The 64,255-nt window shown below is 41.8% G+C and overlaps 2 protein-coding genes across 4 annotated transcripts; one reads left to right on the top strand and one right to left on the bottom strand.

Moving 5' to 3' along the window:
• Positions 1–6,136: 6,136 nt before the first annotated feature.
• si:ch211-112f3.4 (EF-hand and coiled-coil domain-containing protein 1) lies at positions 6,137–17,201 on the top strand. Its single transcript, XM_049579929.1, has 9 exons — positions 6,137–6,917; positions 8,805–9,249; positions 9,343–9,477; positions 11,962–12,041; positions 13,600–13,735; positions 13,818–13,959; positions 15,872–15,988; positions 16,779–16,848; positions 16,953–17,201. Exons 1-9 carry the CDS (start codon positions 6,326–6,328, stop codon positions 17,120–17,122), a joined length of 1,887 nt encoding a protein of 628 aa, XP_049435886.1. The 5' UTR covers positions 6,137–6,325; the 3' UTR covers positions 17,123–17,201.
• A 1,930-nt stretch (positions 17,202–19,131) lies between these two features.
• Positions 19,132–52,364, bottom strand: slc41a1 (solute carrier family 41 member 1). 3 transcript variants are annotated; one of them, XM_049579944.1, is made up of 12 exons: positions 52,146–52,364; positions 49,778–49,890; positions 48,747–49,660; positions 41,697–41,804; positions 35,722–35,793; positions 33,500–33,644; positions 31,103–31,264; positions 28,326–28,473; positions 26,966–27,045; positions 26,312–26,446; positions 25,950–26,098; positions 19,132–23,816 (listed from the first exon to the last, which is right to left on the bottom strand). In XM_049579944.1, the coding sequence occupies exons 3-12, from the start codon at positions 49,230–49,232 to the stop codon at positions 23,631–23,633; spliced, it is 1,671 nt and encodes a 556-aa protein (XP_049435901.1). In that variant the 5' UTR covers positions 49,233–49,660; positions 49,778–49,890; positions 52,146–52,364; the 3' UTR covers positions 19,132–23,630. The 3 variants fall into 3 exon arrangements, with proteins under 3 accessions (XP_049435901.1, XP_049435892.1, XP_049435909.1); XM_049579935.1 differs by having other exon boundaries at positions 48,747–49,890; XM_049579952.1 differs by having other exon boundaries at positions 31,118–31,264; positions 48,747–49,890; positions 52,146–52,362.
• Between the last annotated feature and the right edge of the window lie 11,891 nt (positions 52,365–64,255).

Here is a 64,255-nt window from a genome sequence, read left to right as displayed (position 1 = left end):
GTGCTTAATGTGCTTTCCATTGTGATTTACGTGTCACTTTTTGTCTTTTACTGTGTGTGTTATGCCTTCTATTCTGATCCATGTGCTTTTATATGTGCTGTATATTTTACTGTTATTACGAAATGTCTATTGTAATGGGGTTTTTTTGCTGGCATTTAACACCTTGCCTGGGGACTGCAGTTGGAAACTAGCTACTCAGCTAAAAGTGGCACATTTACAGAAATGTTCATTAATGTGCACTGTCCCTGTACAAATAAACAAATAATGAAATGAAATGAAAGTTGCTACGTTGGATAGCATGGTGCATTTACAGCTATAGTTAACTGTGATAATGCTAATAGAAATTTCACTCGCAAAAACCAGGCTTTAGACCATGAACAAAATATATTTATTGGAAAAACTCCAACTCCTTAGAGGTCCTTTTAGAACAACTAAACCAGACTTTTTTAGGTGACCAAAATGTTACTGTTAACTTCATGAACTGAAAACACACTGATATAGTGTCAGCTACAGCTAAGCCTTTACTCTGCACCTTGTACCAGGGTGTAAACAGGTTTATTTCTGCTGTTTCTGCTGTAAATTTGGGCATTTTAGCAAATGTGTCTTTCAGGAATAACTCGCCCTTGGAGCCAGCTCCAGAGGTTGCTGCTTGGAACGGACCATAACAGAGCCAAAGAAGTATGAATATTGGACATAAGGTGGACAGAAACATGAATGCTAAAGTTGCTCTGTATCCACATGACATTTTTGATAACAAATAGTTTAAGAGGTGATAATCCAGCACGTCCAACAGTGGAATATAAAGCGCTGAAAAGTTCCTAAAGGACGAACAGGAGGGGAAGTGGATAGGTCCAACAAACCCTAGACCTTCACTTGAGAGCCTGCTGTTCTGTTACTGTGTGAGTTTAAAGCCAAACCATGATGTCTTTACTTAAACCAACCACGTGCTTTTATTGCACGAGGAAATAAATGTAAAGGTGTTTTACTGATGTTGAAAGTTTATTTTGAAAAAGACTGTATGCACATAACAAGCTGAAACTGTGTTTTTTGAAAAGACACAATGCATGTAGCAAGCATAAATTGACACACTGTCCCATAATGTCAACAACAGATAGGAGATACCTAGCGCGTCATATCCAGACATGAAAGTCTACTTGCAAAGCAGTGATATTTGATGCGTTGGGATGAGAACACATTGGATAATCACATAGATGTGTTTACAGCTTGTTTGTGCTGCTCATAAGTGGCTGAAAGGTCACTTGTTATAGGTTTAAGTCTGTTTATCTTACAATTTAAAGGAAAATAAAGTATGCTGTGAAGTTAGTTTTAATCTACTTTAATTTGAACATTATGCTGTATTTAATGAAAAGTTTTTTCAGAGATTATATACAGCAATAGAACATAGCACACAATGAGACAAAGGAGACAGATACTTTGTACACAGTCAGGAACATCTGTGTCCTTGCACAGCCACATATGATACTATAATGTGCAACTGTCCTTGACCTGTGGCCTGGTGCTGAAACACACTGGCTGTGACAGGAAATGGTCACAGATCAATAAAAAAGTAAAAGGACGACTAAAAGCTGACAAATAGGTTAACCTGTGTGACCCCACGTTTAGAGACCTTCACATCCCTGCAGGGATTAAATCAGGTTTAGCCCTCAGTGAACTGACAGAGAATATCTGTCAGTGTCACCACTTCAAAGAGGTGGTACTTGTGTGTGGCAGTGTTTGTCTTTTTGTTGACCCTTAGAGGAACATATGGCAGCCAACACAAAGCCTTAACCCAGCTCCTATCAACACTGATACTGCCTTGCTCCTCCTCTCAAAGGTGAACAACAGGACATTCAGGCATGCCTGCATGAGCATGCACACACACACACACATACACACACTGGCTGCAGACCCCCACCCCCCTTATTTACAGCCCCCTCTTATAGCTTCTCCATCCTTTCATTTTCAGATCAGGTCCTTTCACCCAGAGCAGGCAGCAGCTGTAGGACTGACTCTCAGAGGGAGGCAGCGTGACAGCAGGGCCGACGGGACAACTGTTGAGCTGCACATTAACTTCTAGTTACCCCACACAAACACACACACCTGTATACACACACACATAGCATAAAGAAAGCATTTACCCTCCCCAAAACACCTACTATGTGATTTACACTGAATAAAAATAGAAACGCAACACTTTTGTTTTTGCTCCCATTTTTCATGAGCTGAACTCAAAGATCTAAAACATTTTCTATACACACAAAAGACCATTTCCCTCAAATATTGTTCACAAATCTGTCTAAATCTGTGTTAGTGAGCACTTCTCCTTTGCCGAGATAATCCATCCCACCTCACAGGTGTGGCATATCAGGATGCTGATTAGACAGCATGAATATTGCACAGGTGTGCCTTAGGCTGGCCACAATAAAAGGCCACTCTGAAATGTTCAGTTTTATCACACAGCACAATGCCACAGATGTCGCAAGTTTTGAGGGAGCATGCAATTGGCATGCTGACTGCAGGAATGTCCACCAGAGCTGTTGCCCATGAATTGAATGTTCATTTTTCTACCATAAGCTGCCTCCCAAGGCGTTTCAGACAATTTGGCAGTACATCCAACCGGCCTCACAACCGCAGACCACGTGTAACCACACCAGCCCAGGACCTCCACATCCAGCATGTTCACCTCCAAGATCGTCTGAGACCAGCCACCTGGACAGCTGCTGCAACAATCGGTTTGCATAACCAAAGAATTTTTGCACAAACTGTCAGAAACCGTCTCAGGGAAGCTCATCTGCATGCTCGTCATCCTCTTCGGGGTCTCGACCTGACTGCAGTTTGTCATCGTAACCGACTTGAGTGGGCAAATGCTCACATTCGATGGTGTCTGGCACGTTGGAGAGGTGTTCTCTTCACGGATGAATCCTGGTTTTCACTGTTCAGGGCTGATGGCAGACAGCGTGTGTGGCGTTGTGTGGGTGAGCGGTTTGCTGATGTCAACGTTGTGGATCGAGTGGCCCATGGTGGCAGTGGGGTTATGGTACGGACAGGCGTATGTTATGGACAGTGAACACAGGTGCATTTTACTGATGGCATTTTGAATGCACAGAGATACCGTGACGAGATCCTGAGGCCCATTGTTGTGCCATTCATCCACGACCATCACCTCATGTTGCAGCATGATAATGCACGGCCCCATGTTGCAAGGATCTGTACACAATTCCTAGAAGCTGAAAATATCCCAGTTCTTGCATGGCCAGCATACTCACCCGACATGTCACCCATTGAGCATGTTTGGGATGCTCTGGATCGGCGTATACAACAGCGTGTTCCAGTTCCTGCCAATATCCAGCAACTTCGCACAGCCATTGAAGAGGAGTGGACCAACATTCCACAGGACACAATCAACAACCTGATCAACTCTATGCGAAGGAGATGTGTTGCACTGCGTGAGGCAAATGGTGGTCACACCAGATACTGACTGGTTTTCTGACCCATCCGCTGCTGCTGGGAATGGACAGCTGGTACTTGGTACATCGGTCAAACTTTCTTTTTTTTTTTACAGCTAAACAGTACACTAAAAAGTGTTTCGGAAAACACCTGAGGTGACGAATAGGCAATACAATAAAAGAATAATAATTCATATTTGGTCAGTGCTGCCTAGTTTGACAGTTTGATTGCAGTGAGCAGTAACTGACACGATTGACAACTGCGTCAGAGACTCTTATGCTCTGATTGGTTGTTTTCGTCAAGTCACAGTGGATTCTTGCAAATACCATTAGAAGCACTACGAGGAGGAACATGATTTATTCACAGACAAAAGTTATTTTTATCAGAGTAACCAACTGAAGCTTTAACTGTGAGAACAGCACCAAAGGACAGTGACTTCCTCCTTGTGGGTGGACATATTATGCAGTATGTGTGTGCTGTTTTGTAGTTTAGCACGATATAAACTCGCCTAAAACTCCTACTTTTTTGTTGCAGGATAGTTTTACAGCTGATATACATTCACATGAAAATAAAGGCTAGTATGTAAGAACACCATAAAGAAAAAAACCCTCCAAAACTGCTGATGATTTCTACAAAAAAAATAGTAAATGTGTGCTAGGAGGGCTGTACAGCAGTTTCTATTTCCATACATTGATGTGTTAAATAAAAGCAATATGTGTGTGTCTCTGTTGCTACCTTGACCTTGACTGCTATCACAGATTTTCTCCTGGCAGCCTGGAAGGAAAAACATAGTTTCCAAGATCTGAACTAAGCCCTGCCTGCCCCCACATGTCCGTGACACAGGCCACAGGCGATAAGTGTCTTTTTATATCTTCAGGACAATTTGTGTGTTTAAGGCAATACATCACCTTTCCTACTGTATACCTTTCCAAAGGTAAAAGCCCCAGATGAGTCACTGGGAGTGCTGCAACTCAACCACATTCAGATTAGTGCGAGAAACCAAATCAAAGACTAAACAAGATCTCAGGTTTCCCTCTGTGAGCTCCTATGACTTCAGATGACTCATCTGCTAGCCAGTACATTTGAGTGTGGTATGCAAAGGTGGAAAAGTATGGTCTGCAACTCTTTAGTAGAGTTCATGATTTATCTTAAATTATTCTGTATATTTCTCCATGTTTGTCAAGACAGGTGAGTTTTTTTTATTTCTTTAGAGGTCTGCACAAATCATGGACATTAAACTGCACTTTTTCATATCGTCTGGTCTATAAAATATTGGCAGGTACAAAAAGAGTTTGTATGCCCAAATCTATCAGAATGCCTTTTTAAATCTGTTTTTTTTTTTTTTTTTTAGCTTCCATGTTCATTACGGGAGTAAAATGAGTATGCAAATCTTTTTTTGTACTTTATACTTAGTTAACATTAATCTCAGCTGTCTTCCTGTATTTGGTTTTATATGGTTGGTTGGTTTGTATATAAATTGTCAGAAAACAATTAAAAAAACACTATCTCAAAGCTAAAGGAGCCGTCTTCAATGATTCTGTCTGAGTAACAATCCCAAACCCAAAGATATAGATGAATGATTTGAGTGTTTAAAGGTCCAGTGTAGGATTTAGGGGGATATATTGGCAGAAATAGAATATAATATTACACGTATGTCTTCTTTATGGTGTATAATCATTTGAAATAAAGAATCGTTTTGTTGTTATTACCTCAGAATGAGTCATGTATAGCTACACAGGGAGCGGGTCCTCGTCTGTGGAGATCACCATGTTGTACCACTATGTTACTACATTAGCCCAGAATGGACAAACCAAACACTGACCCTACATAGAGCATTTTCTCATCAACCAGTCATCATCTCCTGAACAACCAACACTGAAGGAATCATAACCAGGAGAACATGTGGGACCTTTAATTCATTTTCTTCCAATTGACAGATTGTTTTGGCACTGATTCTGTCTGTGTGTAATGCTTCAGTAATGTGCCAGCAGGGCAGTGGAGTGTAATTTGTGTGGTCTAGTCATGCCTAGGTGAGTGTAATCAAGACGCCCTCTTTGTTAGGTGTGTGACAAGTGGTGGTCAGGGTGAGGAAAGGTATTTCCGCTGACAGTTCAGATCACTCTTAATTCCAAGTAAAGATTTGTACCCGATGTTTACGAGAACAGAAGGTGTAGGGTATCAGGAGTCATTTGACTTTCTTTTTGTTGTTGCTGCCACACTGGCAGTGAGTCAGATCCACTGAAGATTCATTTTGATAAAAGGTGCAAACTAAAACCCAGCATGACTCACTCTGGATTGTTGTGGTTTGGTTTGGATGACAGGTGCCACAAAATGCCCTAAGTCCCTGCAAATTATGTCATTACCTCAAAACCCCACTGACATAAATCCAATCATTTGTCAGCTAAATTCACCAAAGAAGTTTTGCTTGGTGCTACCTGTGGAGGAACATTGTGAGACTGATACAGCCCACAAACTGTTTTGGCAATACATGATATGTGATCCACTTTTGTAATAGAGATCAAACAACCATAGCACTGAAATTGGCCTCACTTTCTTGCATTCTTAACTGTGCACTGAGCAGTGTAAGCACCTTGCGGGTACAGTCACACACACGCGCGCGGTGTCAGAATGTGCACACAAAAGGGTGGAGTCGATACAGTGAGACTTCTTCTTACCCGAGGGGATCAGATTTTGACTTGACGCGCCGGGAAGGAATCCAGAGTGAGGTTTACTTGGAATTACGTAGCCTGAAACCGCACCGGGAATGGGAGTGCGTTTTAGCGTCATTCTGTTCTGAAATAATATCCGATGCTAATTCCTGTGATCTGATTTTAATTTGGTAAGATCTTGTGAAGAAAAACTCACTTCATGTACAGTCATGAAGCGCACCGCATCGGCTCTGCCGCGCGTCCAGCCCTCGCGTAAAAGCGAGTGGCTGCGGAGCGCCCTGTCCCACCACCACTGCCCCGACCCCGGCGTGGAAAACGAAATCGTCGTCCTGGCTACTGGAATAGACCAGTACCTGCAGGAGGTCTTTCACCACCTGGCCTACCCCAACCGGGACGATACGGTGACGGCGGAGGATTTCACCGCGCTATGCGCCGTGCTGGGACTCACCGGAGCGGGGAAAGGAAAGAGGACAATGAAAGGAGGAATCGAAGATGGAGAAAGGGATGAGGAAAATGACGAGTTTAAGGATGTGTGTTCCGTGCTGCCCAGACAGCTGTCCTTTAAAGACTTCCACTCGCGGCTTTGTGGATATTTCCGTGTGCGCAGTGCGCGTAAAGGCACCGGGGAGTGTGCCTGGCGCCTGCCCGTTACTGAGGACACGGAGCTGGTGGAGCGACAGATACGGCTCCGGTGGCCGCGTGTCAGACGGAGAAAATGTGTGAGTTTTGATCTGACCAGGGATCAGACTGCATCCGTCAACAGACTGAGTAAAGGTCGAACCGCAGAGGATCGCGAGTCGGGTAGGTGCTGTGTCTGGTACATGTGTTATTGCACTGAAAAGCCCTCTGTGACCACTGAGGGGGTTAACTGTTGCATGAAGCTTATTACAGTTTATGTATAGGACTTTGTTTTAACTGTACACACAGAACCACACTGTCTAATCTGCTCATATGCACAGAGCAGTAATGATAGTCTTGAGAGAGGAGAGTGTGGTAAGAGAGGAAGTAGGCAATTAAGCACAAATTACTTGAACTTATTTGATCTTAACACCCAACACACTGTGCTTTGACACCTGATTTGTTCTTCATCTTTTCCATCTCCTGTACACTCACCACCTGCTCTGTCACTCTGTTGTTCTCCTACACAGTGCTGGAGGCACTCACACCCTTTACAGAAGCAACTGCTCCAATGCAACACTGTAAAAGAGTCCTCTGTGACTGATACGTCATAACATCAGATTGCTGACACTGGTGCATTAATGTCCGTTCAGCAAGCATTATAATGTTGTATGATCGAGGTGGAGCTGGTTTTAAGATCTTTGGATTAGGTAGTTAAGTGGTTTCCAACCTAGGGGTCGAGCCCTCTGCTAGGAGTCACAAGATTAAACTGAGGGGTCCTGTGATGATTAATGATAGTTTGCGGTGGCGCCACCAAGGGGTGGTCGCTGGGGCCACTGTGGACCATGTCAGACTACAACAAAGTATCATCACATCCAATCACAAACTCTCACACAACTCTTGCAGTATAATCTAAGTCTCATTTTTCCAGTCGTATGCTCAGTGCTTCCCAAACATAGGCTCAAAGAAAAGAAGAAAGAAATTGTAGTATTGGAGTCTGACTTTCAAAAGAGAAAAAACAAATTTCACTTTCAGTTTAGTTTTGAATAGTAAGGATTTAGCAAAAATGCATGTGTACAAAACCAAAGTATATCAATATGTGATTCCTCTACTCACAGTTTTCAACAAGCCTGTGTACTTTAACAGCCTATATTCGAATTCCTGAAATTCAGTTATTGGCTTTTGTTTTGGTGTGCCACCCCATCTGGCTACCCCATTAAAAATGTCTAGGGGTGCCACTGCCTATTTGTTGCTTTAACAATTTTTAAAAATTTTTTTTTAAAAAGGAAATCACTCTTTGGAACTGCTGCCTACTCAGATATTTGAAATACGACAAAGGGACACGACTGTTTTTTTGTTTGTTTTAATATAAGCGAAGCCAAAAAGGTGGGGAGCCACTGATTTAATCTTCAACAGTGTGTGGTATTTTATAAGCTGATCATGTGTTTTTTAAATGTAGTTTGTCTTGTTTCCTAGCTAATAACTTAAACTGTCACATAGTGGAGTAAAGACTGCAATATTTCCCTCTGAAATGTGGAGTAGATGTAGAAAGGAGCTTTAAGTGGAACTATCTAAACAAAGTATAAGTACCTCAAAATTGTGCTTAAGCACTTATAAGAAAATAGCACACAATGTAAATGCTGAAGTAAAGGACAAGTACTGTACCTTGAGTTTGCAGTCATACATGACTTGAGTTTCAGCAAAAAACAAAGTGTAGGACTGCCCCAGACTAACAGTTTTCCTCGTCCACCAATAGTCATCATTTGGGGTCATTAGTTGACTGGTCGCACACATGTTTATGGTATTAATTTAATTATTAAATTATATATTTTTGGCGGGGTCACACAATGGTTTGAATTCAAAGTCTGAGAAAGCATAGTATAAATATCATTGTTAACACTGTGCTACATTACAGAGGAATACAAATGAATATAGGCCTTTATTTTGTCTACAAGTTCCCATCACACACTGAGCGAGATGCCTCTTAGTTACGCAATAGCAAGAACATCAACTTCAGAGGACAGAGAAGTTATCTGCACTGCATCTTAAAACTGTTCTGTGTCCCTATAGTTGATGAAGTAGCTGCTCTGAGGGAGCTGGTGGAGGACCTCCGCTCGGCGCTGCAGGGGAGCGATGCTCGCTGCCTGGCCCTGGAAGTGGCACTCCGACGGGAGAGGAGTCGTACCCTCCCTTCTTCATCCAACTTCAAGTCCACAGTTTCATCTCCCACATCTTCCATCACCCTCGTACAGGGGAAACTGGTACCAACACAGAGGATTAAAGGACAAAGCAGTGGTGCCGGAGGAGATGCTGCGAGGAAGGTGGGGAGGAGACGGGACATCAGGGACCCCCTTGTCAGGGAGCTGAAGTTGATCCGCTCCTCACGTGATGGGCAACTGGAGGAGGCCATGAAATTCAATGAGCGTCTGGAGGAGGAGCTGCGATGGGCATACCAGGAGGTGCGCAAGCTTCATGGGGTGGAGTCTGCACTGAGGAAGGAGAACGGTCAGATCAGGTTGGAGTTCTGTAGTTAACTTGATGATGTTTGAATGACGACATGGATAGATGTTACAGGAATGGTTTAATGATCTTGGATGATCTTCATCAGGAGGCGGGCAGAGGAGGCCAGGGAGGCTCTGAGCTTGGGGCTTCAGAGGGTCCGGATGATCCAGGAGCAGGCTCAGTCTGTGCCGCAGCTTCAGTCCAGGATCACCCAACTGGAGACTGAACTACACTATTACAGGTACAAACACTGTGTGAACAGACATGTTTGTACATCCACTACACATCATTTGCCTCCGCGCTCTACTCATTTGAAATTCAATGCACCAGTGCCGGCAGCTCAAGTTACACATGTGCCACACAATCTGAATTGGAGTGTTGGGTAAAAGTGTGTAAGGGTTTACTTTCAACAAACACTACTGTATTCATGTTTAACAAAAACTCTTTCTAACCCTCCACAGTGACCAGACTGTACACACAGTAAGATATGCACATGCGCAATGCATAAGAGATAGTTTGAACCTGCTTTGATGGCTGTCAAAGACACATCTGCCATATTTTTATGCCTCTGTGCTGGCGATAACCATAGCCTAAGGCATTATGTTTTGGGTTTTTCATTCGTTAGTCCCATTCTCATGAATGTGAGATCTCAACAACACCTTGAAGAAATTTCTTCAAATTTGGCCCCTTGAACTCAACAATGAAATTATAAGATTTTGATGGTCATGGGTCAAAGATCAAGGTCATTATGACCATGTCTGTCTCACTCTTTTGAACGCAATATCTCAAGAACACCGTGGGGGAATTTCTTCATTCATTCATTCATTCATTCATCTTCTAACCGCTTCATCCTCTTGAGGGTCGCGGGGGGGCTGGAGCCTATCCCAGCTACATCGGGCGAGAGGCAGGGTACACCCTGGACAGGTCGCCAGACTATCGCAGGGCTGACACATAGAGACAAACAACCATTCACGCTCACATTCACATTCACACCTACGGACAATTTAGAGTTACCAATTAACCTAGTCCCCAATCTGCATGTCTTTGGACTGTGGGAGGAAGCCGGAGTGCTCGGAGAGAACCCACGCTGACACGGGGAGAACATGCAAACTCCACACAGAAGGGCTCCCACGCCCGGGATCGAACTGGCAACCCTCTTGCTGTGAGGCGAGAGTGCTAACCACCACACCACCGTGCCGCCCGGAATTTCTTCATATTTTGCACAAATGTTCACTTGGACTCACCAATGAATTGATTAGAATTTGGTGGTCAAAGCTCAAGGTCACTGTGACCTTGAGCTTGTCTCATTCTTGTGAAGGTGATATCTCAAGAACACCTTAAGCGAATTTCGTCAAATTGGAGAATAAACTGAATAAACTCACACAAATGTCTAGTGGGATGATGAAGTGATAACATTTTATATCTAAAAGGTCAAAGGTCAACATTGTGATATCATAATGCTCTGCATAAAAAGTTTTTTTGGCCATTATTCAGTGTCATATCTCAGGAACAGAAGGCGAGACAGTTGGTTCGATACTGAAGTGGTGATACTAATCTCTGGTGTCCACCTTGAAACTGTGCTGATTGTAAAGATCATTTGTGTGTCCAGGCAAGATTTGTGTGAGCATCCACATTTTAACAGACATAGATGTAGCCTGTAAGAGAAACTTGACTGTTGTGCAGAACCAAATGATTGTGAAAGGAGTCATTTGTAAAGATGATCCCTCAGAGAATTAACACCTTTGCAGTTCCTATCATCTCTACAGCATGTTATAGGTGTCTTTCAGCTCATTGCTTTGGTTTTACTGTTGTGAGTCGCTCACACTGCTCTCACTTGACTGCTGAAACCACGTTTACTTCCCATACATTTTATAATATATTTTTGCACAAAAGCAGGACTGTGGATTTCGTCCCCCGACATTTCCATTGACACTGCAACTGGAAGTATGTCAGAAAGACAGGGATCTTTTAATGCCTGGTGTGAACAGGAACAAGAGAAAACAGTTTAAATGTTCATATGGATACCTGACTAGCGTTGTGATACAGACTTGTATGGAAAATAGTGAACATATCCTTAAACGCCAGTTTTGACTGATTTGACCTTTAGGTCAAGACCCAGTGAAGATGGACACCTGCAAGTGCCCAACTACATCTAGACGAGACACATCAACAGCACATAGTGTGTTTTAAGGTCAAAATGTGGGGCCTTTCCATTACAGGGTGGTCTCACTTAAAGCTGGGGCTGGACACAATATCAGCCTGACAATGGCCTAATCCTACAGTATCAGTATGTATGGTATGACAGCAGTATATAATGTGGAAGACAAGTGATTCTATGTTTAGGAAGCTTCAGGCCCCCACGAGGCACTCAATGGAAAGAATGGAAGGTCAGGATTGTTTTGCCCTCACTTGGTTTGATGATGGATGTCTTTGACATGCTCTGTTACACTTCAGGCACCATGCTTGTTGACTTACCTGATCCCAGAAGTCTTTATCTGGCCTCTCCTGCCTGATCACCCTTTCACACAATGCAAATCATGAAACATGGCAAGATACAAGGGGTTCCACAGGTAGTCTGTGCTAGCAGAGTGGAAAGAAGAAACCCTAAGCCCCTAACCTCTAACCCTGACTCACATATAAATGCACAACTGAGGGAGCATCTATCCACAGTATCAGCTGATTTGCAATTCATTTCTGGCATGTTCTCTACCTTTACCACCTTCAGATCCCACTGCACCTGCATCCCTGACCCTGCCCTTCAACAAATATACCCGCGCAGTGCAGAAGACGGCAGTAGCAAGACAGGTGAGTGACTGGAAAACCAATTGATCACTAAGCTATCGGGGATCACAGGTATGTTCAGACTGCACTCTTTGTTTTCCATCCAATGGTGACCAACATTTTTCAACATTTATTTGTCAGGAGTTGTTGATATACAATCCAGAGAAGCTGTTGGGATTGTACGGTTTTGCAAACCATTATGTAGTGGATACATTAAAACTTTATGTTTCAACAACGCTGACAATTGCTTTTCATTCCACTATCCCAGCCTTGGTCTTGGACAGTGGTCTGCAGTGGGTTGCAGCTTGCCAGGCATCTCATCTAAGTGTCATGCCATCGACCATCCCCATTATCTCCTGATAGCAAATGTTAGCTCATATACTGCATCGCTTTACAAACACTGATATGATATGTATGAAATGTGCAAAAGGAATGTACTCTTGGTTTGCAGAAATGTACAATGCCAACATTTTATTTCAGTGACTAGTCTGTCTCTGCAATATACCTTTTATCACAGCGACATGTTTACTGGTAAAAGCAGGAGAAGCACAGGTGGAACAAATTTTGTAATTAATGGCTCATTATCATCAAGTGTTGCAGTAAGGCAGTGAGCCAGCATGAACAGTACCAGGACCCAGGAATAGACACACCCAAACAGAATGCAGTTGTTGTTAATATTATCAGTTACACCTGTGGTTTTCCTGCTGCGACATGCCAAATGTCTGCTGTGAAAAGGTCTACAGGGCACACAGAACATTATTTATTAACCAGTGATTTGCAAAAGGAAAATTAATGATCACACCATGAAAAAAACAAAACAAACAAAAAATCCACACCGGTGCAAATGTGTGGAGCCTTAACCACTGAGGTGTCTGTCAGTACGTTTACATGCACAGCTTAATCGAGCTATGCTCAAAATTCGATTTTGGCGTCTAATCGGACTTCTGTCCTCGTCCCAGTTTACATGCAACTGAGAAAATCGAATTACTGATGGGAACGTGTCCTCCTCCTCAACACTAGGTGGCGATATGCTTCGTTTCAGCGGGTTAATACGGCCCCCTTTCCAGTTGACCTATTACGTCACTGAATAATAAACAACTGGAGTCAGGCGACAGACCGGCATTTTCGAACAACAGCAAGATGGATAATTGTACAGCTTTGTTCATCTCGTACATAATGTATGCGTTACTGATTGTGCAGATAAGGTGCACGCTATCCCTCGTGGTCATGGTGATTTCGAGAGGCAGACAAGAACGCTGTATTCTGTTGGAGGGCTACAACAATAGCATGTCTTCTCTGTTCCGGGGTCATACGCTAGCGCGGGGGGTGTGGAGCGTGCGCACATGCATTGTCTAGTTTAACTCCGATTAAGGTGTATACATGCCAGAGAAAATCGAATTCCAATCGCATTATCTTGGTGTCTTAATCGGAGTTGGAGAACTCCGATATTAGTCGGAGTAACGCGTTTACATGCACTTCAGTTGTCCAGTTATAGTCGGATTAAGGCAATAATTCGTTTTTTTCAAGTATCATGTAAACGTACTGAATGAGCCAGTAAAGTAACTGCTTATACTGCTTGCAGAGACAGAGTGTCTGCAGAGAGCAGTTGAGGGGAGAGCTGCCTCTGATGAAGAGGAGGAGGACAGAGGAATCAGGGAGGAAGGACAGTGCTGCCTGTTGGAGGTGAAGAAGCACCGACTGCACGGCTGTGGCAAAGGGTGAGCAAACATCTATCACAGCACCACTGTGGACACGTTTTTCCATTCCAAATGTAAGACATCACTTCTCTTTTTCTTGCAGATGTCAGAACCATGTGGTCCATCACCTTGTCCCTCAGAGTCACCTGCACGATAAAAACCTCATCAACACTTTTAAGGACAGCAGGGGGAGCTGCAGCTGGCAGGGACAAAACCAAAAGCAGCCAGACGGAAGCAGAGAAAAGGTGGGAGAGAGAAACTTGGTTAAGATGACAAACAGATCAAAGTGCAGACTATGTTGCAAACAGCTTTAAAGATCTAGAGCCTTAATGTTGGATTAGCTAATGAAAAAAACCTCTGTCTGGGTAGTGGCCAAACAACCAAACAAGTAAGCTTAATACAGTATTGTAGGATAAACTGAACAGGGCTTGTCAGATTATGTATTGCCAGTAATTTGGCTGGTTCATTTAGCAGGATAACTTTGATTTAGGCTTTTAAAAATGTCTTGAGAGTTCAAAGAGAAGGAAGATACAGTCACATGCTCTTGTTTAAATAACTTGAGTCTCTTTGGCTTCAACCTTTGAGGTGTAATTCACCCATCATCATGTTTCTTCATCCACAGCATAGACTGTATAAACAATGGATGTAGCCACATAACATCACCCATTGGTTTGTGGACTCCCATTTTAAAGCCTCAATTTTGTCATTTCTTTGTCCGTTGCCATCTTGTATTTTTGGAAGACGTGACCATATTTGGACGAGAGGCTGAAGCTGACCCTAAGAGTGTGTCTGAAATCGCATACTTCCATTAGTACACTTCAATGTAGTACACTATGTACACTACGTACTTCTTGCATGGTGCATTCATTTCAGCAGTGTAGTAAACCAAACTTACGCCACAATGTCAGTGCTGTTTAAAATGTGCTGCCGTAGCTAGGAGCAAGTTAGCTAGCTAGTGAATGCTAACGTTAGCCAGCAAGCTAATGTCAGCACTCACATTATTGTTTATTTTAAGATATTTTTTGGGGCATTTTAGCCTTTAATTGACAGGACAGACAAGTGTAAAAGGGGGAGAGAGAGGGGGAGTGACATGCAGGAAATGGCCACAGGCTGGAGTTGAACCCGGGCCCCTGCAGCAGCCTTGTACATGGGGCGCCTGCTCTACCACTAAGCCACCAACACCCCAACACTCATATTATTGTTTGCGGTACTAAATAATTACAGACCCAACAAACATAACAGGCAGCTTGTATTTGACCACATTATTAGAAGTAAGAGCAACAAAACATGTATAACTTACATCTGTATGATGCGGTGGTGTTCACTGCAATTAGCTTTTATGAACTGAAAACACACTGATATAGCTTTAACTATGGCAATGCAATGCAAATATTCACCCCCACACAGTTTCATGATCGGGGAAATCAGCTCTAGAGACCAGAACCAGATTTTGGACCAGGCTGTGAACATGTTTATTTGTACTGTAAAGTTGGGCATTTTAACATGGTCACTTTGGGGATTTATTTACTCTTGGAGTCAGCCTCAAATGGCCATTTAAGGAACTGCAGTTTCTGGCTAGCCTGAGTGTCAGACTGAAGCTCCCAGAACCTTCAGTCTGACATCGCCTCCACTGAAGGCGATTTACAAGGGGGAGGGAATTAGATTTTTCCCTAACCAATCAGTAGAGATCAACGACTCACCCAGAATCTGACGTCATTAGTATCCATGCCTCAGGGGTGCTGAAAACAAGTGAGTATTGCCCGTTTAAAATGTCTCCGTTGTTGTGCATGCCCAGCTGCATCGCCGTTAAATCCAGTTTAGCAGCTTCCTTAATTTGGTCCTCCATTAACGCGAGTAGTGGCGAAATACCTCGATAGCATCGCTAATGTGGTCTGTAGGATCTGTAGCGGTCGCCATTGTTGCTATCCTCACCAGTTACCCACCGACGCACAGCTTGACATCAGCGTGGCGCTGATTGGCTAATTGCTAGACCCCCGGCGTTCATTGGTCCGTCCATCGTTTGGACGAGATAAATCGCAAATTCATTGCAGTATGCCAGACCAGAGATCCTCAGAGCAAACATAACCAGGTAGGTACCAGGTACCACATAGTTTAGGGGAATGTTTGCGTTTATTTCTTTCTCCTTATGTTTGCTAGAGGCCTGAGGAAGAGGAGGACAAGACAAGGCTGGAGGAGAAAGAGAAGACTCGTCTGTCTTTGTTGGAGGAGAAACTCACAGATGGCCTTACACTGCTGCTGCAGCTACGCAACAAGGTTCACACAACACACACCATTCAGCTCAGGCATACAACGCACAGACACACACAGACACACACAGACACACAGACACACACACACACACACACACACACACACACACGCCTCTTCACTGCCATCTAGTGTTTCCACCCTAGTACATGGAGATGATGAGCTGCTATGATAGATTCCTTCAGTGTCTATATTTATATTTTATAATGTTTCTTTAATGCTGCTTTATTTTGCAAGGACACATTGTACAAAGAAATAACATTTTAAACTTTTTCAAAAGACTGTTTTTTATTTCAAAATTGCCCCAATGACACTTTATTTCATGTCAAGTTATATTTCATAATGTCACTTCTTGTCACTGCCCTTTATGACATAAAAGTGAAATAAAAGTGTTATTGGGTTTGGAATAAATGACTTTTAAAAAAGGTAATATTGTAGTAAAAATTTCTATTGTGAGGTAAACATGAGCTCACATAAAACTCTAGAAAACAATTCAACAGTACCTTATATTACTTTTAGTATATATTTTACACAATTTATTCATGTTGTTATTTGGTTTTTAAATACTAAACTCTTTGGGCTCTTTAATGATATAAATATGGCATTAGGCTTGACAATTTAAGGTGCTACTGTATGTGTCTATGTTGATATGAAGCTGAATATGCCTGATATGGAGTTTTGACAGGTTTTGGTGTTTGGTATGTTTTTCATATTGTTGTATGTTTGTTTCTATGAATAAAATTTAAAACAAAAACATAAAGTAAAGTAAATAAGACACCTCTCACTGTATCTGTAGAACGTGTCCCGCAGGGAGCTGGGGAAGATTGTGATGGATACTCTGGATGTGTGCAGTAGAAGTGGAAATGGTAGGTGTGCTCTGCATCTCCCAGTTGAGGTATCCACAGTTAGTTCATTCATGGTGTTGCTTGTGACTTGTCGCTGAAATTGTCTTTTGTCCTTCCCTGTCCAGGTCCATCTCAGGTCTTGCAGGTAGCTGACGCCCTCTGTGTCCAGCTGTCCTCCAGGGATCTCCATGGAAACGGAGAGGATGATGAAGGCGAAAAGAGCAGAGAGAAACCTCTGGTTTCATCTTCAGGGTGTCAAACCAGCAGCGTCAACCCTCTGCTCATCTCCTGTTAAATAAGCTACTGCTGTGGTACTTACCTTTCCCTCTCTGTATCTTTGGCTTGTTTGCACCTGTGTAACTTTCATATTTTGTACCCCATATTTTAAAAATGGTTTTGTGTATTTAAAATTTGATTTTATTTACTCTTTGTATTGTCTTTTTTTTATCTATTTAATACAAATGATTAAATATTTTTATCCAAACCCTTTGTTCTCAGTGAGAGTTAATGCGGAGAGCTTTGGCATTGTGAAAAATAATCTTGTGTTCAGCATCACTGTTGGAGGTCAAAGTTTTTCACTGCAGGTCCCAAATAGATCAAACAGTTTGGTCACTTACTGTTGGATCTGGAAGCAATCATATAGCAATTCATATACTTCTAAGCGGATCAGGTTTTACATGATAAATAAGTCCATCCATCCATTTTCATCCGCTTATCCGGGGCCGGGTTGCGGGGGCAGCAGGCCGAGAAAAGCACCCACCCTGATATCCTTGTCCCCAGCAGCGCTTTCTAGCTCTTCTTGAGGGACCCCAAGGTGCTTCCAGGCCAGATGAGATAGATAATCCCTCCAGTGTGTTCTGGGTCTGCCCCGGGGCCCTCCTAGGGGAGGTACCTGAAACACCTCTAACGGGAGGCGCCCAGGAGGCATTCTGATCAATTGCCCTGAACCACCTCAACTGAATTCTTTCGATGTGAAGGAGCAGCAGCTCTATGTGCTCCCTCTGGACATCTGAGCTCCTCACCCTATCTCTAAAGCTGAGCCCAGCCACCCCACGGAGGAAACTCATTTCGGCCGCTTGTATCCGCAATCTCAATCTTTCGGTCAGTACACAGAGTTAATGAGAGCTGGGATGTAGATGCACATTGTTAAACATCCAAAATTGCAAAAAATATTACCTAAATAAATAAAAATCAGTTTTTGCAGATACACAATCCTATGTAACCTATAGAAGCCCTGGGAAACAGGGTGATTTTTTTTGTTGTTGTTTTTTGTTTTTTTCTTTTTGCAGTGAGTGTTGGCCAAAAAGTTTATCTCCAATGTACGAGATATTCTCTCTCAAAGGAGATAACATCCTGTATCTATCTTTGTAGGAGATGAAATCCGGTACATAGTGATAAGACTTGTACTTGGGAGATAAACTTAGGTTTTGGCCAACATTGCCTGTAATTTTTTTTTCTTCAACTTGCCCTCAGGGTGTCTGAACCACCAAGATAGCAATGCGAATGCAGTTTATCTCTCAAGGGAAATATGTGACATGATTTGTATTTTGTGGTGGAGCTACTAAGAGATAGTAAACCAAACCAATGACCACAGAAGATCATATGGGTACAAGAACTTTCCATTCAAGGATCACTCAAGTTTTCAAAGTTTTAATGGGCAGATGTGTGTGTGTGGACGTGTCTCTGTGGAGTGGAGTTAGCTTCACTTTGAGAGCAGTTTAAGATTTAACTTATGATGTAGACAAATAGCCATGTTCCCATAAAATGCTTGCTTATTGTTGCCACGTGTTTGATATTCTTTACTATAAATTCACAGGTACACATCAGCCTGTGGAATGTTTTGTAGGACAGCCTATAATCATTGATATTTATCTTACGGCCTGCGGGCCACAATGTGGCTCATGATAGGGTGCTGGGTGGCCGCCTACGATTGTTCTTAAAAGATTCACACTGAGAATTTTCTTTTGCACTTTGAATGTAAATAAGCCGCAAGCTTATCACACCCTCAAACAGAGGTCAGGGCTGATCCCCTAAATATCCTCAAATCTTTGCAGAGATGATTACAATTGTCGAAAAGGTTAAAAACGGGCAATTTGTTTATAATGTATACAGATAAATATTATTGTCTGTTTATTAGCTGGCCCTTGGCCTCGTGTCATTTTGCAAAAGAGGCCCTTGGGAAAAGCAAGTTGAACATCCCTCATCTGAGTTTAGCTTGAGCTTCATCCCTGCCTCTGAACATCTGTTCAGTTCACACACACATTTACAGTAAAAGCTGAAAAAGACAATAAGATGGAGGAATGGTATGAAATAATATAGTCCTTTATTTCCAGCAATTTACAAAGTCCTGCAGGGAGAGAGCGTTCCTCCAGCCTCACAGAGGGAGGGCTTTACCAGAAGAACACAGAGACTGCAAAGACCCTGGCCCCAGTAAGACAGGTGGAAGTTTAGAGTCTGAATCAAAGGCTCCATCTTGATGGTGGCAGCCTGAGGATCAGCGTGGTTCCCTGTGAGTTCAGGGGCTTGAGGGTTTGAAGCAGCGAGGTTAACAAGGCAGTAGGAGGGTGAAGGGTTTTAAAGGCTGGGTATTTCAATTAAAGGAGGAAACGTCTGGAATCATAAGAAGTGACACTGTGCATTCTGTCATGTTGCACTCAGGTTTTATGGCGTGTTTGTGGGTTAAAATCCTACTTGTCAGATGCCCTGTAGACCTACTGAGGTTTCTCAGCCTTCATCCTCATTTTTTTGCCGAGTCATGTGAACAAAAGCTTGATGCGACAAGCCCTCCTCCCCCCTGCTGCATCATATAAAGTCATCATTACATTACATCAGAATCAACTTACTGTACATCTTTTATTAATCAAAGCTAATTAAAGAGATGCTACTCTGTGGCGAACCTAGCTCCTGATTGGTTACACTGAGTTGAGCTTGGCTCTGATAGGTTAAGGCCATTCTATGTCTTATAAGTATGCTTACCCTGTGTGTGACAGGGTGTGTGTGCATATGTGTGAGGTGTGTAAAGACTGGTATTAGGCACCGTGCTACTCATTAGCCTTACCGCCGTTCTAGTGCGGGAAGTACCAAGAAGCTCTACTGGCCTTTTGCAAAGAAAAGAAAAAACAAAAACATAGAAGAGAAGAATGATAACAACATGGTGACAAGGAAACAGAGCCAAAATGAAATGACAAAATAAACAACCTTATATATAGAATAAATATAATATGTACAATTTGCTTTGTGTGCATCTAAAAATAAATAGACAAAGCATTACTTGCCCCCTTATAGAAGTATTCACAACTTTCCATTGACACAGAGGCAGAACGCTGGCACCTGGTCGGTAAGAGAGTGGAGGATACAGACTGAGAGTGAACAGATGGAAGGATGCAACTTTTACAACAAGTCAAACGCTGTAGAAAAGAAGACAAAATAAAGTCACTCCGGGTGGACATGTTGGGGTTTGAATCCAGAGGACACAGAGATGCACTGAGAAGTTGCACAGTTAAGAGAATCCCTGCGGTGCCCTCTGGTGTCCGCTTTGCAGATTACAGTACTTTGTGCCTTTGACCAGCGTGGAGAAGTTGCTTCATCTTATTACAGTGGTTGTTTGCTTGATGAAATTTACGACACAAAACAAAAATCATGAAGAGTTAAAAAGATTAGGGAAAGGAGGAAAGGAATAGAAAAACCCCCACAATTTTAACATAATTGACACATAAAAAAGAAAAAAAATCAGTCGAACCCAAAACAAAAGATTTTTAACAGAAAAAATAATCAAGTTTTTTTTGCACAATCACATTATGTGCCCTGCACATGCATTCTGCTGGCCCCTTAGAAACAGCACAGAAGTCTGACAAGCGCCGGATTATTTAAGCATCACATGCAGGTTTCTCCTAAAACACTGGGCTTTGGCCCTGGGCCATCGTCTGTAATCGGTACAGTCTGTCAAAATGGCTCACGACTTCCTTTTTCATTCTCCTCTTCACCTGTAAGCCCTCAAAGAGAGTCAGCTCGGGGCAGCTGAGTCTGGTGGTAGATAGTTTGTGTGTGTTTGTGTGTTGGGGGGACTAAGGTTTACCCTCAGTGGATGATACACCAAGGTTAAACCAATTTTGCCCTCTGATTAAACATTGTCCAGTCAGTCATTCGCTTATAGAAGGTCAAGTTCCTTCCGGACCAAAGACAAAAAAAATCCTGGAATTTTACTCTAACCCAACTCTACAGTATCTGAAAACAAAACGACAACAACCAAGGATTAAATCATCCTCGGTGCCCGGTCACACCAGAAGCTAGCAAATTAAATCAAAGAACAGTAACAAGCTAGCGTAGTCAGTCACAAGTGCTCTGAGTTTCTCTGTACCCCCCCTCGACATTTTGTTGCCGAAGATTGTACATAATTTCATTCAACATAGAGTAACTATAAGGGGGATAAAAGTTCTCTGTGGGTATGTGTCCACATGGCGTTTTCCTTTGGCAGAAAAGCAGTGGCAGGGCCCTGGGGAATGCTTCAGCCAGCTACTTCCGCATCAGCTCTTTACTAACCTGAATGGGGATAAAATGACTTAGTTGTGCAGCTCTTGCAGACTTTTGAAATGTTCTCAGATTGAATGGATCACATCTCAGATCAGGATCAAATTCTGATGGCAAAACAAGTAATTTCAAAGGGGCTGTGATACTCAGAACTTTACAGAAGTATCTGACCCTATGCACATCAGTGGGAATGGCATCACATGATGGACCTGGAAGTTGTAGCTACACGGTTTGACCACTATGTCAAGCTGCTTTCAAAGTCCAGCACACTTTTTGAAGCTCTGCTCTGTTCCTTCAAAGGTCAGGACTGTCAAGACATTTTGCTATCGGTCAGTTTCACTTGAGCTGAACTCAATGCAAAAACTTTGTGAACATATTCTCCACCCTGCGAGAGAATCCACTGATTGCTGTGATTCCATTGAAGTGAATTTATGTAAATGTTTCTGTTTTAAATGCTGGTGTGACCGGGCCCTCAGGCAGCTTTAAGAACAACACTAATCCTTTGGTGAAATCTAAGGGCTATAGAATGAAAACTATATGAACAGTAAAATTGCCACAGCTTCCTGCGGCTACTGTGACCTAACCGTCAACCAACCTCAAAGAACTTAATTGGTCTGTCTTTCACTGGAAAAATTCAGTGCTCCAACTTAGACCATCTAAATGCTTTGTGGAAATGAAAATAGTCAAATTTAAATTATGTATCAAATATCCACACAAAATATCAGCGATCAGAACGTTTCATCTGGTATCAGACAGCTGAACCTGAGTGAGCACATCTGGGCTAAGGCAACTTAAACTTTCACCCTCTGTTACCACGTGTGGACACAACCGTGTTCACTTGGCTGTTGTTTCCAGTGCGTTGCAGCATGTTGAGCCTCTTGTCACTTACTATAAGCCTGGCTTGGGCAACACAGCAACAACTAGCCTGCTCCAGTAGAGAGTTGGCAGATGGTTTCAGACAGGGGGACTGGTGCTTTCCTCACCTGGAACAGCTCACGGCAAAATAAGGCCTCTCTAACCTCTTGGCATCCATAAAGAAAAAAAAAACTGTGAGCTGCAACCAACAGTGAGGTGTGTGTTTTTGTGTGTCAGGTGTACCGACACATTCCTAACTGACACTTGTCTGGCCTTTTTCCACATACTGTTTTCCACTGTTTCTGTGTGTTTGCTCAAACAAAGAAGAATCGTACTCTGGCCGTTTCATTACGTCCGTTTTTAGTAGATTTAGCCAAAAAAGGAAACAGTGTGACCTCTGTGGACTCCAGAGGAAGTGAGTGAGCACACAACCCCCATTAACTTTTAAATAGACATTAATTAATTCTAACTGCTGATAAAATCAGAGGTATACCTTCTTGGAGTGGCTGATGCAAACATCTGTTGGACAATGATCTGACCTTAGATCTAATATTCCTGATTCTCAAGCCCAGAATTGAGGGGAAGTAAATGTGGGAATTACAACCTTGATTTTCTGTTCCCGTCCAACTCAAATTAAGCCATCCGCCGATGGGAGCGATGCCAAAAGGGATTTAGCTTGTTACGTTTGTGGTCCAGTCCCCTGTAGTAAAACCCCCCAATCCTGTTTCCTACAGTCACAAGGCCAGGGTACAACAGAGAGAACAGCTAGCCCTATGCACTCTACTGAATCAGAAATGAGACACGTATAATATTCATTCTGTATGTAAGACAGAGCACTTGGTGATTAAGCATTCTAGGCTTGTTTGGATATATTTTTGCTATCTTTTGTTGTCTTAGTTTCAAGTGTTAAAACTTGATCTTTAAAAACGGATGGGCTAACGTCCCCATTGAAAATAATGAGGACTGGCCCTGTACATAGAACAAATATCGATTCATATCAAATGCATTATTTACCAACAATAATAATCATTGTCAATAGTATAATAATAACAAAAGTAGTAGGACTCAGTTATTAAGTAAAATATAGTTTGTGGGGCTGGATCCATCTGATGGAGTTTTGTTCACTGGTTGAGGTGGAGATATGTGTGTTTGCATTGTTTCTAAAGTGAAACACAGATACTGTTTCAAATCTGGTCTTCTGCTGCGGTGCATCAGTGTCCTGATATCCAGATGAGATGAAACACTACTGCCCTACAAGTGCTATACCATCAATCAGAGCCCTAAAGGAGATTAGCCCTTTTATAGTAGACAATGTCCACTTGCAGATAATGTTCAGGCATACGGGTGATGTTCGTCACTGTCCGTGCGTTCAAGCGTACAGTATGTGAAGTTTTTTTTGTCTCTTTCTTCTGTGCATGCATTCAGTTGCCCGCGTTAGAGTCTCTGTCCCCGATGAACCAGCGCATGTGGAAGCAGAGGGCGAGGAAGCCGGTCCCCAGCAGGTCACCCAGAGCCGTCAAGTAGGGGATGGAGAAGTTGTCGGGGTCCATGCCTCGACCCCACATCCAGTGGACCATCCAGTCTGCCAGGTAGAGGAGGATTATCACCTGGAGGGAGACAGAAGGAGGAGCAAACTCTTTTTACAGGAGCCACAGAGACTTTGCCTCTCTCAGAAAACCTCAACCGGAAGACAGTGTTTGATTGACTGTACAGACAGGTCAGTTTTGGGATTCCCGGAAATCATGATCATGTAATTGAAATTTAACCAATCCCCATAAAACCTTGTGAGATCTCCCTGCTACCTTTCCTTATAAACTCATCAAACTGGACAAATGCTTGCCAATTATAAAGCTCTATAGCTTGTCAGTAGTCCTACACGGCATGGTAGGTAGTGCTGAGGTCACCCTTTAATTCAGGGTAAAGAAAATGTTTCAGCAACGCATTCAGTGTGCTGCTTAGTACAAGCTATGGGCTCCTGGCAACAGAGCACACCGCCCTGAGATCCTATTTCAATCTCACTGATTTGCAGTCTTTTAATATAATAAATACACAGTACAGAAATGCATTACAAAGAAAAAATTAATTAGAGGCCTGATCTGGCAACGATAACTTCTGTATCTCTTAATTATGGGAGAACTACCTCATAATTACAAGATCAGGATCACACATAATTACATGAACACTTGTAATTATAAGATCCTCATCTCAGGATAATAATTCAGGATAATTACGAGAGATGTTTAAGGTGGTTATCAATCATCGCTGCTTAAGAAGACAGAGGCAGGATGGAACTATCTGATTTAATTTGCTTTTATTTCCCTCATGGTTTGGAGGAGTGGACATTATTATAATAACTGTTTTATTGAATAACCAATTAGATGCCCTGAGGATGAAATATCATTATGTATGTGAGGTTGATGTGTTTTCAGTTTTTTTTAGTAGTATTTCTATTTATTGGCATTTTCACCTTTATTTGACATTTGACAGTGTAATGGCAGACTGGCAATGGAGGGAGAGAGAGGGGTTCTGACAGCATGATATGACCTGCAGGTCATATCATGCTGTCAGAAAGTTTGTACTTGACACTAAATTGCACATCTGAAACACATCTATCAAAATATGTAAGCCTAAATAAAAGATAAAAATGTCTGCATTGGCATTATAGCCCTGTACAATAAAAGTAGTAAGCTCTAAGCTCCCTTGTGGCAGTACTCTGCAGAAATGTACATCAAAACACTGAAAGAAATTAGAATTACCGCCTTGTGGTTGCATGCCTCCGTAAACCATCAAGTTACAGTTTACAGCCATGTCTGTCCAGACTCATATGAAGCCATGACATGTGATAATGCTTCAAATGCTGCTGTGGGTAAACTGCATATTCTAAAACATGGAATACACATTTTCGACCCAGCCGAACAGAGGATCTATACAATCAGCACAGTTTCCAGCACAGATGGACACCCAAGATTAGTGTCACCGATTCAGTATCTGACCAAACGTCTCCCCTTATGTTCCTGAGTTATGATGTTGAGTAACGGCCAGAAAAGTGTTTTTGCAGAACATTATGATGTCACAGTGAAGTTGACCTTTGACCTTTCGGATATAAAATGTCATCACTTCATCATTTTATCCTATTAGACATTTGTGTGAAATCTTGAAATCATAAATAGCGTAAGTGTTCTCCACTTATGGCCAAAAAACATGAACTTTAACCACCAAGATGTAATCTGTTCAAGTGGACGTTTGTGCCAAATTTGAAGAAACTCCCTCAAGGTGTTCCTGAGATATCACATTCATGAGAATGGGATGTACATTCATACAGAAGGACAACCTGAAAGCATAATGCCTCTGGCCATGGCTGTCGCCAGCACTGAGGCATAACATTAGAAAACTACCTCACAGGGACAACAAGCAAGTCTACATCGTGTTGAGATTTGGAGGTGTACGTGTTGGCTCCTCTTCTCTGTAAAGGTTCACTAAGATGTTTACTTTGCAGCGTGTCTTTGCAGAGGCTTATTTCCATCTCACCTACTGCTACAGTATTTGCTGCTGCCACACTGATATTAATAATAGTAATAATAAATGATTAGGTTTTCTGTTTGATGCATGTTATAAAACTCCCAGTAATTAATAACACTGTGTCAATCCTGCATACATAAATCACTCCCAGTTTTGGTTACCTGCACATTTCACTCCCCTCAGCTGCAGGTAGAGTAAATAAAGAGTGTGTTTGTGTGTACCTGTAGTAGTGCAGCAGCCAGGTAGAACGTAATGAAAACAGGTGTCAGAGTAGTGTGTCCCCCCCTCAGGGAGTTGATGGTGTAGAGGAAGACAAGGTGACCCGGGGCGACCAGGAGGAAGAGCACACGGGCTGAACGAGAGTTCACAGCTGGAAGAGAAAGAGAAGCTCCTTTTAAACCAGTCTTACTTTAATAGCAGAATATGATGAAGTGGAACTTATTCTATTCTGCTTTGGAGGAAAATGAAGGCTGGGCTCTTTTGGGATGGATGATGGATATTTTCCAACGTGGAAAGATTTGTTTTCATTAGATAAAACGAGGAGAGAAACAGTGGAACATTCCGCAGCCACCCGTCAACTTACAGGAGCCGAAGAAGGAGGTGCAGGGTGTGGGGCACTTCCTGGGGGTGGGGTTGGGATCCCCCATGGGTAAGCCGTTCATGTGCAGATAGGTGGAGATTCGACTGGCCTGAACTGCTACCAGGTTACCTCCCACACCTGACACACACATGCACATGGAGAAAACATGGAAACAGAACAAAACAACCTCATTATTGCTGTGATGAGATAAAAAACAGATGTTGATATGTGTATGCTCTGGTGTTTTTCATTTGAATATTTACATAAATATATGACATAAATATTTTCATCCACTTTGTATTTGTCATGTCTAAAAACCCGGCATCAGAGCAACATGCCAAGCTCCATTTTTAAGGGACAAACATTTCTGCACATTTGACACCTCCAGCTGTTATTAAAGCAGACTGAAGTGGAAACATGAACAGATTTAAGAACACATTTCAGTGCCAGAACAGATTCTTCTATATTTGTTCTCCACCTCCAGGGATGAAGCATGTATGTCAACCTCTATCTCTGTCACTGTTTGTTTGTTTGATGTTTTACTTATGAGCATATTGGCTGTTGTTATCTACACCACACACTCATCTTTTTCTTTACTTCCCCCCACTTCCCCCACATGAATCATTAAAGTTTCATCTGTTGGCTTTTGTGACTCACCGTTGATCACCGGAGTGAAGACAGCCATGCCAGCAAAGTTTGGGTTGGTGACGGTCTTGTCGAGAATCAAACCACCGACACTAAAAGACAGACAAGAGTGATTAGCTGAAACTTAGCTGTTGTATTTCACTGCAATCATCATAAAAAAACAAAAACAAGCCAAAAAAAACCCACAACAAAAAACACATGACAATCCATCACACAGTTAAGAATCTGGGACATGAATGCAAAAGTAAACAACTTGAAAATAATTGTATCAATAGATAATATAAAAATAAATATATTATATTATATTAGTTTCTTATAATTTAATTGTAATATTTTTGAAATAGGGCCAAAAAAAGACAATATTGATGTTAAATATAGTGATAAACAGTGGAACAGACCGAAGCACAATGTTTATCTTCAGTAATATCCGTGTAGAAAACCCCCACATCACATATGTAAAATGAAACGGCGCTGAGCAAACACTGCCTCGATTAGTTCGTTTACAGCCACCTAAAAAGTCAATACAGTTTAAGTGTGTGCTATATTTAGAATATTTTTACTGTTTTACCCTTCTGTCAGACAGCTCTCCCTGACAGGGGACTTAAGTTATCTCAACGCCACCACTAAAATTTATTTTGCAAAACACAGAAGTTGCTAGTTTACCACTGCTTCCATTGGTAAGTGTGTAAGGTAAAGATATTAAAAATATTCAAAATATAGCATACACTTAGAATAAACATAGTAGAAATGTCAGATAGGTTGGACCACCATGTTCAACTATGTATCTTAAAATGTTAAAGTTACAGCTGAAATAAACAAGTTTGCCGATTTCACATATCTCTACAGTTTAAATCATGGTGTGTTCCATTTGAACTGGGAAGTTGGAATTTCCAAGTTCCCAGACAGGAATTTCAACTGGAACATCCCCTGAAGTTGGATTTCTAACTTGGAAAATAGGGAGCATCTCAGCAAACCTCGACCCCAGAATCCAAGATGGCTGCTCTGTGCACCAACTGTAGCGAAAGCCGTAGAAATAGATTGTTGATTAGCACTTCCTTCTTATGTGTGTCACATTAAATTAGCATGTTAGCAAATTACCATGTAAAATATTATTATCCTAACCTGGCTAACCTACAGTGTTTTTCCAACTTGTGTAACTGGAATGCTGTTAGTTTGAGTGTGACGTCATTCTCAGCTCCAGCTTCCGATCTCGAAGTATGCAGCTTCACTTGCCAGTGGTCTGCCCAGCACTGACTGATGTTGTGAGTGCAACGTCATGATGATTCAGTCTATAGTTTGTCAGAACCTTAAACCACACCCACAGTGTGTGTATTCTGTGATTTGTGTTTTCATAAAGGTGAAACAGCTGTACCTGCTGATGGCCATGGCGATGATGACTGGCTCCCAGCCGGAGTACAGGAGTTCTCTGGTGGATGGGATCCTCCTGGCTATCAGCACCCATAGGGGGCACATCGCCACAAACACAGCACACACCAGCGGGTTGGCATAGTTATTGTGCTCTGTATGAGAGGAAGACACACACCAAGAATGTGTTATGCACAGATTTTACTGAGGAGTCTGTGGATCATTTATTAATACTGACAGCACTGCACGTTGTCTGTGACTTGATGATGGTCTTTTTTCAATGATATATCATCTTCTATAACAATTTTAATTTTTTTGTTTGCTTTATTTTATTAAAAAAGTGCAGTGTGTAAGAATATTACAACCTACTGTACACAATTCTTAAATGAAAATGCTTAGCACTCCTTGTTGTTTAATATCAAAAACATCATAGACTTAATGAAAATGAAATCAAAGACAGACCAAAGTAACAATTTTTGATGAGTGCTTCAACATATACACATTCTTAATAGTAATAAAGCAAAACTGAGGTTGACATTGAACTGATAATATAACTACAGAGAGCTCATGAGGGCTGAGTAGGACTATAGGTGGACTGACAGTAAGTCCCTGGTGTTGTCTCTAGGAGGCAGTGTTAACTACTGAACTAACACTACAGGACACTACAGCCACCACAAACACAACAGTCTGAATAACCCAAATAAGCTCAACATAGTATCAGACTGTGGCATTAAAAGTGAGTAAGACTATAAAGTTTCCAGACTCTCAGACTAGGGGAGCAGATATGGGATTCCTCCACACTCTAGTCAGGATGGTTTCATTGCTCCTGTGTGCGTCAGTGTTTGTTGGTCTGTTTGTCTGTCTGTGGTGTGGCCAACCGCTGGTTTAGTAAATCTGGGTTTGTCTGCGGTAAAGATCGCAGGGCTAACAATAGAGCCAGATAGCTGTGGATTTCTGGCCTTAAAGCGCAGTGAGGTTAGGTGTGGGCGGCTTTCATCCTTATTTACCGCACACAGCCAGACGCAGAGTCACATTTCACACATTTCTGCACATGCTGCTCCCTTGTAGGATAACATCTTCAAAAGTAATAGAGGCCAGCAACCGCGGTGACTCCACCACAGAAATATTGGCTGTAGAAATTATTACTGTGTATGTTATGTAACACCTATTTGGTTTTTTTTGTTTTTCCTGCCATGATGGAACAAGCTATAGTATCTGATGTCTGAATACAGCTGTAGGAGCAACAATACTTGCAGTACAATGCAGTAAAATGCAATAATTTGCTTTAAATTAATGAATAATATTTTTTACACCCTATGCAAATGGGAAATGAGTGAAAAGCAACAACAACAAATGACATGCAAGTCCTTCCTTCATGTAAACAGCTGAATGATCCTTTAAGGCCAAAAATATTAAATCACAAGCAAAAAAAACAAGATGTCTGACACTTAGGAGCATCATTAATTCCTTAAAATTCTGTTGAACACATTGTGCACTTAACAGTCCGACTGCCTACAGGCACAACTGCTATGTGATATATCTTTGGAAAGCTAAGACTCCTGTGATTTGATTGATTCAAACAGTCAGTTTTGTTGTTTAATTTTAATTTTGGCCTGACACACATTAACTGGTAACTCACGAAAAAAACGACACAAAATGACAAAATGCAAGAGGCCTTTCCTTTTGGTCCACTGCTCCACTGATTCAGTGAGCTTTAGCACTGCATTTCAAAGCACTATCCATTTAAATGTGGTGAAATTTTAATATTTTAAGGATGTAAATGTGTTGGATTTTATTAAATCCTCTGTTGGCTTTGCTGATAGACAGCCGGCTACTCCCATTAACATGTGGAAACATAAAGTGCCTACTGCAAACCCTTCAGTCTCCACTGTTCAGCCAGTCTGGGTTGGAGCAAGCTAGCAGTGCCACTAATGCTACGGAAACATGTTGGCCACCCTCCGTTCCCCCCCAAGGCAGCCTCAGTGAGTAAGTGGCTTCATTTTGACCCACAGAACCCCTTTAACATTGTTAACTATGTTAGCACCATTAGCTGTGCTGACACTACTAACTGTGCTAACAGAGCTAACATATGCTAACGATGCTAAACGGTGTTTGCGGCTCAAAAATGAGCCACTTACTCACCAGGGGGGAAACTGGGCACAATGTAATTGCCCAATAAACAGCGTCACAAGCTATCTGGGGAAAAACACTTCTTATATTTTATGTGCCTATAAATATAGTGTAATTATAATATACTGAAGCTTTATTTTTTTTATCTGAGGTTTATTAGTATGTCACTCTTTGTGTAACTTCTTGTGCTGCCTTCTTGGCCAGGATCCTCTTGAAAAAGAGATTATTATCTCAATGAGAATTCCCTGGTTAAATAAAGGAAATATAAATATATCGCCACCAGACCTGGGTGGTGCACAGTGCAGTAAACTGAAGAGCAGCTTAATTAACCTGTAGACCATCATGCATAATCAGTCACAAATATTCTCAGTGGTTAACAGAGTAATGGTTGACTGTTGACATCCCTAAATATTTCAAGATACAGCAACAACAACGCCAACGCCTCTGTCAAACCACCACCAAACAAACAAAATCTTAAGACTGCCGTTGCATCAGCTCAAATTATCTGTCAGACACCATGTACTCTAAATGGTTCAAGAACAGATTTGAGTGTATTCTGGGTGTGCCCTGGGTAGGCATTTTAGGCTCATTTTACAGGACTGGCAAGAGCATTACATTAGATACTTTATGTATCACATTTATTCTGTGACGCACCTGCGTGTTCGTTACCTAGTTCTTTGTAGAGTCCGGTTGATATGCCTGCCAGCAGGGACAGGGTGATCAGGTCTCCCAGGCTAGCAGCAATAGGTGTGGCCACGTTGTCAGGGTTGATGCCAACTTTCCTAGACGCAATGATCACACCAATCATGATGAGCCCTGTGGGATTTAAGGGCAGAGATGTCAAAACATGGAAGGCATCTGAGGGCATCTGAGGTTAATTAATATGTGATAGTCTACTTAATGTTCAGTGTATAACCATCGATCATCAGAGTTCTGGGGTCTCATTGACTGTACACATGAAACAAGTGTGAGGAGTAAAAACACAAGAATAGAAAATGTTGTCTTTAAGGGTGTAGCCAGAGGTTGTTTTTCCCAGAACAAAGGAAAAGGATTCTGTTGTTTTCCACCAGGAAAGTTGAAGCTGGCAAAAATAAAACCTGAAGGTTGGGTTAAAAATATGAAGTGAGAGGACCTGAAGCAATAAAGAGCTGCTGTCCAGAGAGGCTGAGGGCTTTAAGATGTATGAAAAGAACAGACCGTTTTAAAGTTTAAAATTTTATGTTCATCAGAAATTGGAAAAGTTGTGTGTCCGACAGCAACAGGAAACTTTTCACTGCAGTTTACCAGGTTGGCAAGGAAAGTTAAGAATATGGCTTCCCTCATAGAAAGGGGGAATAAGAAAAAAAGGAAAGGAGAGCAACACAATTAATATCACAGCCACAAAGTGTTGATAATGCAAATTGCATTTTTTATAATCAGATTTTCACCTGAAATTTTGTAGGATCAATTTTTAGCCTTGCTGTTATGCCTCTAAGAATGGCAATGCCGAGCCACCACTTTGATACAGACTGAATATCTCAACAACTATCAGATGGATTGTCATTAATCTGGTACAGACAGTTATGGTCCCCAGAGGATGAATCCTAATGACTTCGATAATACCCTGACTTTCCTCTACCCACCATTACATTCACATGGTTTTGAGTGGAATCTTTTAATGAATGTTGTATGGATTCCCATGACAATTGGTTTAGATGTCCACCCTGAGGGGGCAACTTTGACGATCCCTTAACTTCACAATTTTCTCAGGTCAAAGTTTTACTTTGTCTAATACCTGTAATACTCTGATGAACGGCCAAATACCTGCAAGACATCACCAACAGCCTCAGTTACGCTTTGTGTTTTGTGCTAATGTTAAAATTCTGCCTGTTTTTACATTCAAAGCTAACACTAAACATGATGTCAGAATATCATGAACAACTGTGCTTGTGGCTGCAGGTGAATCTACAGTATCTTATCTGAAAGGGGCTCTAGTTGTTCGGACACAGTTCTCAACATTGAGATGGCTGAGCAGGTGGCTAGCAGCTAATGGCGCTAACTCCATAAATGCCACCAAACAATGGCAATACTGCCGTCAGAGCTAACCAGGGGGGAACCAGAGGCTGGGCACTACACTTCCATGACAAGCGGTGACCGCAGCATGAGCACAGTGCAAGGCGGCACCGTAAGCTAGCCACTGGGATACACACATGCACTAACACGCGTGGCCGGGCTGGTTTACCACAACAAACCACAGAGAAGCTCAGACTACAACACACAGAGGAAGTGTGACTTTATTCTCTACTCAGGACGCCATTTCTCCTCTGTATTTTTACATGGCAATTAGATGTGTGCTGTTGTCTGAATGCTCTGAATGTCACACACTGAACCTTTAACAGTAAGGGCCTGTGTCAAAATAGTTTGTTAGAGGTTAGAGGGGAAAAGTGCCGTGCCCTGCGTCCTTTTCCAGAGCGTACCACCTTTTTTGTGTGGTTTCTAGTTGAAGATCTCAGAACTTTTCAGAAAGGTGCCGGTGTCGTCACTGCTGCTTTTTTAGTTATGCAACTATCACAACAAGGACAAAGAAGCCCAACTGGGGGAGCAGACTGGCCAGCGGAGTCTGAATAATGTAAGTGTTATGCTTTTATGACTGTACCTTTGTAAACTTGTTGTTAAATGTGTAATCAACCCTCCGTTACATTAGCTACCTAGCTAACGGCAATGTCAAGATATTGTTGTCATAGAAACAAAACCCATGTTAAACGCATCATGAAGCAAGTTGATGAAGCACTCCACCGCGCCCTGCCTCCACTTTTCTGCAGAAGAAAAACACCATGTGGACACAGGCCCTAATTTAGCTATGCTATCTGCTATGCACTTTTTTCTGGGTAACTTCGTTAGCCACTTTAATCTAACCTAGCTGTGTAACTAAACATACTGTAAGTTCAGTCAGTTACATTAGTTAGTTTAGGTGGCATATTTGGAACAGTGACACAGAGAGACCCAGACATGCCTGATGCTGAGTAGCTGTTAACATTGCACTATCCCTCACATCCCGTGTGGTGACCATACCTAGCAGCAGAGAGGCAATGAAGGCAGTGGCCACACTGGAGGCACACAGCAACACCGCATGGCCCAGCCTGAAGTGTCCCTCAGGGATCCAGCCGAAGATCACAGCAGCTATGGATGCCAGGAACCCCACCACTGTGGCCTGGACCTGAGCACACACATTTAAATGGTTCATGTAGCTATCCATTACAGTTAATATGTAAACTCAGATGTATATGAGACGATCTTGTTACATCTTAGTAGTTCATCTGCACACTGTAGAAGCTTATGTGCCATTTATACATACAGTTGTATTTACAGCTATCTATTTAATATCACAGGTCACAGAAAACACCTTATTCATTCAGACACACACTGTGTCAAAGTGCAACACTCTACCAAATCGATCTCCAACTATCAGAATAAGTAATAGGCAAAAAAAATCTGAGTCTCTAATATAGCTCTCTTAATAGAGTACCAGTGTGACCCAGTGTGCAGAGTGCAATCTGATCCTACAGTATATAGGAGGCTATGTCAGCACCCGGCCAGCACCGGTTTAAAGTGTTCCAGGAACTATGGACTCACCAAACATTACATAACCACAAGCTCATTTCAAATGACAGACGGACCCTACGGAGAGGTCATATTAAGAATTCATTTTGGAAAATGAAATTCTGTTTAAATGTTTCACGGAAGATGATTGATACATATTAATAAAGGGCGGGACTGACTTCTCATCCTGGAATATTGTTTGTGTATAGTCCTACTTATGCACAGTAACTGGTCTGAGAAGTAATACAAGCAGCAGAGAGTGCAAGGACATTAATTGAGAGTAATGACAATAGTGTGTGGTGAAAAAAAACTCCTGCAGTCTCCTGCCCATGCTATTTCCTGTACCTCCTGCTTACTGCCTCAGGACAGGAGTTATTTTCAGACTGGGCTTAACTGGCATAGCTGCAACTTTCCCGACAATTTTGCTGCACCTGTTAGGGCGGGACAGCTTATACCTTTAACACTCTGAAGGTGCGGATCAGATCAGACAATAAGTGGAATTACACAGTGCTGGTGTAGCCTGGGTGTGTAGATGTTTCAAGTATGTTTCTCCAATCAAATTGCACGTCCCTTTTTATTTCTGATCTGAGCTGGTGTTCAGAAGTTGTTACACAGCACACAAGTGTTACTGGTGTGCCCAGTAATTATCAGCTGCTGTGTTTACTGTACACACAGTGCACTTACGAAACCAGATTGTTCCCAGGTTTGGCAGTAATTTGAGTCCTGAAATGTCATGTAAAGCAGAAACTTGGTTTTCTTTATCAGGTTAAGGGGTCGAGAGAAACCTTGTTATTGGGCAATGTGAAACTGTAAGCAGGTTTTAAAGGTTTTTTAAAAATGATCCTGGGCAAGGGCTTTGTTGCCGTGACAAAAGTGTGACCAGAGAAAAGGTAAAGCCTTAAAACTTGTAGCTGTGGACTGTGGTATCCAACATGATTGAAGCAAAGTAACACTTAAACTGAAATTACAATGTAGGCATGTAAACTGAGTTTTAGAGCAATCTGACAGTTGACAGTTGAACTCATTATCTGATTTCTTGCCTTCAAGCTACAGTTGTATAAAAACAACTTTTGTCGTATCTGCTGAAACTGTCACCACATCCAAACAGTAGTACTGTAAAAAATATCATGTCCCAACTCGCCAAGGAGTGTCTCATGAACTGCGGTCAAACTGTCAAACTAGACAGCGCTGATCAAATATTAATCATGATTCTGTTACTGCATTGCCTATTTCTAACCTCAAATGTTTTCAGAAACATATTTTAGTGCACAGTTTTGCTGTAAAATGGGAACGTTTGTGACATGGCTGCCATATTGAAAACAGTCGAGCAAAGACTCAGCACCACCAACCATCCGGACTGGAAACAGGCTATGCGGTAACAGAAGCCTGACTCATATTTGATCAGTACTGCCTAGTTTGACAGCTTGATCGCAGTTCACGTCATGACTGACAGCTGCATTCAAGACTTCTTGGCTCTGATTGGTTGTTTTGATTCACACATGGTGAATTCCTGCAAATGCCATTAGAAGCACTAAGAGGAGGAGTCAACAGATTTTTTTCACAGATTATCCTTCTTACATACTACTGTGTGGATTTGGTGACAGTTTCAGCAAATATGACAAAACGTTATTTTTATAATAGTCACCAACTACAGCTTTAACCTGATTGCTCCCAGTAAGATGTGTTTCAGTCACCTGGATGAGGGCCAAGTTCCCCATGATCATCTTCCACATGTTCTTGGCTGTGTCCATCTGTCCAATATTAGCCTGAAAGAGAGAAAAGAAAGCACAAAGTCAACAAATTGTCATCTGTATGTGTGTGTGTGTGTCTGTGTGGGTGGGTGTACAGCGTGTGTACATGCTGTTGCCTCTTGGTCCCATCAGAACAATCAGATGTCAGTTCTCTGGACAAAGACACTCTGATCTGATCCCCCACCCTGCGGCCGACTCCACTTATCTCATCTCCCCTCTTTCACACACACACACACACACACACACACACACACACATGCACACGCACACGCACATGCTGATGGTCTCAAGTGTCAAGTGGCTGTGGCCACAGTGGGCTACTGTGTGTCCAGAGCAATGATCCTGATGCTCATCCACACTGAGAGGACACAAACAGAGGATCTCCTCTTCCTTCCTCTCCTCTAACATTTACATATGCCGAGGGAAGGGAAACATCTGGACACATGAAAACACATACAAGTTTACAAGGAGAATATCCGCTTCATGCTTGAGTAATAAAGCAGTGTAAGATGTTTAAAGGAATCTATAGACATATGTACACTGTGCAGTGACAGACAAACAAAGTTAGCAATTAGCTTGTGAAGGACATCAAACATCCAGCGGCTAAATACCATGGCAATATTTTCCGGAGTTGTGGAACAAAAAAGAGTCAATAAGGAGAAGTAAAGAGTAAATATTGGGCTTATATTAGCCAGGCAGCTAGTCTCCACCGAAATAGTAACTTTGCTGCGTGTCTGCAATTTGCTAACACAGTACGGATTTACATCTGTAGCTTTAATGAATCTTGCCCCAAATCTTTTTCTATTCAGTGAATCTTTGAATAATGGTCAGGGTCCAGTTATGACACACATAACTATGATTTTATTAGTGTATAATGTTCCTGCAGAACAGGACCCCTCTCACTGACTCTGCCATGGTGTTTCTACAGTAGCCCAGCATGGACAAATCAAACACTGGCTCTTGATAGGGCTACTCATTTTTTTTTTTTTTTTTTTTGCATTTGCCACTGTAGCTCTACACGCCAGACACACAGGAGAACCTTCAGTTGGTTGCAGTCTGCAACCTCAACGGTATATGCCACTAAATCCCACACACTAGACCTTTAACTGAGTTACAAATGCAATGTTCAAACAATATTTAAAGGATTAGAGATACTAAAGTAGGGCAAAATTAAAAGGTTAGCCATGCTATTATATTACGCGACATAAACAAAATTAAAGCTACAGTTGGATAACTTTAATAATAAAAGGATAACAACCAGTCCGAGCTGAGGAGTCTCTAATGCAGCTGTCAATCATGAGACTGTGTTACTGCATTGGCTATTTCTGCTCTGGCAGGTGGGTAGTGCTTGATTTTGGTTCAACTGTTTCCATTTTACAGCTAAACAGTGCACTAAAATATTTTTCTGAAATTTCTGAAAACAGAAGACCAGTGCAGTGTTAGACCAGTGCTGCCCAGTTTGATGGTTTGACCACAGTTCAAGAACAGTCACTGACACGACTGACAGCTGCGTTAGAGACTCCTCAGCTCTGATTGGTTGGTTTTGTTCATCTGCAGTGGATTCTTGCAAATGCCATTAGAAGCACTATAAGGAGGAGTAGGAACATAATTTTGTTGACAGATTATCTGTCTTATGTACTACTGTGTGGATATAAAGAGTTACTTTTATAGAAGTTACCAACAAGGCCTACAGCTTTAAGGCTGGAACGAGACTTTTTAGATGCTGAAACCCTATAAAGAGTGTAAATAAAAATAAATCAATATTAAAAAGTATTCAAACATTTAATAACTGCTTAATAGTGAGGAGCCATACTGAGATGGTCTTGATGACTGGGTATTATTATTATCATCATCATTATTATTATCAGTTTTCTGTGTGTGTGTGTGTGTGTGTGTGTGTGTGTGTGTGTGTGTGTGTGTGTGTGTGTGTATGTGTGTGCTCATGTGTGTGTCGCTTTCCTATCCATCTCAAAAGACTCAAATCCATGCCCATTTTACAACTATATCTGGCAGCATGACAGGGAACACGCACAAGCCTGACTGACATGACAGTCATGTGTTTAGGACTGTACGTCATTACGACATGTGTATCTGCCAGCATTATAACCATGCCAGCATACTCCTCACCCATTAGCTCCATGTGAACGTGTGCATGGATGCCTCCTGCTGCCACAGTCATGCTGTCATTCACACGGGGCAGACTGCCACAAATATTAGATAAGAGAGATAAGAGAAAGCCTAAGCCTGTGCAGAGCACTGGGGACATCATAGACTCACAGTGAACTCCCTAATGCAAAGAGGCGCATATTGTTGCTTTCAGACAGAACTGTTATCTGCAAAACCTTTCAGGAGTTCAGCTAAGGAGACGTTTGAAGAGTTGAAAAGCTTTTGAAACTCATAGCATAATTCCTTGTTAGAGCAACAATATACAAACTGGTTCAGTCCACAGATGAGCTCAGAAATTCGCAGAAGCGTCGCCTGGTGTTATGTGATGATGTGCGATGGAGATGCCAAGTCCTCAGCTTTGGGTGTGTTTGTGTGTGTGTGGGCGATTGGATTAGTGGTGTTTGGATCATCACAGAGATGGAGCACGGTGAATGTTGTGAAAGTGATTCACGGATGACATAAGACGGATGAAAAGCTAAAATACGATTCAAAGCATCACTATGTTTTTCAGTTGAATAATACCATTCATTCTCAACTCGTTCACTTCGCAGAAAATCTGTTGTTTACGCGGTTGGAGCCTGAACATACATGAATATGTTGAAACATCTAAGAAATGAGGATAAAGTAGGATTTTGTAGTGGTTGTAATCTCTGATTACAGTGTGGGCAATGCTGTCATTTTTTGCAATTTGGAAACAGTTGCAACGCAGGTGCTGCCAAGTTCCACTAATCCATAAAGTATCAGTACCTAAATACATATAATCAATGACATGAGAGGGGATAAGACAAGGTGAGAAAAAACTGCTTATTTTCTTTTTTCAAATAAATAATTATGAGAAATTACAAAGACAAGACTCATTTCAATGAAATAACCAAAGACAAAGAGGTTCAAAAGAAAGAAAAAAAAAATCAGAAAGGAAACACGGTCATGTGAAGTGAAAACTCAAACTACAGCCAGCCAGTCCCAGGGATTACATTATTTTTTTCAGTAATAAGCGCATTAGGAAACTTACAGTGGTCTTAATCTGCTCATAATTAGCGACGGCATGGAAAGAAACGTGGTCCTGCTGGGGCCAGCCAGCAGAGAGCTAACGGTAATGTCTCAGGACAGGCACCAGACTCTGGCCTACTTTGTGATGATGGATGTGAGAATCCTTTTGTACTGAACTCCAAACTATGAAACCATTTCGAACACAAGTTGCGTCAAGCTGCTCCGTGTAAAATTAACTTATATCATAATTTGTATGTTGTATGTTAAGGTCATTTATGTCAAGACATTGTTACTTTGAAAAGAGCCACACAGGCTCCGGATTTAATATTGTAGCCAAACAACAACCACTGACAGTTTGTTAAACCAATGTTGAAGCATTTGTGAAACATTGTTGAATCTACTTCCTAATCTGGCATTGATTCACCATCACATCTGTGACACTGTGACTGAATACGGAAGTAATTATGTAAAGTTAAACATAAAACTAACTGAGAACAACTGGAACAAAAAAAAATCAACAGTGGTGTCTCGTCAAATATTCAACTTAAATACTGTCACTCTCAGTTCCACTTTATCTACAGCCAGGATTTGGTCTTTTATTTTGAAAAACTGAAAAAGATATATTTGAGCTACATATATGTCTATAAAGTGCAACATTAAGCAACATGATACTGACAGTGATGTGCATGCAGGTCTTTAACATTAAAGTCTCAACTGAACGTTTTGCTATAGCTACTACTAATAGATATTTTAAATTTTCAAGTGTAAATGTGGACAATGTAAACTTGCTTATCAATTATACAATAATATGACCTTAACCGAATCACATAATGTTGGTAATTACTGTTCTACTACTCAATATAGTTGACGCTTTTAGGATTTGGAAACTTTGTGACAATTGTGGATTTGTCATAGCACAACCCAATCCCCAGATAAAATATTTGCTTTGTACAATTCTGCCAAACACAAATACGTTTAATTCATACATTATTATGTAGCAGATAAAACTTTATGTTTCAACAACGCTGGGGTTAACATGGGGTTGAATTTAGACACAAAAACCACTTGGTTATGGTTAAAAAAGGTCATGTTCATCTTGAAATTCCCAGTTTTGGGGGCACATTCACGCCTGGGAAAACAGGAACGGGTTGCTATAAAAACACCCATGTTTGGAGCCTAATAAGCTGCTAAAAACACAGCAGTGACTCACTAAAAATAAATGGTTTTGTTGTTTATGGGCAGCTTGGCAGGCATCTCATCTTGGTGTTGCGCCATCCACCATCCTCTCCACCTCCCAATGACAGAGTCAGCTCATATAATATGCCACTTTAGAAATGTTGATACGAAATGTATGACATGTACAAATGTAACAAAACTGTGGTTTGCAGAAATGTACCATGCTGACATTTTCTTTGGCAGCTGGGCAGTGTAGCATACTATAGACATTTGAGCAAGGGCATCACTTTGTGTTGAAAAGTAGTGGGGACATAGGGGCTACGATGACGAAACATTTTTAAACTGTCATCATAAGCAATTTAAGGCAACTTAATGACGTCAGGGTAGATAATTAGTGTGTTCCAAGGCATGAAAACTGTGAGTGTAATTCTAAATATCTTGTTAGGATAGATTAGTTTGTGGCTGGGTTGAGCTCCCCGTGCAGGGTAGGCCACTGTTAGCAATGCTAATCAGCTTCGTCACCTGTTTCCCACAGGCCAGTGGAAAGAATGTAAGGATTGGTGCGCTTAAGAGCAATACTGGACTAATGCCCTCATGCCTTCATAACTGTAGGGTGTGCTGCAAACCTCTGGACAGCAATGCTGCCAGGTCATTGACCCTTAAGACTATACAATGGCCATGTTAGCTCAGAGTGAAGCGTTATAGCCAAAAGCTCAGTGGAGCTGCAGCCAGATCATAACACCATTTAACCGTCTAAACTGTGAATATGGATAGCCAGCAAGTCAGCTAGTTATAACAATACAAGCACCACACCATAATACAAATTCAAGAAATTGGTTTTATATTTAAAAAGCCAATTAAAGACAAGAAGCCTGCTCCTCTTGCTAACAGAAGCTTACAGGCCCACTGAGACCAATTTGGTTGAATCAAACACAGTAAGCTTCTCACAAGCACAGATACTGTGACATTAATATGAGCAGAAGCCCAATCAGCATTATGTTATTTAATTATCTACTTTATATACTGTCTGTCAACTACGACACCATTTGACTAAACCAGCGTATAGGATTGAACATGCTGACTATTTTAACTGCTAGTTAAAATTAGTATATGCAAAATATATATTGGTGAAATAATTTCTTACATATTCAGATGAAACCAACCTGTGTGCTGAGGTGAACAGGCTGCATGGCCACAGAAAATGTTAAAAAACAAAGAATGGGACAGGAATGTTGCTATCAGTTTGTCCGAAACCAAGGTCACATTTGTCAATATGACCTCCGACCTCAGGAGCAATCTGCTTTCATGGGTCTGACAGGGGTTGCCAGGCAATACGAGATAGTTAACTTCACACTTTACACAACCACAATCAATTGAAACAAATCTCCAAGGTTAGGATTTGAGAAATTTGCTGTGTTATACACCAGCTACTTCACAGATAAGATGATTTATTTTTTATATAGAATAATATGATAGAATACAACCAGAGTCGTCCTGATATTCTTGGATGACTAGAAAATATCTGAGATGAAGGTAAAACCTCACTAACACCCAGACACACACTCTCACACACACACATTTCTTACCGCTGTGGAAAGTCTGGAGGCCAGCGTCATCTCCAGGTTGCCTTTGAGCCCCAGCAGTGCTGGAACCAGGATGAACACCTCTGACACATTCGTAAACACCGTCCAGTGCTGTAACGACCACCATGTAATGTCAGTAACACAACATGGACATAATGAACATAGTGCCACATTAAAACAGGACATATTAGATTGACAGAGGCACAGTGCGCACACAGTGTCACATACATAGAATCTATCCTTAGTTGGGAGCAGATAGCCTGTGCGACCTTGTTCTTTAATATTGATTCAGTGGTGAAACCAGACCTGTATGATGGACCAGATAGTGTGTCTCTACAGACCTTTTACACTATGTATCATTTTAGCTCTCTGCTCTCCTCTAACAAGATCAAGGTCACTGGGACTTCATGCTGAAATGATTTATCATCCTCCTCTTCTGGCTCCCATTCTCCCCTTCCCCTTGAGATCCCCCTCTTTCACCTTTACCCACCAATCTTAATTTAACACAAAAAGAGTGGGCTGCCTCATCCCATTAAAATGGTGTATTACAAATGACTAGTTATGATAATAATGTTATTACTTAAAGCAAAAATGTAATACATTCAGAGCACATCTTTGAGTCAGAGTCTGCGCTGGGATTGCCTGCACACAGCTCTCAACATGGAGGTGGCTGAGCCAGTGGCTAGCAGCTAATGATGCTAACAGCAGCAACATTGTTGACAGAGCTAATAGTAAATGGAAACTGGGGGGTGGACGATGGTCTGAATGTCGTGTATAGAACCTTTGATATTCGTGTCAAAAAACATGGGTAGTTTACACTAATGTGGAATCCTCTATCTTCATAATTACTCTATAATCCTTCTCTGCAGGAGTGACCTTTTATGTAAGTATAAAGTTCTAAGTCATATTCTTTTTTAAGATATTTTAGAGTTTCTAGCCTTGTTCCAGACCTCTTAATTGCTGTCCACGCATTTGATTTCTTCAGTGATTTAAAGGTCTGACGTTGTAGCTTTCAGCTAATGGCTGCTTTCCCTACTAGACAGAGTCAGCCAAACAAAGCTTTAGGCATAGGAACATCATCTTGCAAAGGAGCTTGCTAGCTACCTTGCTTCACCCATGAAGAGCAACAGAAGAAAAATGGCACAATGCATGGATAACATGGATGGAAATGTAGACTACATTTTGTTCTAAGTCAACTTCAGGAAATAACATCTCATGCTTCTATGATTGCTGTAAAAATGCTAAGTAAGGTGCTCAAAGCAATCGCTACCCCAGGTCCTGCATTGACTGAAAATGACGTAGAGTGGACACCCCCCCACCAAAACTGAATTTGGCTAAAATGAACATAATGTCAGGCGTAAACAGGTGCAAGTGAAATAAAATGACACAATGGCACCATGATGATAGAGAACCCATATTATATCATGCACCAAGATGGAAATACTGACAACAAATCCAGTTAAGTATGGCAAATCACTAAAGCTTTTTTAGCATTAGGACAATCACCACCCTGTGTGGCCTTGCTGCTTAGCCAACCTCAGCATAAAACAGTATATTTTGCTTAATGTATTAACCCCAAAACCAAAGTCAGCCAAGAGCTAAGCCAGCTAAATCTAAAGGGCAACCTGGGCAGGTAGTGGGCTTGCTTGAGAGACTCACAAATCCTGTTTAACACATGCAAGAGAACGTGTCTGCTCAGCTATGCATCCAGATCCAAGTATATGGCCTTCAATGAAATTTATAGTTGGTGTTATTAGACCTGACCCTTGACAACCTCCTCCCTGGCTGCTGGCCAGCCCTTGAGAGGTAGGTTCCCTGTGAGTCTCTGGGCTTGTCACCGTCATGAAGTGCTTCACTCTGCTGTGCCCCCATTAGAGTTCATGCAGTGATGGCAGGTTTGTGGTTTACTGGCCAGAGACAATGCTATTGCTGAGGCTGTGGCCATCGACCTATCTCCAGTAAAAATGCTTATCTTTGGGGCCAGTCCCACAGGCCCTCAGCACTTACAGTCCAGCCTGCCCAGAGCTGAATCAATATTCACCGAGGCTGACACAGAAAAGAAAAGCGTAGGAGAAAATAGACGAGGGGAGGAAAATAGAGGAGTAGCTGACACTGAAGCTACATACAAACACTGCTGGCCTGCATTTCTCACACCAGCAAGCTTGTGTTTCTGTTTCGCTATGTTGCTCCCACTGTGCATCCAGATGTACAGCACTGAGAAGGGGTGTCGTCTGCAGTTCACTGTGTGTTGTATTAGTAGGCGTGGCACCAAAACTCCAGAGCGGGTTAAACTCCCTCTGTCTATCCCCTTGCTGTCATCAGGCCAAGCAGAGCTCCTTTCCAACAGCCAGCCCCTCAGCTTGGCTCACTGCCTTCTGCCAACCCAGCAGCCTTGTGAGCACCTCTGTGAGCACTCCTCTCTTATTTCACAGCCGCATGTTTTCAAGCTTTCTCCCCCTCTTCTCTCTTCTACTTCTGTCTCACTCCCCTATCTCCCTCTTTGCCTCCCCTGTGGTGATATATGTTGTTGTCTCCATGGAACACTGGCTCCAAGCCAAGCAAGCCCTCCCTCCTCACGGCCACCTCCTCGGTTCCAGGAACTCTACTGGACAACCCCAGTACCTCTGTGTACAGACCTATAGGAGCTCTGGTATGCAAGCCCCACAAGGGCCGGGTTGCCCGGTTGAGTAACATGGCCCAATTATATTTGTGATCACTGTACTTGCTGTACTAAGTGGGAAGTTATAACTGATGGCATACAACGTCAACGCAACTCCGGCAGCGTCACAGAAACTACTTCAGGTGGTGTCTGTTTCAATGGATGGGACAGCTCGGGTCCAACCTCGTGTGCAAACACATGCCATGAAGGGTAAAACTATCATAGCTGGGGCCAAAAGTACTGGACGTGCTGGAGCTGAACCTGAAAGATGAACATCAGCTATGCAGCAAGACCTTATTGGCATTCAATTGCCTAAATTGTCAGCTCATTACACTCTATTTCCATCTTCAGTAGAGATGTTCCGATACCATCTCTTCCCTTCCCAATATCAATTCCCAACCTGAACTTGTGTATCGGCCCATACCCAGAACTGATCTGATACTACTGTGTTAAAAAAATTACTAACCCTGTATGAATGACAAATGATTGCTATCATTGATGTATGGCATGGCTCAGGTTAAACTGTTTGTGAACCACACAATCAAATGAATGCAGGGAATGAATGCCATAGAACTTCCATCCGGTGTAAAATATTGCCAACTTGTTGACATATTGCCACAGTTAAACAATTTACCAGAACTTCTTTGCCACTCTGAAACAGTATTGCCAATGGCTGCACAGTGCAACTTTCTGTCTAGGCCACTGTTTTACAGCTGCAAAGTAAAATTGATTAATGAGAAAACTTATGTTTTATCCAGGTGTAAAACTACACTGTACTTAATCAATGATTTGCGTGGTATCGGATTGGTGCATGGACCTGCGTAGCTACTGATGCCCAATCCAGCATTCAGACAGTATTGGAGGCATTTCCAATTCTGGGATTGTATTGTAACAACTCTAATCATTTTGCCATTGCTTCCACAGTAAGTTATTTCCATGGTGGGATTTGATTTTCCTTAACCAATCACTAAAGAGCAATGTATTTGTCTGAATCTAACATCATTTTAAGTCCACACTGATGTGTAGCCATGCTAACATACAAGCTTAGTATGTCAGTATGTTCTTAAAGTTCTAAGAATAGAAAGGAGCAAAGTAAAAACTAACTACAATGTTGGCTGATACTGAGGAGACATGTTAATCTAGAACAGCCTTTATGGCAGCATCTTCCTTGTTTATAGCCATTGTGGTCATCATCGTTGTTATTTACTCCCCATTGGTTCCGGCACACAGCTTAAGAATGCTTGGCAACAGCTTGACAATAGCGTTAGTCCTGTCTAATTGACTGACGAATTAGTCAACTTGAACTCTGTGGAGTTGGCGGATTCCAAGATCTGGATGTAGAGTAAAGTTACTAGTGACACACATGCTAAGGAGCATTCAGGTGAAAAGTTGTCATTGGAAGCACTGAATCTCCCAGACATGTATACAAAAGGTATGATCAGCCCTTAAGCTAAGACCTAAAGAGGCCAGCGATGTGGACTGCTGGTGTCCAGAGACCAGATGAGGGAGGTTAAGGGTAAAGCTTGAACTATCTGACCAGGGGGAGTGCAAATAAGTGACACGGGACCCTCCATGGATTCCTGAGGATTCTGGACAGAGTGAAAGATTAGCCAGGGTTTGGGACAACACAAAAGCATTATAACCTGTTAATCCTTTCTATCTTTATCACTCATCCTAACCAAGTAGCTGTCTGGGATAGCATGAGGTGTTAATAGTTGTGAGCTGATATGTTGTTAATGATTGTCAGGACATAATACCTTTGGCTGAAAGAAATGACCAATATGAATAGAAGGGCTAAAACAAATTGCTGGACACCAATGAAAGTTTAAAAATACTTGCACTTGTTCCTTATACGTTTCATAGTTTGGTGGCATTGTTTAGGAAAATCCTGGGATGAATGGAATACTTATGATGCATACAATTTGAGCATCAGTTTTGTCCAGTGAACGACTCCGGGGTTGGAAACCAGTAGTAGCTGGAATGATGATTCAGTCTGAGGGAAGAAGCCCACGCTCTGGTTTCACAGTGGAAAACCAGGCAAGTGGATGTGGTTGGACTAAAATGGTGTCTGGTGGGCAGCGAGGGCTTGGCTGGTGTTAAACCATTGTGTCGACTACGATTTCCTGTTTACTAGTGCTTGTATTTTTAGACTGTTTGTTTTTTAGGCTGAAGCTGTGTCCCACTTCTTGGTTTTGGCGCTGGACAGACGGCTAGATACTGAGGCAGACATACACATGATTCATTTCATTTGAGAAAAAAAATATTACAAACAAGTTTTTTTTGCATTCTTGGTTTGTTGCGCAGAGGAAGAAACTGTAAGTTTTAGAATCTAAAATTGTCTTGTGACTGATAACAAATCAGCAATTTGGCTTTTGACACTGGCATTTCCAGGAAAACTAGCACCCCATGACCTTTATGAACCACACCTAACCTTTACTGCGTAACCAAAGTGAGCCGATCACCCTCAGAGCCCTAAGTTTCTAGCCCTGGCTGGGGGAGACTGACGGACAGTTTTAGGTCATTCTGCTGCCAAGTCACTAAGCAGAACTATGCAAACGTCTCACTTCTCTATACCAGCCTGGACTGTCTTTTCTAGGCCAACCCTGAGTGGGAATGAGGCCATGAGCTCTGTGTGTGCTGTCCATAGTCAAAGTTACCAAAGAGGTCACATTTCAAAGAAGCCTTATAGAGAGTGATGCAAAAAGCCAAGTCACGCACCGGTCCAAGCCGCAACTTCAAAACTGCAGGCCAGACAGACACATGAAATGAAGGCTCTAGCATGTTAGAGTTTCCAAGCTTACATTTAGCAGAGAACTGGTTCAGTCTGACCAAACCAGGGAGAGAGGGAGAGAGGCTGAGAGAGAGTTAGACAATTACCTTCCTGCAAGGACAGGGGGGGATTAGCTGAGTTAGCGTTTCACAGTGTCATCGAAGGGGAATTAGGCAGCGAGACAACCCTGCTAGATGCTCAGCTGAACTGGTTTCAGGATGACCTCCCCTTGCATCTCACTGCAAGAATTTCCTCAAGGTTTACCCATAGGAACAAGCATGGCTGACTAGAAGGGAAAGACAAGGCCCTGCACCTTCTATGTCTCCTCTTTCCCAGCCTCACCTCTAAAGGAATGGTGTGCTGAGTGTTTTGGAAATTGGAGAGACCGCAGCAGCATGGTGCCTAAGTTGAGGCAGCATGAAAACTTTGACCTCAAACCTCTGCATTCCTGGTTTAGTGACGATACCTAACCACACGGTAATAGAGGCTTTGACATTGCATTTTGTTTTCACTCTGACTCTAGCTCGACAGCTGCCGTTTCAGGTGCTCAGAGAAAGTACACTCATTCCCCTGCCTCTTTTGCTTCCTCAATGTGCTGAGCTCCTGGGGTCCGCCATGCTGGCATCAGTATGCGTGTACACAATGTGCTGGGACTGGTCTCCTGGCAGCCTGACACCTCCAGCTTTATCTGCATCACAAGCTGACTTTAAAGAAATATATGACCTGTTAGCATAACTTTAGCCTGCATTTCCACACTGCACATTGACGATGACTGCTACAGTGTGCCAACAGGAAAAGAAGGAAAAAGAGTAGTCATATCTTTTCCTGGAGGCCGAGTTGTTACTCTGGCTACACACTGCACTACAATTAGCACCTTCTATTCTTGTTTCTATTAGAGCAAGTTAGATTTCAAACAGAAGGGTGTGTGACATATATTAAAACACACGGTACCGGCATGTGCCAGCCCTGAGGACAGGCAGGCCTTAGAGGTGAGGTTATGTAAATAGCCTCATGGTGTGTGACGGCTGCCCCACCCATCCCCAAACGCATGCTGTCAGGTAAGGTCGGCAGCACAGTGACAGACGCATGCTTAGGCGAGCGGGGCTTGTTAAACCAGTTCATTCAAACGCTCCCAGGGCCCATCTCACAGTGCGGCTCCGCACACACGCCTGGAGCACCGGCTCTGATCAGAGGCACAACTGTGACACGTCAGATTAACTTTACGTAACTTGACGTAGCTCCCGTTGTTTATCAGAGGTAACGGGACTGTGAGAAAAGGGAATAAAGTGGAGACAGCTTACTGGATTGAAGTTGAATGAGTGTTTCTAGACATCTGAATCTAGGTATCCTGTGATATCAAAGTGTCATTTATAACATCTTCCGCTACCAAACCCAACTATGGTAACATTACTTGCCTAAACCGAACTTCTGTACTACACTTTAATCACTTAACTTTGCATTAAGGACCTAACGTTATTTGTGGAACACTAATTCACAGGATTTCATATGAACCATTGTGTGAGGTTATGTTGAAAATGACCATTTACTAATTAGAATCAGAGCCAAGGACATTCATAAATATATGTTGTGTGCTCACGCTATAGAATATATTGGGATCACTCACCTGGACAATGTCTAGCACCATTCCAGCTGCCACTGTCCCGAACCCGGCCAGCAGGAAGGGGAACACCACCTGCAGGCCAATGGAGAAGGAGGTCTCCTTGAGGGGTGCCGGTGGTTCTGGGCTGTGGTCGATGCTGGTGTCATCACTCTCGTTGCTCTGGCTTGCGTTCTCCAGCAGAGCGTCCTCCTCCCGCTGACCTTTGGCGTTGGCCCGGCAGTCCAATGCCACCACGATCTCCGCCCTCTCCTCATCCTCCCCAGTCTCACCGGCCCTCTCGGTGAATGTTGTGACCTCTGTGAGTTCGAACTCACCCCCGGACCCTGGGCTCACCTCCTCGGGGCCCTTTGTAAGGATCACCGGGTGGATGGAGCAGTTGGAGTTGAGGAGGGCCGGGGTCTGGAGGCCTCCCTCCTTTTTCACCTCAATGTCCCCGGAGGACATGTCGATGTCAGGGAGTTTGTCTTGTTCTTTCGACCAAAGTACCATGCGGAAGCCTTGGGAAGACAATGTGCTTGACAAGAAAAGGTCAGGTTACCTTGGCCTAACAGTTTTGGGGAAGTCAGAATGGAACGGTCCACCTGATCTGGTTTTGAACCTGATCAGTCCAATTGATTTATCCCATTAAAGAGGCTTACTGGGAGTGGGGGTCGCTACTAAAGACCAGGAGAAAACTGCACTGTAGGAAAAAACCTGCAGCAAGGCACATGCAGCCGTGTGTCTGCAGAGCCCGTGTTCCTGTCGGTGCTTCGGGAGCAGAACCAGTAGGTTCTCCATTCACTGCAAGGTGCTCAGGGTAGGCCAGCGAAAAAAAGAAGAAAGCATACTGGTTCAAAACAGAAAAGAGAGGAAAACAACAGGCTTGGGGACTCACCACAGAAATCCCCTCCAGTCACTTGTCAACAGTTCAGCATAAGCTAAAGAAAAAATAAAATCAGAGGTCTGAAGTACTCAGATTGCTGCACAGACTGGTTATGCTTTCTGCCCAATGGTCATGTCAGACTGGTGAGTGTACCGGGCTGGGAAGGTCTCACCTTACACCACGTGGCTGCTGGGAGGTTTTCCTGGGAGATATTTAAAGGTCTGCAGTATGAAGATTGAATTACAGCTTTCGGAAAGTACCTCCCCAACCAGAGTGGACAGTCACCTGGGAAGAGAACAGATTCATTCATTATGCAGTTTTACATTTAAACATCTTTCCCTTCCATTCCAGGTTAATTTCAGAATATCAGTAGGTAGCAGATCAAGACTGTTTCCTGACAATGTAATGTGGATGCCATTATCCATACAGAAATACAATTAAATCATAATAAAACAACTAACTACAGCACACCTGAGCTTGGATTGCCTAAAAGACAACATGTAAGAGCTGAAAACTGCTGTTCAAGCTTCCTTTCCCTGGAAAAGAATGACATTTTAGCAGTTTGCATTTCCCTTATCACAAAACAGCAATCCTAGATGGATGTAGGCTAATGTGCAAATTGTATAACAACCAAAAATATCTTGATGTTTCAGGAATATTTTAAAAATATATAACACACAAAAAGCATAAAGTCACTACATTATATAATGCAACTGCTACAATCTTGAAAAATATTTAGACTTATTAATAGATGATCAAAAACTCCCATAAAGTTCATTCTGACTATCTCAAATGCTCTCAGTCCTTTCAATAGACTATATAGCATCTAAGCCAAACAGAAACCCACTTCACTCCTCACTGACACTGTGTCAGCAGTGAGAAGAGACCAACAGTGAGTTTTAAACAGCTTCATTCAGTGCCTAATTTCCTCCCAGCAGCTAAAAATATGCTACCATGAGCAGAGGTACTGAGTACATCCTCTGTAACACAGTGTCACACTAATGTCAATTACCCACAATGCAAAGACAGTAATTCCTGTCACATCTTTCAAAGTAAATACCCTGGCCCTATTACGAGTACAGCCTTTGTTATCCTCAGGCAAATTCAAAGTGACAAAAGTAAATGTACAGCAAAAGTAAATTTATATTGAGTGTTTACCCCTATAGAAGTAGGAAAAAAGCAGATTTTGAAACCTCATTTGAAAGACCCATTTTATTCATGAAATGGAATTAAAGGGGAATGCCACCTAATTTAAGAATTCCACAATGCAAGGCAGTCATTTTAATATATATTGTGATAGTTTTTATAAAGTGTTATGGAAAATAATAACTTTATAAACGACTCTCTTCTCAGTGTTATGGATACAGCCTTGCCAGTATGCTATCCCCATGGTCTAAGAAAGTTAAATCGATATATGTAAACATGAGCTACTTTCTGTCAAAGCCAGAAACCAGAGAAGTTAGTGTCAAACTTGTGGTGTCATCAAGTACAAAGTGTGGAGCTGCTTCATAGAAAATGCATGGGACCCTGATTTTGTGGATCCACGGAATGATTGTTTGGTTTTTATACCCAAGTGATCACAACAGAAATTTGAGCTATAGCACTCCAGTTTTCGGATTTGGGATGAAGCTGTTAATGTTAATTAATATTTTCAGACCGTCTCAGACAATAGGGATAATGTGCAACTCCTTTTTAGGCAACAGAAGTGTCAAATGAAGGAACATTTTTTTAACACTGTCATGGAAACAGATGCGGGAAGATCTATGTCTCTACCAGTCATACAGAGAGTGCTGGTACATCTAGCACCCTTTTCCGTTCTCGAACCACAGCATGTCACCATAAAACATCCTGAATCTTATATCAGCAACGACTGATCACGGAGGATTTCTTGTGTGGGTGATCAAAGCTACAACATCAAATCTGGTAGAGTATGTTAAGTCCCCCGACAGACACATGTCATGAAGCAAACTGTGTATCAGCCCTGACTCAACAAAATAAATACAAACTTTTATTTTGAAAGCCAATCTACTTGCTTCTGCTCTGGTTGCTGCTGACCTGACGCAGCTCTCATCCGCCTGCATGTTGCGACATCCGCACACAGACTTTGGCTTTCCCCGCTGAAACAATTCTCTGTTTAGTAGTCAGGACCAATACCACCCGAACCCAACATGGCAAAGGCGTAAATTAGTGCTCCCCTGGTCAGGGCTGAATAGACGAGCCCTCCTTTTCTATTCTACTGCTCATTTAAACAAGGGCAGAGGGCTTTCTGTTCCAACACCGGGCTCGAGCTCATGTCACTGCCACTATCACCACGAGTATTTAACTCTTGAAAATAAAAACGCAAACGCACTAGAATCTTCCATCCTCTATCATCACCATATACTGTACACACACCTAGGGTACAAGCTGTGCTGAGCTGTTTGAGTCGCCAAGTGACACATTCCGTTAGATTACGTGACTGTCACAGCCGGTCTCTCTCTGTTCTATGAACAAGCAGCTAAATGTCCAGCAGGTTGTCAGATAAAAAGCTCCTCGGTTACCTTTCAGTGTCAGCAGTCCCGGAGAGGAGAAGCGGACAGACCGGAGTGATGAACAGCACAAGCACTTCGCGTGGCCGGCTGCTGGATGTATCCTCCACCTCCTGGTAACGCGCTCAGGCTGAGGCGTGGACGCCGGTGCGCACGCCTTATGTACGGTACCGGCTCTGCACAGCTGCCTTAATGGTTAATGCTGGTTAATGGTTAAACCCTCCCTCCCGCGCGGTTAAGGCTGTGTCCCAGTCTCTCCCGACCCCCGTCACATTGCACCCGTCCAGTGGCCCCCGCCGCCCGGCTGCTTGGATGCGCATCTATAATACACCCGTCCGGTGCAGGGGGCCAGGAAGCCACAAGGCGGGCCCTCCCTCCACACTCTGAGCTGACGATACAGACCTCCCCCCTCCCCTCGATGACCGCCGCCACCACCACCACCCTCCTCCCACCACTGGTCTCCATTGCGCACGTCCCCTCCCTGCACCCTCGTGTGTGTTGAAATTTGTGCCCGTGCGGTGCCAGTCTCCCCCACAAGCCTGCTAATTTACTACCAGGGGGCTGAGATACAAGTTTTAATTTAACAATAGATTCCTGACTGAATGGGCACACGCGCGCATCAGTACAGTGTAACTGAGCAGGGGTGGACTTTAGTCAATGATCCATCAACTCAGAGGATAAATAAATGCAAGCCTTACATAAGTTACGTTTGGAAATTACACCAAAGTGACCTCGAATCATGAGCGGATTATGAGACAGTGGGCCCCTGGCACAGATATGCAAAAGGTCCCACCACCTCTCCTACATAGGAGCAAGACTGTTTATTTTATGTCTCTAATAATTTTGTGTATTGTATGTTGTGTCACTTTGTGTTGATTTGGCATCTCTGCATAATAGTTTTGTGTCTTTTTTCATTATTTTGTGACTCTTTGTGGTCATTGTGTGTGTCTTTGTCGTTTTGCATTTCCTTTGCATCACTTTAAGATCTTTTTGTCTCCCCTTTAGTAGAAAAACGTAGATTTTGTGGTGGTTTTGCCTGGTTTTGGTCATTTGTGTCTCTTTGTGGCTGTTTTTAAATATTTTTGTAGTTATTTTGTCTCTTGCAGTTTCTTTACATCTCTTCAGGGTCTTTTTGTGTCTCTTTGTGGTCATTTTAAGTATCTTCCTGGTCAATAAATGTTGATTTGAGGGACATTTTGCAGAAGCCTGTGCCCAGTAGGCCCATTCAGTAATTGTCCATGCCATGCAGATGTAAATGTTTTCACATGGCATAATATTCACATACAAAGAAAGAAAGAAACCTATTGAAAATCACTGTTTTCCTCACAAAAAATACTTAATATTTTTCTCATAATGTGTCTCAGCCATAGACCCATAGCAAGAGACTGGTGGAGGAAGTATTGAGATCGTTTACTTAGGTGAAAGTAGTCATACCACAATATAAAATATAATGAAACAGTTGGGACAGTAGTCAGACAGTCATTACAAAGGAAAAACGTAGACAAAAGCTTTTCCTAATAGAATAAGACCCACCGTGAAGTCACTGAGTGAATGTAATCCGAATTAACTTCACATAGGCTGGCATTTTAACATAGTTTGAATGTGCAAAATTAAACTATCAACTATCACTACACACTATTAAACTTTCAAGTTGTTGTTACTTACTTATTTTTGCAAGATGCAGCAAACTCAATAGCCTATAAATCTATAGGCTACATGTAGCCTATAAATCTATAGGCTACATGTAGCCTATAGATTTATAGGCTACATGTAGCCTAGGGTAACGACATTGAGCTAATACTGAAATTAAGTCTCATAGCTAAATTCCATATCTCAGAAATGTATTAAAATATTATAATTTTAGAAATGTTTTCTTTTTCTCTAAGAAATGCATGAACAAGTGACATTGTTAATATAAGGTAATTGTGCCTTTCACATTTGAATTTGACTCTAAATAACTTGATAAAATGTTAGCAGACACCTGTATCTGCTGAATTATTTCATCACTGTTCAAGTAGTCTGTGAGTAATGGAAGGTAATTTCATGTCGATACACGTCCCAACCGATCCCACTCTCCCCTACTTAAAGTATCGAAACTAAAAGTACTCCTGAGGCAAAATGGCCCTATAGTACTGAAATATTATTATTGATACGTTTATGTAGGCAGTATTTTAACTCCGTTCAGATAGGCCTAATTTTAAGCACTTGATAAACTGTTATGTAATTCGATTTATAAGAATGCTTAACATTTTTTCAAACTGATCATATATTTCACAAGTCAAATCTCTAAAAGTAATTACAACCGTCAGATAAATGTAGTGCAGTAAAAAGAACAATGTTTCTGTAATGTCGTGGAGTAGAAGTATAAAGTAGCAGTAAATGGTAAAACTCAAGTAAAGTACAAGTACATTAAATTTGTACGTAGGTACAGCACATGAGTACATGAATTTAGTTACATTCCACCACTGGTGATTGACTTATTACAACCATGTATTAATCTTGAATGGTATTCTTTCTCTATTTTTCTATTCTCTTTTAATGGCTTTACTACTTTTTTTCATCTCCATTAATAGTATAAAAATATTCTTATAACAATGTGATTCTTGATTAGCTGTTATGTTTACATAATATAATGTACTATAGGAATACTGAAGCTCTTTTATCATCTAGGGTTTGCAGTGTGTGTGTGTGTGTGTGTGTGTGTGTGTGTTATCTCAGAGATAAAGTGCATGCTCAGCCTCCTAATGCTGTTCCTAGGAGAGCAGCCGCTCTAACAATGTCCCCAGAGGACCTGCAGCTTTGTTGTGCTGTTTGCCTGTTGCTATACAGTCCTTCGGCTCAGCATCAGCAGCCCCAGCAGCATTGCCCAGAGAGCAGAGGCTGCAATCCATCCACACCCACCCGTGCTGGCAGAGTGGTGAGCTGAACCGGTTTGCCCACAACGTAAACAGCCAGTAATGACAGAGGAATGAGAAGCAGTCACACTGTGGTATCTAGGGTGGATGTGTTTGGTGCTTTTTGCTGAGACTAGTAGGTGAACAGGAAGTTGTGACTTACTTGGAATATGTGGTTGTGTTACTCACCCAATTATGTGTTTTTCGTTTTGCATATTCCTCTGACTCAAATGTGATGCACAGGGGGAGTGAGAGTGAAAGGTCTGGAGGAAGATGTGTTCTTGGAGCAGGTTGGAGTGCAGTGTTTTACTCAAGGACATTAAGACATTGATGGATGTATCCTGTTGCTAACGCAGAGAGTGAGCATAGTAACCATGCTGTGTAACTAACAGGAGATTAAATGGTTTATTTGAAAACATAAAGGAATAGTTTGACAATATGGGAAATAATCTCACTCACTGTTTTGCACTTTGTTGGCTGCTAGTTGTACATATGAGTTGTACAACTAGCAGCCAGCAAACTTAGCTTAGCATAAAGACTGGAAACAGTGGGAAACAGTTAGCATGACTTTTTCCATAGATAACAAAATACCTGCACCTCTCAAGTTCACAAATGAACATGTTAACATATATTTAACCTGTGGAGTGTTTTCAGTCTTTGTGCTAAGCTAAGTTAGCCAATTGCTGGCTGTAGCTCCATACCCACTGCAAACTACAAACATCAAAGTGGTATCAATGATCTCTATTTCTTGGAAAGTTAGCAAATAAGTGTGTTTGTTTAGGTGTATTTCCAAAAATGTTGAACTTTAGCACATATTTTAAAAAAACAACTGAAAATCATCAAACTGTAACTCTCAAATTTTGGATTAAAACATGGGATGTGTGTGACATTATGCCCTGTGATGAATCATCACCCTTTCACAGACAGGTAGCTGGCCTTAAGCTTGTTATTCATTCATTTTTTTATTCTCTGCAAGTGAATGTTTGCTATTGTTCTGATTTTCATACGTATGACAGAAAAGCTGTTTGTGAACTTAGAGGGGCTTGTGTACATGCATCCTTTTTTTTCAGTTCAGTTATATGGAAATTTTCTGGTTGTAACCTGAAACAGCTCTTTCAGTGTAATATCCTGTGAGATCTGAAGGGAGTTTCTTACAAAGATTTACAGATTACTGTTTCCTGGAACAGACCTCTGTTTACAGGTTAGAGCAACAGGGAAGTAACAACACTGCAAATTCACTCTGTCATCATCACTCGAGTATTATGGGTCATAGAGGGTAGATAATGTACACCATAAAGGACAATTTCTGCCACTTTTTTTTTTGGTGGTGTGGCCGCAATATCAAATTGGTGTAGGTGGTGTAATGAAACACATGACAAGAACAAAGTGAGTTTGGTGAAACAGGTGAACTACACCACATTTATTCAGTATGCCCTAATGATACTGGATCAGTGGACGGGAGTGACTGATTGAAACGAGGACAGTGATCCGAATCATAACACATATGTGGGCCAGGGGGCATAGAGTACTTCCTACCCTTACACTTCTGCCTCCCTTGCTCAGACCACACTTGTATTCAAACTCAACCTTCAGTGTGATCTCAGCTACACACCCTGCAAAGTTTTGCGACTGCAGCTTGTACGGTTGTGACACAATCGCATTAATAAAGTCTGTCAGCAGACAGAGAGTAGCAGGTAGTTCCCCCCAGAGTGGGTGGCATCAGAACCGCATTTGCACACACACACACACACACACACACACACACACACACACACACACACACACACAAAAGTTGACTCACAGACTCACAGCTGCTGACTGTTAATTAAATGAGTCTAATATGTCAGGTCTATTCATTTCCACTCACTTAAAAATAAAGGACAGCCATCTGTCACATCTATCACTGTAAAGGAGAATTTATAAAACTGTATTTTGAACAGCAAAATAACTGTTTTGCCATTTTGTTTCTTTGTAATGTAATTTGATTGTTGTTAAATCCATCTTCTCTGTATACATACATCTGTTGCAACATCTGTTGCAGGGAGGAAGGTTTCCTTCTTTTTTCCCTGTTAAAGATTACATTACACACGATTTACAAGAAAGACAAGACATGACTTTAATGGTTTTTTTCCTATTCTCTGACTGCTTTATATGATATTTTTTTCACACAATAGGTAAATATCCCATGGCTATAGACAAATACTGGAGATAGACCTGTCTCTGTGATCTCCGGTAAGTCAACACTCACTCACCTCAGCACACAAACCAGTACGAGGTGTCAACTGTACAAGGTCAACTGTCTGTACATTCAAGAGAAAGTTACATTTTACACAGCCATGGTTTTAAATTACCACCCTTCTCTGCAATATGTGAACAGCATTTATTTCCAAATGCACACATGGCAATACATAAAATGTGTATTGATTTAAGTTTAAAATAACACAGTGATTTCTACCCCCCATTTTTAATAATGTAAAACAAGGTTAAAAATACAATAACACAACATACAGGGAAAGATCAGATTGTTATTCCATTACAAAGGCTCTGGGAAACACAAAGATGCCTCTCAAGGTTTTCTAATTCATCTGCCAATTTTGTTAATAATGATCAATAAAGCTGAAGTAATCCTCTACTCATTAAATCTGCTTTTAGTTTCAAACAGTATATGAACTCTGTCTCATGCACGCACACGCACACACACACACACACTCACACAATCGTTGAACAAATACAAATGAAAAGTCACAGTCACATCGGAGCTGCACAGCTCTGTCACTTATTGATTGGACAGGACATGTTTTTGGCAGAGTATCAGCTAACATGTATTATTTAACCCCAAGTGTTACAACATACATTCACTGGCTGTGATTCAAAGTCTCACTGCAGTTTCATGTCTTCTTTATTTCCTCTCGCACAGCAGAAGCATTGTGCTGAATGAACAAAAAAGAAACACAGATGTGATTTGTTTAGCTGAAAGGAAACATCTTACATATCTTTCTTCTATAATATGTGCAGGATGTTTGGGGAAGAACTGCCAAATAAAAGCTGCACTAATCAATATTTCATATTGCTGTAACCGTGGACTATGTGAATTGTCATCCAACTCTGCAGCTCTCCTCAGTTCTACCCAGAGCTTTTTAGTGTCTGTTGGCTTATTGTCTTGACAGAGACTAGCTGGTGAGCGTAGTGGCTCATTTAGCAGTGAAAGAGCTGACTATCCTCAGGAGTTTGTGGAGACCAAAACAGAGCCCCACTAGTATTCCTGCTTCACAGCCTTATGCCTCTGAACCAGTCAAATTGCAGTTACAGTTTACATTCATGTCTGTCCAGACTCATATGTAGCCATGACAGTTGACAACACTTCAGATATGGATGTTGCTCCTTACAAGCTACATATACTTAAACGAGCCTGGTCTCACTCCGAAGTCGTCGATATCTGGCACAAGGGCAGTGACTTGCAGTGTCAAAAACCAACAAAAAAAGGCGTCCTTGACCGTCGGCATGATGCACGGCCCGTTGCTGTTATAGTTTAAAGGTGTGCAGCGGCGTCAGGGGAAAATGCGGTGGGACATGGACGAAAGTTAAGGTGGCAAAAGTCCGAGCGGGACGAGAGGGAGGGATGGTGGATGGATCCAACAAACATTGACTTTCACCTGAGAGAACGGTGTTCGCAATTCTAAAGATTCTAAAGCCAAACCCCGTTCCTTTTTCCTTTTTGTTGCCTAAATCCATGGGTGCAGATCTGATGACAAGTTTGGGGGGGACACAATCAGTTGTGATTTTTTTTTAATTGCATGCGCGCAAATCATGCCCACAGAGCACTTGAGATTGCCAGCATATTTCACGATTTCACAGAGGCTCATCACCATCACCAAGTCATTCAAAAAGCACTACAAAGAGAATCATATGCTTACCTTTACTGTTTATTTCTCTTCAACAGCCAGTAGTACATGGAACCAGCCATCACCCTCCTTTTCACTGCTTCGCTGTTAGTTAATGCTACTTCTAGTTTCAGGGTCTCAGGCATGTTATGTCCACTCACGTTCTCATCTCTCGCCTCTCACGGATTCCCATTTCTCCTCATCATCTTCCCTTTCTCCCAGTATACTACTGTATACATTTGTTCAATTTCAATCATTTAAGCTATTTAGAATTGGGGGGGGCAATTTGTGTTTTTCAGAATTTGGGGGGGACATGTCCCCCCCGTCCCCCCCGGGATCTGCACCCATGCCTAAATCCAACCATGTGTGTTTGTTTCTTGTGAAAATGGAAGTGTATCTTGAAAGAAGGCAATGCATGTAACAGGCAGAACTTGACACGGTGTCCCAGAACGTCAACAACCAACTCATCCAAGGTACCTTGCATGTATGTATGTGCATGTGTGTATGCTTGTATGTGGAAAGTCCATGACCAAACGTCAATATGTGATGAGGTCGGAGTGAGAATGTGTTGTCTAAAACATAGATGCTTCACACACATCTACAACCTGGCAGAATAGAAGAGCTATACAATCAGCACAGTGTCAAGGTGGACACCCAAGGTCAGTGTCACCAATTCAGTATCTGACCAAATGTCTCCCCTTCTGTTCTTGAGGTATGGTGTTAAGTATTTGGACAGAAAAGTGTTTTTGCAGACCATTATGATGTCACAGTGAAGTTACCTTTGACCTTTAGGATATAAACTGTTATCACTTCATCATTTTATCCTGTTAGACATTTGTTTGAAATTTTGTCACAAGCATATGAATTCTTGAGTTATGGGCAAAAACATGTTCATGTCACAGAGACCTTGACCTTTGACCACCAAAATCTAATGAGTCCTACTTGAGTCAAAGTGGTTGTTTGTGTGAAATTCGTGGAAATTCCCTCAAAGCCTTCTTAAATATGTGGACACACAGACTTATCCCCATTGACTGGCTGGTGCATTGGGCAGCTGGTGCCCACTTCCTTCTGTCTTTGTTCAATTTCTCTATGGTCCCCAATGTTGAAAGTGTTTTCTCTATTGTCCTGCACACTTTCTTTTAGGCCTCCCTTCCCTTCTTTGCCCTCTGGGGTCCATTATAAAGTTACTCTTAGGGTTGCTTTGATGTCCATTCTGAGCACATTGCCAATCCAGGTCCACCTGCATCTCTTGAGCATGGAGTGGATGTCATCTTGCTGGGTGATTTAGAGATGATTATTATTGCAGATGGTCTTCGGCCACAACAGATGCAAGATCCTATGTAGCAATGATGTTCGGTGGGTGGATAGTTTGTGAGTGTCCTGCTCTTTTGTTTTCCAGCATTCAGTGTTGATAGTCAACATATCCTCATACAACGGTTCATATGATCAAATTAGTGACCTGAGAATGACATTACATACTTAAAGTTGGTAAGTTTGGCTTAGGCAACTAAAGTTACTTTGTTTAGGAAAAGAAACATGGTCAAGCGTCTTTAGGTTTAGGCAAGTGAAGTGGCATAGGTTAACATCAGGAAAAGATATGTGGTGACGATGTACCTTAAAATAAGTCAAAGTTCACTTAGTTTCACACAACTCCTGGGGTAAAGTCCTATGTTCTGTGACCCAACCACCCCAACCTGCTTCCTTGCATGGACTTTTTCCTTCTTTATTCCTGTTAGTGCACTGGTCAAGTGATTGAAGCCTTCCCAAATATGTGGGTCATACATGAGTTACTAGCTCATGATTATGTGATCAGCCTGTGATAGCCTATGTTTGGTTTTGGGGCTAAATAGGTTGAATTTCTAGATTTGTTAAGTTTTCTGAAGGTTGTATATATTTGTGTACAAAGGATAATAGTGTACAAAGGATAATAAACACATTATTTATTGTGCTACCCAATATTGTGCTTATCACTTCAGTTGCTGCGCAAACAGCAGATTTTTCACTGGTACTTTGATGAGATGAATGTCATGTTATTCCATTACACATGGCCTTTGGGATTAGCACTGTAAGCATGCATGCCCGGTCAGCAAAACAGCCTCTGATTGGTCGACAGACTCAACCTAATGCATCATGGGATACATAATCCTGCATCTTCAGTCAATGGCTAACAATAACAACTCCTTTTAACATGGATAAATGGATAAATAATCACAGGAAACATTAATTGTTGGAGTTATTAGTTTAGTCTGTAGAAACACTGCTGTTCTATGTTGGATTACAAAGCCTCTAGAAGGAATACAGTCGCACGGAGCCCTTGTTGGAGAACCACAATGGTATCGAAGTGGGGGAAATTTAAAGTAAATTCCCGGATCACTGCATTCCTCAGACATTCTAAAAAAAGAAGTTAGAGCACTGTGATGTTATATACGACATTGCCTACCAAATGCCTTCTCCAGTGGGGTTTGTATGGTATTGGACATTTTTGCAAATTGCATATCTAGGTGATGCCTCGTTAAATGGTTTTGAAGATTTGTGTTGCTTTCACAATATTTCACCTCAATTTTATACATCTTACATGAGGTTTTGCTTTTGTTAAACTCTTCTCTGTAGTTTTTAAATCCAAAATGCAACCACATGTCTTTGGCTTGGCGGTGCCTTCAGTGGAGCAGCTCCCGGCATGATGTGACCCAGCTGAGATTCACTAGTCTCTCACGTGGCCAGATTTCGTCGTGTGAAGAACCAAAGGCTGGCCTCACAAGACTCATGGGATTGAAGGTCACGCATCCACTGGAAAAAAACATATGTTAAATATCAATCTCAAAAGAGCAAGATACAAGCTAACTGTACAGACTGCGCTCAACACACTCATTAGTCAGTTCAATTCAGTCATTTTGAAGGAGGCAAAGATGCAGTTGACACAGATTTCTTCATGTGCTCTGTCGACGACCCTAAATACTGCTCTGCATTAAGGTGAGGTGATGTTCAAACTCAGAGCCACAATACAATACACTCTGTTTTATGACTGTCAAATTCAATTTATTAGCCCCAGCAATAAACTCCACCTGTTGCTGTGGACATCCAATGTCTGGCTGGAAAATCTACTCTGACAATATGTTGCCTTTGCTCCTGAAACACAGACAGGAAGATATCAAATGTTTGCTCCTGCTGTCACATGCAAGTATGCCCTGAGCATAGCATGAGCCAAATCATGTGCTATATCTGCCTGTAGCATGAGGAGTTCATAGTTCTATGTAAACTCCATTCATGTTACACTTTGCATAAACTGAAAAATCTAAATGTGACATATTTGTTCTACCTTTATTTTGACAGAGGTTCATGGTGATACCAAGGTCTCTGTCTACTTTTGTATTTGAGGACAAAGAAGTTTAAATGACTGTGGTTTTGTTTCAGTTATTTTACATTGAGGTCAAAATGACTGCAGTTGGTTTCACCATATAAATATAACACAAATCATGTTTACATGATTGTATTGAAAGGATACCAGAATCAAAGGACTGGGAAAGAAGCTTTTCATTACTACTGGAATTGGTTTTTGGATAAACGATGCAATTTGTATGAAAGAAAAGTGTGTATATTTTTCTAAATGAAGATGGACCCCAGTTGGTAGTCTTTGTATGTTAAATATGGTGGTAGGAAGAGGGTAAAACTCACAGGGAGTGAGCATCTGATCAAAGGAAAGAGTCCATTGATTTTTAAAGTGCATCACGACACCTCAGAATGTATAACAGTCCTTTTCACTTCAGACATTGTGACTTATCATTGTAGGAAAAGCGCCTACTAATGACATTAATGAAGGCTCAGTTCTTTTCATGTGTTCTGGTAAACCCTGTCAGTGCAAAAGTGAGCCAGCATGCATAGCACCAGGACCCTGAAACTGAAGCAGCTACATGGAAATCAGACATCATTTATTTTTTTCATGTACAAACACATTTTTTTTTTCTTAAAGAATTGATTTATTTTCCATTGTATTTTTATATGATTTCTTCAGTGGATGTGTTTTCAGATGCTGTAATGACCCAGTGCTGCACAATGACTGTGCTCCTGCAGGAATGCAGGCAGGGAGAGTGGAAACTCACGGGTTGTCCTTAAGAGGATTCAGGAGCTAAGAGGATTCATTCTTGGATTCAGTACACATGATACAGTATTTCATAGATGAGATGTCTTTAAACTAGTCTTATTATATTCATCACAAGCATCTCAACAAGATATTCTTTGTATGTGTATCAACTGATTGGATACTGTAAGTATAAAAGATGTCTCCTAATATATGGTTCACTTTAAATGTATAAAGTGTTTTCAGTCTTGTACCAAGACACAAGTCTTGGGCTTGGGTGTTCACATGGATTCATGCCTTGCACATTTCGTTGTGAGTCTGTCTTGGTAAATTGAAGTCGTTTTCCAAGCAGCTAAAGAATACTTGGACAATGGTCCTTTCCAGTGCAAAGCACGAATACTGGGCAGTTATGTGTTTTTCAGAGATTTCCCAGGACACCACCAAGACAACTGCCTACAAACCTGGGAAAAATAAAAGTGTTGACAGGTTGCTAAAGAGCACATCTATTGGTTGAATTTGGTGCTCAGTCTGAGTTTAGATTTTAATGTATCAGAGATGTTAAGAGATCTTGAAATACTGTAAAATAACCTACATGAGAGAAAAAAATCTGAGACATTTTGTTTTCAAGATTTTCCAGGATTTGGCAGATCTTCACATTTTTTCATTTGTTTCCGTTCTGCTTTTGTCTCAGGTTGCTAAATGCAAGTCAAAAGTCATGGTCCTGATTGGTTCACACAGCCTACTCTGCATTTCGTGGCCAAACAACACCACATCCACCACAGATATCAAAAAGATTTTTTTTTGTGTTATTAATAATATTATTTTGAATTAGCAGTTTATTACACCTTTACTGTGAAGAAAATAGGACTGTGTGCAAGTTTACAGTGTAACTAAGCAGGTTAGTCTCTTATGTGACTTTGTGTTTTGGACAGAAAAAAAGAGAGACATTGTATTAACACGCTTAGAACATCCTTCATGCAACTTCTGTTATGGCATCATGTTGTTATAAAGACCTAATAAAATACATACACCAACACATTCTGTTGAGTCATGCCCGCTATAGGGAATGTGAAGTTGACATCACAGTGTAATAAATCTTTTAGATGGAGGCGCCTTCTGTTACCTGTTCCTGCTACGGTGGTCAAGCAGAGCTGTTTGGACAAACTAATCACAATAAACAAGATAAAGCATGACTTGGCAGCCCAAGGCTGGATTACAGAGCTATGCATTATCTCCACTCCAACACATTCTCACTCTGACCTCATCATATAT

Source organism: Epinephelus fuscoguttatus, linkage group LG1, assembly GCF_011397635.1.
Source record: "Epinephelus fuscoguttatus linkage group LG1, E.fuscoguttatus.final_Chr_v1".
Lineage (NCBI taxonomy): Eukaryota > Metazoa > Chordata > Actinopteri > Perciformes > Serranidae > Epinephelus > Epinephelus fuscoguttatus.
This window is presented reverse-complemented; position numbering and strand designations above follow the sequence as displayed.

Coding starts and splice junctions, on each gene's coding strand:
- si:ch211-112f3.4 (XM_049579929.1), top strand. CDS start 6,326: ATGAAGCGCACCGCATCGGCTCTGCCGCGCGTCCAGCCCTCGCGTAAA. Junction 9,250..9,342: donor AAGGAGAACGGTCAGATCAG/GTTGGAGTTCTG, acceptor GATCTTCATCAG/GAGGCGGGCAGAGGAGGCCA. Junction 15,989..16,778: donor TGCTGCAGCTACGCAACAAG/GTTCACACAACA, acceptor CTGTATCTGTAG/AACGTGTCCCGCAGGGAGCT.
- slc41a1 (XM_049579935.1), bottom strand. CDS start 49,232: ATGGTACTTTGGTCGAAAGAACAAGACAAACTCCCTGACATCGACATG. Junction 31,265..33,499: donor CATTGCCTCTCTGCTGCTAG/GTATGGTCACCA, acceptor TAAATCCCACAG/GGCTCATCATGATTGGTGTG. Junction 27,046..28,325: donor ATCGCCATGGCCATCAGCAG/GTACAGCTGTTT, acceptor TCTGTCTTTTAG/TGTCGGTGGTTTGATTCTCG.